Below are 72,089 nucleotides of genomic sequence, written 5' to 3'. Positions count from 1 at the left end.
ATTAATTTTCTCTATATTCCATCAGGCTATGGTACAGCACTGAGATTACCTTAAATTTGTTCCCCTTATATGCATTTTGAATAGCTCTCAAGACACCATTCAAAACTGTTTCACCTCCATTACATAGTAATCCCTTAACTGAAGATATCTGAAACAGTCCTGGCCTTTCTACTTGTATTTTACCTTTAGATCCTGGAAGCTCATACGTTCCCCGTTCTTAGCAATAGTGCACAACATTGTTATACCTTGCTCTGCTCACTGTTTAAACCTTTGATCATATGTGCCAGGTTTAAATTTGGCAGTAAACATAAGGTAAAGTTGATCAGTATCTGTAACTATCTATCTATTGTAGCCTTCCTACCAATATGACATGGAAAGAAACATGTGAGCTGGCCGAGCGGGTGGCTCTCTCAACTTGCAGAGATTGGCTTGTTGCGAACGTATGGCGACTGTATGAATTTTCCGACAGATCGACTGCATAAACTTCCAGTTGATTTAGCCTCATTTGTCATTGATTAGATATGGTAATATCATTGTAGATATTGTCATTGTTTGCTTTCCAATAAAGTGTGCATGGATTTACTATGTAGGCTATAGCCTATGTGGAACCAGCCACTATAACTACAGAAGCCACTATATGCCGAAAGCATTTTGTTTGCTTAATGTGCGGCTAAATTGGCCACAACGTCGCTGTAGCATGTCCAAAACAATATTGAATGATCCAATGTATCATAATTAGGGGCATGCCACTTTATCGACCCATAGCCTATGTGGGAAATCTGCCCTAGACCATAATACATCAGATTATAGTGGCTAGACAGATTGTCACGCTTTTGTTTGTTAATGGGAAACGATTTGAGCTTGTTGTAAGCAGAGCTCAAGCAAGCACACACAAGGAGTTGTAGCAAAATGTTTTGCTTACAGATCCTGAATGTCACACATTATCAAGAACTGTCCAAGGCTACAGAAATTATATGACACCTGTATGAAAGTTATACATTTTTAGCCAACTATGATACATGATATGACGGACAGGGGCGACTACAAATGACTTGTTGGATACAGGCAGTAAAACAGTGAAAAAAATATAATTTGTTTACAGATTAACAGTTGTGAGTTTTATATATTAGGCTATATGAGGGAATAATGTGAATAAAACCATGTCAACATGACAGCTTACTTACTGATCACAGTAGATGAGAAGGGCTGATCTGATATCCTCAAAAACATATTGAAAGATCAAATGTGTCATCATTAGAGGCATGCCATTTTTCAAGTTGAATTTATGTGTAGAGAGGCCAATGCTACTTGTATCGACCCATAGCCTATGTGGGAAAATGTGTTCTGAATGCCCTAGATCGTATTACATCAGATAATAGTGGTTTTATTTTGTATGAACCACAAAATAGCCACAGCATTTTCATTGTGTGTTTCTATCAGTTGGAGGCTGCCCCTCAGCTGACAAATCAAACATTCGCAGGGCCTATTGTGACGCTTAATGATAACAACACTACAGTTAGGTTCGGAAATATTTGGATAGTGACACAATTTTGATAATTTTGGCTCTGTACGCCACCACAATGGATTCGAAATGAAACAATCGAGATGCAATTGATCGAGATGCAGTTTTGTCTTCAGCAAGTGAAATGCATGCTCCATCGGGTTGAGATCATCAATAAACACTTGTGACCCAGTGCCATTGGAAGCCCATGCCATCACACTGCCTCCACCATGTTTTATAGATGATGTGGTATGCTTCGGATCATGAGCAGTTCCAAGCCTTCTCCATACTTTTTTTCTTCCTCTCATTCTGGTACAGGTTGATCTTAGTTTCATCTGTCCAAAGAATGCTGTTCCAGAACAGGGCTGGCTTTTTTAGATGTTTTTTGGCAAAGTCTAATCTGGCCTTTCTATTCTTGAGGCTTATGAATGGTTTGCACCTTGTGGTGAACCCTCTGTATTTGTTCTTGTGAAGTCTTCTCTTTATGGTACACTTGGATAATGATATGCCTACCCCCTGGAGAGTGTTCTTCACTTGGCTGGATGTTGTGAAGGGGTTTTTCTTTACCATATGAAGGATCCTGCGATCATCCACCACTGTTGTCTTCCGTGGACGTCCAGGCCTTTTTGTGCGTTCTTTTTTTTCTCAGAATGTACAGTGCGTTCTTTTTTTTCTCAGAATGTACCAAACTGTTGATTTGGCCACTCCTAATGTTGCCACTATGTGTCTGATGGATTTTTTTGTTTTTGCAGCCTAAGGATGGCCTGTTTCACTTGCATTGAGAGCTCCTTTGACCGCATGTTGTGCGTTCACAGCAACAGCTTCCAAATGCAAATGCCACACTTGGAATCAACTCAGACCTTTTACCTGCTTAATTGATAAAGAAATAACAAAGGAATAGCCCACACCTGTCCATGAAACAGCGTTTGAGTCAATTGATCAATTACTTTTGGTCCCTTGAAAAAGAGGGGGTTACATATAAAAGAGCTCTAATTCCTAAACCCTTCCTCCCTTACAACCCTTGGATGTGAATACCCTCAAATTAAAGCTGAGAGTCTGCACTTTAAGCCCATATTCATTATATAACTGTAACTTGAATATGTTTTGGTAAACAACTAAAATAACAAAAATTGTGAAAATAACAAAAAAGAAGATGACTGTGACATCAACCCACAGTTGGTGACAAATTCGCTTACCTTCCCCTGAATGCTCGCCTCACTTATCGCAGCAGAGCTGTTCGTCATGGTTCTGTGATCTGTCTAATGTTAGCCTCTGTATGTTGCCATGTTACGCTGCAGTTGTCATAGAGCAGCGTTTCCCAACCGCTGTGCCGCGGCACACTAGTGTGCCGTGAGAGATCGTTGGGTGTGCCGTGAGAAATTATCCAATTTCACATTTTTTTAATTAACATTTATTAATTATTATCTGCAAATAATTTCCCATTGTTGAGTGTCTGTGCTGTAATATAGTGACTGGCAGAGTAATGTAATATTCGTCCGGGTGGCAGCAGGTAGCTAATTGCCTCGTTCCTTCTTAGAGACAAGAGAATTAGTGACGCATGCGACAGGTCGTGGTGACAGTGATGGAGAAGTTTTTAAAAAGGAAAAATGCAAACTCCGAACTGGGCCCTGGACAAGATTCTGACCCAGGTGAAGTACCAGGCCCGAGTATGAGTGGTGGTAAAAAGAAAGCAAAGACGGTGAGCTCGAAGCAATACAGCGAAAGCTATCTTTCGTTCGAATTTACTTTCACCGGGGATGAGACGACACCGACTCCATTATGCTTGGTGTGTGGCGAGAAGCTGTCCAACAGCGCCATGGTGCCAAACAAGCTTAAACGCCATCTCCAAACGAAACACCCGTCGCTTCAAAACAAACCGATGGACTATTTTGTTCGAACTCGTAGCTAAATCAAAAAAGTCCCACTCTGTGGCAGAGACGTTAATACTACCTGCCTGCAAAGCCATTGTCAACGAGATGCTCGGCCCTGACGCGGTTAAAGACACAGCTAAAGTCCCGCTCTCAGATAACACAATTGCCAGGCGTATTGATGACATGTCTACAGACATCGAAAGTCATGTTTTGGTGACATAATTAGGGATCATAACGTCAATTTTCACAGTTACGCTGACGACACACAATTATATATCGCAATGGAGCCGAACGACTCAGTTGCCTTGTGCTCCTTGACTGCCTGTCTGTCTGCAGTAGAACAATGAGAACAAAACAGAAGTCTTATTAGTTGGCCCAAAAGACAAAAGGGAAGTAATTTTTAATAACTTGCGTAGAAACACGCCGTCTAGTTCCCTGGGGAAACTGTCTTCTTGGATCAAACCTGAAGTCACAAGTCTTGGTGTTGTCTTAGACTCAGATTTAAGTTTTAAGTCCCAAATAAACAAGGTGACGAAAACATCATTTTTCCATCTTAAAAATATAGCAAAAGTTCGAAAAAAATTTAAACAACAAGATGCTGAAAAATTGATTCACGCATTTGTCTCGTCAAGGTTGGACTACTGCAACTCTGTCTATTCAGGCTGCCCAAAAAATGTTTTAAGGAGACTCCAGCTCGTTCAGAATGCGGCAGCCAGAATCCTTACAAAAACGAAACGCACCGAGCACATTACCCCTGTTTTGTTTATTTTACATTGGCTTCCCATTGAGGCCAGAATTGATTTTAAAATTTTACTTCTAACTTTTAAAGCCCTACATGGACAGGCGCCGGTGTATTTGTCCGATATGCTTCGGCCATATACTCCGGCGCGTGCCCTCCGGTCACGGGATGCGGGGTTATTAGTTGTCCCGCCTGTGAACAAAACAACAGTTGGAGGTAGGGCTTTTTATTCTAGAGCTCCTCTTTTATGGAATGGCCTCCCCATTTTTATTAAGGAGGCTGATTCCATTAATGTTTTTAAATCCAGACTCAAAACATATTTATTCAATAAATCTTATGGCCAGTCCAGCGTGCATACACACACGCGCACACGCACGCATACACACACACACAGTTTTTAAATCCTTTTAATTTGAATAAAATTTTTAGTTTTGCTCTGCTTTTTATTTTTTTATTTTTACTTTTTACTTTTTATTTTTTATTATTTTTATTTTTTGCTTTTGCTTTTCTGTTGAAGCACTTTGAGACCGCTCTGCGGTGAAAAGTGCTATATAAATGAGTTATTATTATTATTATTATTATGTTTTGGGAAAGATACGCATCAGTAGGAAATTTGCGTTGCAACTTGATGAGTCAACGGATATTATTGTATCAGGCTACAGCGTGTCATTTTGTAACATTTTTGGTTGATGGTGTGCCGCAAGATTCTTTCAATGTAAAAAATGTGCCGTGGCTCAAAAAAGGTTGAAAAACACTGTCATAGAGGACTTAAGTATTTACAAGTCCCTCTATCTTAGCTTACTCCTTAATATATCGATAGCAACTTGCGCTCAGGTAGCCTAGATATCACACTGGTTAGGCTACTCCTAACACCCACACTTCCAAGCTGGGAAGCCTAAAAAGAATATGAAATGCACAAATGAACACAACCATTTTATTATTTTCATGATGTAAAATGAAATTGATTACAGTTCTCAAAATATGCAACATTTTGGCTACAGTAAAATCAATGTTTGCAAGTAAATCTTCTATCTAATCTAATCTTCTAACATAATTCGTTAAATTAACATGTTCTAGGGGAGGATTGGGCCTGGATTGTACTCAGAATTCAAATTTGATCTCTAGTGGCGAGAAAGATTGTCACACTTTTGTTTGTCAATGGGAAACAATTTGAGCTTGTTGTAAGCAGAGCTCAAGCAAGCACACACAGGAGCTGTAGCAAAATGTGTAGCCTACAGATCATGAATGTCACAGATCATGAACTGTCCATGGCTAGAGCAATGATATGACACTGATATGAAAGTTATTCATTTGTAGCCAACTATGATACATGATATGACGGAAAGGGGTGAAAAAGAACAGTGAAATACCGACAGTTAGGCAACTACAAATGACTTGGATACAGGCAGTAAATAGTAAATATATAATTTGTTTACAGATTAACAGTTGTGAGTTTTATATATTAAGCTATAGCCTACAGAATAATATGAATAAAAGCATGTCAACATGACATCTTACTTTCACTCTCCCTTACTGTCCCTCATTCTAGCCCCAACTGCTTGCTCCCATTATGCCTTACACCCTTCTCAGATTTATGTCATCGCATATGCAAACTTTTTGGGGGATTGATTCATGAAAGCTCTCATTTCAATCGTGTGAAATACGTTCAATGTGAACAAACTGTGCTCGTTGTGTCCATATAGCCTACTGCTGAAATGCAAGGGGTCAACTGAGAAACATTATATCGCTATTAGTTCATTAATATGCAACAATTTGTCCTGACAATTTGAAACAACAACTCATAAGCTACTCTTCACGTAATACATCCAGGCTGCCATTATTGTTATTCAGAATTAATTTTTGAATAGTATAGATAATATGTAGAGTCCTGATATTGACCTGTGTTTGACAACCTTTAATGTACCTGATCAACTCTGGCACTCACTAATCAAGTCTGGCATGAACGTCTCATATCTCTTGAAGATAACAGTATACAATTTATAATTCACATGTAAAATACACACAGGAAAAAAAGACTGCATTGTTCTTTATCTTTACCTTTCTTAGAGATAATTTAAATAATAGCTTACTTCCATGAGGAGTATGGCCATCCCTCAAGATCCAATTGAAGGAAGGTAAAAGTAAGGGGGTCAATTCAAAAGTAAGGTTTTATACCATTCAGATGGAATACCTATCACTACCTTGAGATTTATTGGCCTTAGGTCTAGAGTTTGCACTCGCCATCTCCTCCTTTGTAAAGGTGGCTGTGAGAGTGTTGTTCTGCATTTCCCCAATAGATGGTAAATCGAGAGAATTGAGAAACTTAATTGTTGTATCCTCATCTGCTGATGTTGGCTGTGCATACAGGGTTTTATAATAGCCCTCAAATACATTTTCTATGTCTACTGGTTCATGCAGAAGTTGTCCAGTGTGAGCGTCTCTTATGTATTGTATTTGATATCTTTTGTTTACATAGACTAGATCTAGCCAGAAGACTAGTAGCCTTAGGGCCTGCCTCATAATAAGTCTGTTTCAAAAATCTAGATGTTTTTCTCTCTCTCGTCCCTGAGAATGTAATCTATTTCCCCCCTTGTTTCCTTAACTTGTTGTAGTATCAAGGGATTGAGTGTACGTTGAAATCTTTCAATTTCTTAATCCATTTCTGATATGGCCAGTCTAGCTTTCTTTGGGATGTCGTAAGCGCAATCAATCTCCCACGAATGACAGCCTTCACCGTATTCCACAGAATAGCAGGATCCACCTCCCCACTGTCATTCTCCTCAATATACAGTGCCCTGCATAAGTAATAGGACAGTGAAGCATTTTTCTTCTTTTGGCTCTATACAAAGTTTTGATTTGAAATCAAACAATTACTATGAGGTTAAAGTAGAGATTCTCTGATTTTATTTGATATTTGTGTACATATTGGTTTCACCAGTTAGAAATGACAATATTTTGTATACATAGTCCCCCTATTTAAGGGCACCAAAAGTAATAGGACAATTGCCTCAAAAAGGATGGTCAGGTTACAGTTTGCTACAGAGTCCCTAAAAGCCTGCAGAGGTCTGGAAAAGGTATTGTGGACAGATAAGATGAATATGATCATGTACCAGAGCAATTGCAAGTGGAGTGTTTAGAGAAAAAAGAATCTGCCCAAGATGTACAGCATACCACCTCATTTATAAAACATGGAAGGGGTGTTATGGTTTTGGCATGTACAGCTATACAAAGAAATGTCCCATTACTTCGTCTCAAAATGGACTGTCGACACCCACCTCTTGTGACTCTGTTTAAAAGAGCTGTAGAATGTGTTCTTAAACCAAATATTTTCAATTTCTCATGTTCTTGTTGTGATAGATGTGCTTCTTGGGGAAATATTGCCTTTTCTGAAGAAAAATGTGCTTTCGCCTTTTTCAGTTTTGTAATAACTTTACTCCACTTGATTGGATTATTCATGCTGTTTACATTCAGGGCCACTAACTTGAGTCTATTATGTTGTATTATGTATGTACATTAACATGGCATTGTTATCCCAACAACTTAACACACCAGAAACCTGAACATCTGGGTACAAAACAAGAAACAAAAAATAACCAGACCTCCAAAAGGTCTTTTAAACATCACGTTAGTGAGTCGAGGGGAAAGCCCCATACAAAACGAGGGCCCCTCTCTAGCAGTGGACAGCCATTCCAAAGTATGCAATCCTGTCCAACTTTAGACATAATCTCCGTCACAATTCAAAGTCAGTGTTCCATCCTTTGTTCATGAGTTTCCAAGTAGCGCTGTTACTGATGAAGTGAACACGGTATTCTGTTCAAAAACCTTTTGAAAATAGAATTAAATAAGCATGATAACAGCTGATAAAGATATGTGGGGGTCCCTATCTGTGACTAGTTAGCTTATTTAGCCCCAGCTAGCCAAGTCTACCATACAGATGTAGCCAACCAACTAAACAATAAGTTTCACTTATCTAGCGAGCGTTATGAATAACTTTGCTAAAGTTAGAAGATCTCCATTGGAATTCTTGTAGCTTTTCCCTTGCTCACTGAGCCGTGACCTAATAGCGCGACCGCTGCATCCTCGTCGAGGCGGCGGTGCCAGGAGTGATCGGGCAGGAGTTTGGGGGCTGACCATTGCTTGCAAGTAGGGAGGGGCTGCTCCCTTTGCCGCCTGGTAGGCGAGCACCAGGGTCTTGAATCTGATGTGAGCTGCTACCGGGAGCCAGTGAAGGGTGCGAAGGAGGGGGGTGACATGGGAGAATTTGGGGAGACTGAACACCAGATGGGCAGCAGCATTCTGGATGAGCTGCAGAGGTCTGATGGCGGAGGCAGGGAGCCCAGCCAAGAGTGCATTGCAGTAGTCAAGGCGGGAGATCACAAGTGCCTGGACCAAGAGTTTGACTGTAGTAGTACTTGCAGTAGCATTGTGGCTCTGAGGAAAATGCTAACTGGTGTTCCAAAATAGTACCTTTCGATCAACAGCACTGCTGGTAAGTAGAATACATATACACTCACCGACCACTTTATTAGGTACACCTTGCTAGTACTGGGTTGGACCCCCTTTTGTAACCCATCTGCTTCAAGGTTCGATGTGTTGTGCGTTCAGAGATGGTCTTCTGCATACCTTGGTTGTAACGAGTGGTTATTTGAGTTACTGTTGCCTTTCTATCATCTCGAACCAGTCTGGCCATTCTCCTCTGACCTCTGGCATCAACAAGGCATTTTCGCCCAGAGAGCTGTCGCTCACTGGATATTTTCTCTTTTTCGGACCATTCTCTGTAAACCCTAGAGATGGTTGTGCGTGAAAATCCCAGTAGATCAGCAGTTTTTGAAATACTCAGACCAGCCCGTCTGGCACCAACAACCATGCTACGTTCAAAGTCACTAAAATCACCTTTCTTCCCCATTCTGATGCTCGGTTTGAACTTCAGCAGGTCGTCTTGACCATGTCTACATGCCTAAATGCATTCAGTTGCTGCCATGTGATTGGCTGACAAGCAGTATTTGCGTTAACGAGCAGTTCAACAGGTGTACCTAATAAAGTGGCCGGTGAGTGTATGTCCACAACTGAAGCCAAAGTTATTCATTGACACTGTGTTATCAAAGTGTTCATTTCCACCACACTGACATATTCCCAGGCCTGTTGAGGAGGATGAATGAACAATCACAACAAAGCTGTGCAATATGTGTGAAAGATGATTGTCAAATGATTGGGAAAACAATGCTGATGACACAAACATACTGTAGTATGCAGACTGTCCTAATGAATTATTGATAGTCAACTTATTACAGACATGAATCAAATCAATATTGACCAATGACATTCCTTTTAGGCAGCAACACTATTAAAAATCCTCCCTTTTTTCTTTTTTTTCTAAATAATACTGTATTTTAATACATGGCCAACGAGGGACAATTTAACAGCTATAAGGATTTCAATCTACAAATAATCAGCTTACTTGATTTAAATTGCATTGGAACAGTTGCCGTACATACTATAGTGCTCTCCATATCCAAAAGCTTCGCAAATATGTAATTGAACATATTGATGTCTATCCATAAAGGATGTCTATGAACTTTCCAATGGTTATGGTAAATCAGTTCCTTCTGGATTGGAAAAATACAAATAATAAAAAGAAGCAAACCATACTCATTGAACACCAGATTGAATCCTGAGAAACGACTTCAATGGAATATCTAGGGTTTCATTTGGTCAAAGATTAATCTCCTTGTTGTGGTTGGACTAGTTGTAATTTAGGAAAAGTCTACTTGTGTCACAGTTGTATCACCCAGTGGTGACTAGCCTGTGAATCTGAGCGTCTCTTTGTTTCTCTCTTGTGGACAAAACCTACAACGCCACTTTTGAGGCGCATGAGAGTTCACAGTGAGCATACAGCATTTCTCTCGCCCATTTCAAAATAATTTGTTAAATGACTGATCATGTAAAAACTATAATGCGAACATAATACACACATAGGCAACTTAGATAATGAAGATGTCTGCTTCATTCATTCATTGGTTCACTCTCTCCTTATAACTCTCCTACAAAGATCGTTCATGGACTCTAGGAAATCGACAGCTGTAGTTGTAGTTTCCGTATCAGACTATACCCCACATTTCTGTAGGGCAGCAGCAAATTCACATTATTGTTACACACATCAAGTTCTGCAGGCCACCACGAATTGATGTATCATTCTGCAGTGCACACAGCAGTAGTGCCATACCCAACGGTAGTAGTGCCACCGTTCTTCACAAACGTTCCGTGGTGGCACCCTTTTCATTTGACTGAATAGTTTGTTTTTATTAAGAAGGCTATACCAGACGCATAATCACTGTACATTGATTTAACATTACCTTTACAATTAATCTTTTCACTGAAATTACAGAACACATCTATGCAATTTTTTTCTTCAAATCTTTGTGTGAGAGAAAACATTCAAAGTGCCTCCTACAAAGCCATTAGTGGTGATGATGATAATCCAGAAGCAATGGTTCTCAAGAAAGTGTGTGGAATTCCAGAAAACATTGAGTTATTAATATAATAAATTCACAAACGTTTATCATCCTTGGGCGGGCATGTCCTTCAGAGAAGCACCCCTTTATAGTCCTCTGTAATAATAATCATGATAATAATATATTAAATTAAATAGAACACTGAACTGTAATGCGTTGGACCATCTCTGTTAATATGTGAGTGACATTTCTGAGCAAATCCCTCGTTCCTGCAGTGGAGCGAGTGCATGCAGAAAACTGCAATTCATTTTTTTTTATTTATTTTTTTTATTAATTTTGTACAAACTTCATGTGCACAGCCCTGGCATTTGGTACATCCACGTGAAAGATAGAGGGACAGAAACACAAGCCCCATGCAAGGATACGTCCTGCTCCGGTTCATTTTGCACGTAAAGGGTTTCTCGGTTTGGATAGAATATCATTTTGGATGTTTTAATCTCCCGTTGCGTCTCTCCTCTCTCTCTGTCCCTCCTGGGCATATAGAACAATCTGTTATGTATACAAAAATAAGGGTTGCTAACATTGTTGGCTACTCTGAAAAAAAGGCACTTCGGCATCACAGTGGATGACCGAAGAATGCTCACCATAATTAAGAAAAAAAACAAAAAAAACTGTCCCACAGATCAGGAACACTCTCCAGGAGGTAGGCGTCAATGTGTCAGAGACTACCATCCGCAGAATACATCACCAGCCGAACTGCAGGCGCTTCACTGCAAGGTGCAAATCACTAGTTACAGTTTGCTAAAAAGGTTACAGTTTGCTAGAAAGTACCTAAAAAGCCTGCAGAGGTCTGGAAAACGGTCAGATAAGACAAATATTATCATGTACCAGAGTGATTGCAAATTGGTTTGGGCATGTATAGCTGCCACAAGAACAGCTGGCTAACTTGATTGATGATGTTACTGCTGATGTTACTGCTGACAGCAGCAGAATGTATGCTGAAATGTACAGAAACATCTTGTCTGGTCGAGTATAAGCAAATGCCTCCAAATGCATTGGATGGCGCTTCATCATATAGTAAGACAATGACCCCAAACATACTGCCATAGCAACTAGTGAGTTTTTCAGGGCTAAAAGGTCTAAACCAGAATATGGCTCCAGTACAGGCCTGGCAGAGCATAACCAAAGAATATACTCAGCGTCTGGTGAGGTCAGTGGGTCGCAGACTTCAGGATTGCAAAGGATTGTCGACAGAATACTAAACATAGAATAAAGAGTACTTTATTCTGTGACATTATGTGATGATTTTTTTCTCCAAATACTTTTGGAGCCCTGAAATAGGGGGAGTATATTTAATAAATGGTTGTACTTTCGAAATGGTGAACCCAATCTGAAAAAAAACAACCCATAGAATTAAAGCTGAGAATCTCTACTTTGACCCCATTGTAATTGTTTGATTTCAAATCCAAACTGTTAGAGTATAGAGCTAAAAGAAAACAAAATGTTTCCTCTTTCCAATACTTATGGAGGGCACTGTATATTCTCTGTGGGTTAGGTGTTAGAACCGATATGATTTCTCCAGGACTTCGAGGTAATCCGGCTTGGTTTGGAGTTTGGCCCTTAACTCGAGATAATCGATTTGGGAGGGGTCGGGGTAGTAGCCTTTCCTCACTGTGAATAGTAATGTCTCCTTCAGCTGGACATCCTGCTGTAAATCAGGTCGGTGCGCGTGAGCCACATGCATGTCCTTTAGTTTTGGTACCATTCCATAGAGACAGTCTACAAACCCAATGGTCGGCGTGGCTCTCTGGCTGTCTATTACCGTGGGACAGAGCCCTCCATTCTCGTAAAATCCCTTTAGATCACTGGTAGTGTGGTCTACTGTGACAATAGTATTGAGCTGAGAGTTGGACACAGCCAGGGTCCATTCCCTCTCTTTCTCTAAGAGGGTTCTGTAGTTACTGTTGTTCTCTTTCGTTTCTGAAAACTGCCGACCCTCCTCGTCCTCCCCTATCTCTCCCTCTCTGGGCTTATAGATGGGGTTGTTACACATCTGAGTCACTGGATGGGGGATATAATCATGTATGTGACCATGAGTGTGTGTGTGGCCAGCATGAGAGTGTGTGTTCACACCAGGAGGTTTTTCCGGTTCACCACAGCCGCTGGTCTGCCTTGGCGGGTCTTCAAGTTTGCGGCACTGCATCTGGATTCCGGTGAGGTCCATTTCAGAACGTTTCCGGAAGGGTAGCTTCTTCCGGCGCCGGAGGACAAACACGAATAGCCCCGCAGCTACAAACACAGCCAAGATGAACAGAATAAGGAGGCTAAGGATGCGGACAGAGAGAGGCAGTGCTCCCCTCCCCCCAGCCTCCCCTAGACCCGAGCTACCAGTAGTTAGGTCATCACTACCAGGTAGGAGGGCCTGGGAGGGGCCCAACGAGTATTTAAACTCCGGACAGATGACCTCAGAATCCAATGACCGTAGATCCTTCCCGAACGCAAACTCAGGGGTTTTGCAGATGACGTCACCGACTACAATAACAGAAGACAGCTTCTCCATCCAGGTTTTGAGGGGGATGATGTCACAGGAGCAGTCCCAAGGATTCTGGTGGAGATCGATCTGGACAATGGAATCCAGATGTTCTAAGACTCCGTGCACGGGCAGGGACAGGAAGTAGTTGTTGCGTAGGTTGAGGCGTGCCAGGCTAGTGCCTGCAAAGGTGTCTGTCGGGAGCGAACGAAGGAGGTTATCGTTAAGAAAAACGAGTTGGAGACTGGGCATGAGAGAGAAGGATGCTGGCTGAATTTCACGTATCACATTATACTCAAAATAAAGATAACTCAATGTCTGTAAGCCCCGGAACATTCCGGGAGTTAACCTCTTGATGTCATTCCCATTCAGATATAAACCTTTTAAGTTGGGCAGGTTGATAAACGCACCCTCCTGGACATATGATATTCGGTTATTTCCCAAGTGCAGTAAATTCAGACTGGAAAAGTTCCAGAAATCTGATCGGTAGATTTGCTGTATTAGGTTCCCGCTCAGGTAGAGCTTCTTGGCATTTAGGGGCCTTAGTAGGAGCTCAGAGATGTTATGAAAGCCCTTCTCTTTACAGTTGACTGTAAGGCCCAGGTCATTGATATGAAGATTGCAAGTACATCCAGCAGGGCAGATGATAGGGATAGGTGGACGGGTCTGATAGCCTGCAATGGGGGGCTGGTTTAGGCATGGGTAGATGCTATGAGGGGTGGGGGGGGTTTTGGTGGGACGAGGCCGTTTGGTAGGTTTGACATGCCTCTCTTTATACTCCACGGATGAGGCAGTATTATGAAATGATGACAGCATCGAGGAACGTTTTGTCGGCCACATGTTTTCGTTATTGAACGGCAACCGGGGGCTTCCCAGTATAGCCTTGATATCTGAGTCGAAGAGTAATGGACAGAGCTCGCTACGTTTGATCTCTCGTAAATCTTTACCATGGAAGTGGAATGGATACTCGCACGTGATCTCTCCGACAAGCGCAGTGTAGGGAATTCTCTCTAGCCAAGTTTTCAGCTGTACAATTTCACAAGTGCAGTTCCACGGATTTTCCTCCAGCTGTATCTCCATCAAACTCCGCCCCACATATTCCAGCATGCCCTTATAAGGCAACGTCTTTAACCTGTTTCCTCTAAGGTCCAGGTGTGTAAGTGACAGCGACCTGAACAAGTAGCTGGGGAGCACCGGTATCAGATTGTCATTTAGGATGAGCACTCTGAGTTTGTGGAGGTGTCTGAACGCTCCGCTCTCAATCTGTTTGATGACGTTGTAATCTGCCTGTAGGTATTCCAAGCTCTCTAGTCCTACAAATGTGTCATTACGAAAAACCTCTAGTTTATTCTCGTGCAGGAACAGACGTTTGAGAATCCCCAGTCCGTGAAACGCACCGGCATAGATGTCCTGCAATGCGTTATTCCCGAGATTGATCGACACTGCATTGTTGAGGTGCAGAAAACTGTTAAAGTAGAGCTTCCGCATGGAATTCCTCTGCAAATTCAGTTTGAAGGGCTGAGTCCATGTCTGGGAGATCTGGCTAACATTTGTAAATCCTTTGCTGTCACAGTGAATGTGAAAGACGCCCTCTTTGACCTTGCAGTAGCATGGCTCGAAGCAGGACTCGTCGATCTCCTCCAAGTCCTCCAACAGTGGGATAGGGGTGGTCCATCCTAAGGCTATGGTGCTCAGTAAGGTAACCCACAGCATCCTCACTGAGACCTTTGATGAAGTCACGGCTTCAGCAAGCCACTTCACAGCACTGTAGCAGGAGAGAGAGAGAGAGAATGAGTGGAGGGTTGGGGAGAAGAGAGCAGGAGAGGGAACACAGACATGCACATGGACGCACACACATGCACAAAGTGATAGTGAGGTTAGAGAGAGGAACCAAGCGAGTGAGAAAGATCCCGTTGGATCACAGAGCTCACCTTGTTGTAGTGAAAATTAATGAATGGTTTCGGCAGATTAATCGTTTCCTAGTGAGCTATAGCCCGTTAACGGGGACAACGGACAGGGGAAGTGTGTGTCACCGTCGTTCAAGGTTTAGAAAACATTTGGAGGGACATTTGGCGCTAGTCCAAATTAATCAAAGCTCAATTAAATCAAAACAACTTCAAAAGATATTCATTTGTGACACAATGTTCATTAGATTAGTGTTATTGTCAAAGTTGTATCGAAGGGTACGTCTACAAGTTAGATAAGAACATATTATTTGTAAATAAACTGAACAGTGTTAGGCTATATCCACGTATCTGCATAATATAATGCAAATTTGATTGTTAACAGGCAGTTGCCCAGTTTACCCCAGGCGCATCCCAGTATACTATTATATTTGATAATTGAAGGGAGGTTGATTATAGAACACCAAAAAACTAAGAGGAGCAAGCACTGCTTTATACTGTCACACAGTTCACCGTGCTGGGTGTGTGTTTTGTCGGACTCACAGGGCGTACATTCTGTTAGCCCCTCGTCATTTTAGGTCTTAGCTAAATAAAAAAGACACCCGAGGGGAAAATGAAAAAAAAATCCCTCAAAGACCTGCTGGATGGTTCCTGTCACTATTACCGTAGAATAGAGAGAACATAAAGTGCATATATATACACACACACACAGACACACACACACACACACACACACACACCAATGAATAGGGCACATTGGATGTGTCCTGACTCCAACTCTTAGCACCCTCTCTCTCTCTCTCTCTCTGTCCGTGCAAAACGGGTGCTGACAATCATTCACTGTCGCTGTCCATTTATCAGGTGTTGCTGAAATCAAAATGTCCAAAAGACACAGAGGAGAGGAAGAAAAAAAACATGTCAAAATCCCACATAATCCCACAGTGTAAATAAAAACATGAATAAGGGTCCTATCGTTTCACGCCAGCCTCCTTCCCATTCACGTCCCACAGGTGGAGGTAACACATGTGTACCCCAGAACATCCCGGGTGTATTCCGTATGGTACCTACTTAGGTTAATGGGATCCAACTTCACATCTCCTGTGTGTTCGGTGTGAGGGAGACTGGCAGTCCCAGGTGTCTTCCGTTAACGGGCTGTGGAGAGAAAGAGAGAAAAGGGGGAGAGAGGGAGAGATACGCATATGAATGAGCTATAGGCTATAGCACAAAGCCCCAACATCCCTGCTAACCACAGGCTTGATAGCATCATACCTGGTATACCAATCGTCAAAGAAAATATCCACAAGGAAATACATTGCGACTGAAAAAACAGACTAAAGATAATTAAATTAAAACATATTTTGAATCTAATGGAAATGACAAGTAATAGATAATGAGAGGTCAAGCAAGAGGCTTTTGGAATACATGCCATGTATACTGCAGTTGCTTTCGTCTTGACATCGGCAGGAAACCGTTGGATAAGGAAACAAATGCTCATTGATCAGATAGCTAGATCCAAGGTTATGCAATACAAATAAGCATACACACACAGAAACACACATACCACTCACCTTAGTTTTGCACTGTTGGGTCTCTCTCTCTCTCTCTCTCCTCCTCCCACTGCGGCTCAGGCAAAAGAGAGGAGCGAAAACTACCTCTGTTCGGCTTAGAATCGCAGCTTAGTCCAGTGCGCCAGCCCTTTATGGATCATAACGAGGAGTCTTTTCTTGGTCGGCTCTTTCTCAGACGTCACTGGAATGAGCTTGACAGAAGGGAGAGAGGCAGGGCTGGTGAGAGAGAGGGTTGAGAGAGAAGGGGGAGAGATGGAGGGATCTATTTTTTGCTGTAGCTTTTGAGGGTGTAGCTATCTGACACACGGAGAGGGGGAGAGAGGTGCTTCTGTGCTGTTCCATATCCGCATGCCTTCCCGCACGCCGCCTCAAGCGGGCAACACAACCCTTTCTGTGAGCAGGGGGTGAATAGAGTCGCCAACATGCTGAAAAAATACACTTGTTTGTTTTTAGTGATGTTGTTTCTCTCATCATTAGCCCGTTTATTTTCTTATCTAGCCAGATTTAAATGATGTGGCCTTTGCAATATTATCAAATCAAGCCCTTCATAGTCTGTTGTTTTTATGTAGGGTTTTAGAGTGTATCGATTCGTTTTTGGACTGCTCCTAAGTACAGTGCCCTGGGCTGTACAGTATCTGTAACAATGACTCAACTCACACAGTCGCACCCAATCTAATCCTTCTCTCTCTCTCTCACACACACACACACTCACTCACACAGAGAGAGAGAGGTGAAGGAGATAGGGTTAGAGGGGACTATTTGAGAGCAACTGGTAGAAAAGCTGTCTTTCATTCCTCTTTATGAAATTTCATCATTCACTTCTGTTGAGAATTTATTTAATAAAAAACAGTTTATTTTTGGTTCACACCTTAAAAGGTGTGAAAGGAGGGTTTGTTGAGAAATTATTTTTATAAAAACAGTTTATTATTGCTATAAGAAAAATACATTACTGCAGTGTGCTAAAGAGGTTAAGTCAGGTCATCAAGAAGGATGATGCAACACACGCATACACAAAAAAGTTGAGTGGAAAAATACTAGAATAGGGAAGGACAAATCAGAGTAGGTATGTGTTTTCTTCAGCAGGGCAATATCTCTCGGTGGAACGGATCGTGTGTCAAGGGGGTGGGACCAGCCCGTGAACCAACGAGGGAGAGCCAAGTCTAAACCACGGCTCCTCCCCAACCAAATAGCCAATCACAATCACTTTGTTTACTGTAAATGCTTTGTGTGACTTTTTGAATGTATCCATTTTTGGAAGGTTGGTTACAGATTAACAGCTTGCTGACTGTGATTTTCTTCGCCAAAAATGGTCCTTGTACAAGCTTGGAATTCTGACATATAAATAAATAGCTAAAAGTAAGAAGTAGTTTGTCTTCTCCTTCAAATAAACGGACACGTTTTCACACTTCCCACTCCGTCAACAGTTAGACAGATACTCTAGTCACACACTCTGTTATTAAAGACCCCTCCAGTAAATTCTAAGATGAAAATCCATGTTCTAAGTACAAGTATATTAATATACAGCAATTGTGGTCTGAAATAAGTAATGTTGTTCAAAAAATTGATATTTAGAACCAAAGTCAAAATCCTTATAATCTGAGATATACTTTATTATATTATTTATATTAACTTTATTAGTTTATTTGTCAGGGACAATGCAGAAAATATTGTAACAGGTTACAATAACATGAAACAAATGTGTTGCATATGCTAATACATTTGGAATTGAGTGAGTGGTGAAGCCTGTTCTCCAGTCTAAGTAAATTAGTTTAATCTTGTTTAAAGTCAGTGTGCTGTTGGTAGCTTGTTTATTTTGCTGTGGCTATCCTGCCTTAAACTCAGAACCTAGTTTCTATTGGAAGCCATCTGTTTGAAGTCAATTGCTGTGAAGTGCTGTCAATCTCCAGTGGGAGGGCCTAACACTATCCTGCAAGGTATTTAACTCCTGCTCACCTTGGACCAGGACTAATACATTTGGGATTGAGTGAGTGGTGAAACCTGTCTGGTCGTTAACTGATCATCAGGTGGGAGGGGCTGCTACCCTGCTAGTCATCAGCAATCACAGAATCCGCATTTATATCGTGACGATCGCAGAGCGACAGCCTCCTGACATGAAGACGCCTGACACGAAGAAGAAGGAGTCTATCTGTGGACTCCATCAAGGAAGGCCTGAGAGGAAGGCCAAACTACAAAGTATTTTTATTCTACTACTTTTTTTACTACTGTTTTTCATACTCTGAGTGTACTGAGTGCTACCTAGATCTTGTATTTCCCACAAACCCTCTCTCTCTATACCGACATATCACAATGTGCTTCCTCCCCATTCCTGTTATTTCATCCATCAGGAGGACACATCGACGCTACACCCCCTCTCACAACCCTTCCAATCTAATCTACCCACCATGCTCAACTGACCACAACCTCACTGTCACAGGAGGAGCAGAGGATATCTCAGCCTATGCCTGCTTCATGTCTCTCCACTTCCTTGCTCTCACAGAGACATGGATTACACTGGATCACACAGCTACTCCGGCAGCCCTCTCTGATGCCTTTTCTCATTCCCCTAGACTCTCTGGTCGAGGAGGAGGCACAGGACTCCTCATCTCGCCTAAGTGGTCACATAATGTCCTTCCCCTGTCACATCTGTCCATATCCATCTTCGAATTCTATGCTGTTTCTGTCACCTCCCCTGTCAAACTTCACATTGTTGTTATCTATCGTCCACCAGGTCAGCTTGGCCATTTCTTAGATGAGATGTATGTCCTTCTCAACTTCTTCCCTGAGGACGGCACACCGCTCACACTACTAGGTGACTTCAACATCCAGTCGGAGAAGCTTCACTCATCTGGAGCACTTGACCTTCTCTTTGGCCTTACCCTGTCCCACTCTCCTCCAACTCATAAGGCGGGCAATCAGCTTGACCTTGTCTTCACCAGATCCTCCCATACCTCCAACCTTACTGTTACCCCTCTTCCGGTTTCTGATCATCATTTTGTATCCTTCTCCCTTCCTCTCAAATCCTCCCCCTCCAAGTCAGTCTCTACCCATACTGTATCCTATCGTCGCAACCTGCGCACCCTCTCACTCACCGCTCTCTCTTCCTCTGTCTTATCCTCCCTACCCTCTGTTGAATCCTTCTCTCTTCTATCCACTGATGGAGCTTCCTCCACCCCCCTGTCCTCTCTTTCCTCATCCTTCGACTCTCTCTGTCCACAGATCTCAAGGCCGGCACAATCCACTCCACACGCTCCCTGGCTGTCTGAAACCCTGCAAGCTTGTAGAATAGGGCTCCAGGCAGCTGAGAGGAAATCGAGAAAAATTGGCCTCCGTGTTGACCTAGACCTGTATCTCTCTCTCCTCCTCAACTACACCTCATCTGCATCAGCTGCTAAAGCATCTTACTACCATTCCAAAATTCAACCCTCTGCCTCTGACCCAAGGAAACTGTTCTCCACATTTCTCACTCCTCAACCCACCTCCCTGTCTGCGGATGACTTTGTCACCTACTTTGAAAAGAAGGTTGATGACATTAGCAGCTCTTTCCCTCTACCTCTCACCAACACCGCTACCTTTCCTCCCAAACCCACTGTGCAACACCCAGTCTCTGGTTTATTAGATTTCTCCCCCCTCTCCCCTGACGATGTTCTAAAACTGGTCACATCCAAGTGGGCAACCACCTGCCCCCTCGATCCTATCCCCTCCCCCCTTCTCCAATCCATCTCCAAAGACCTCCTTTCCTTACTTACCACTTTAATCAATTCCTCTCTATCCACAGAATCTGTCCCCCCTGCCTTCAAGACAGCCAGAGTCAAGCCTCTTCTCAAGAAACCAACTCTTGACCCGTCTGCTGTCCATAACTACATTATCTACATTAACTATTATCTAAAACCCTTGAACATGCTGTCTCTAACCAATTGTCTAACTACCTCCTTCAGAACAACTTCCTCGACACTCACCAATCCGGCTTTAAAGCTGGGCACTCTACTGAAACTGCTCTCCTCGCTGTCACGGAGGCCCTCCACTCTGCTCGAGCTTCCTCCCTCTCCTCTGTTCTCATTCTTCTGGACCTGTCCGCTGTTTTCGACACAGTAAACCACCCGATCCTTCTCTCCACCCTCTCAGAATTGAGCATCTCTGGCTCTGCACTCTCCTGGTTTGCATCCTACGTGCCCGGTCGCTCCTACCAGGTGACGTGGAGAGGATCGCTGTCCTCTCCACGAGCCTTCACCACTGGGGTCCCCCAAGGGCTCTGTCCTTGGGCCTTTACTGTTCTCTCTCTATACCAAATCTCTTGGCGCTGTAATTTCTTCACATGGTTTCTCCTACCACACCTACGCAGATGACACTCAACTTTTTCTCTCTTTCCCCCCTTCTGACTCACAGGTGGCAACACGTGTCTCGGCATGTCTTGCAGACATTTCTGCTTGGATGTCAGCCCACCACCTTAAGCTCAACCTTGACAAGACTGAGCTGCTCTTCCTCCCAGGGAAAGCCTGCCCTCTCCAAGACTTCTCCATCACAGTAGAGAACTCTACTGTGGCCTCCTCCCATACAGCCAAGAACCTTGGGGTGATCCTTGACAACCGCTTATCCTGTGTGGCGAACATCACAGCGACAGCATGCTCCTGTAGATTCTTCCTCTACAACATCAGAAGGATACGCCCATTCCTCATCAGAGAAGCAGCACAACTTTTGGTCCAAACACTTGTAATCTCCAGCCTTGACTACTGCAACGCACTCTTGGCCGGACTCCCCGCCTCCGCCATCAGACCTCTGCAGCTCATCCAGAACGTTGCCGCTCGTCTGGTGTTCCCCAAATTCTCCCATGTCACGCCCCTCCTCCACACCCTCCACTGGCTCCCGGTAGCAGCTCGCATCAGATTCAAGACCCTGGTGCTCGCCTACGGGGTGGCAAAGGGAACAGCCCCTCCCTACTTGCAAGCAATGGTTAGCCCCCAAACCCCAGCACAATCACTCCACTCTTCCACCTCGACTGCCCGCCTGGCACCGCCGCCTCTACGTGGATGCAGCGGCCGCGCCACTCGGTCACGGCTTTTCACTGTCCTGGCGCCCCGCTGGTGGAATGAGCTTCCCCCCACTGTCAGGACTGCAGAGTCACTACCGATCTTCCGCCATAGATTGAAAACCTGTCTTCAGGCTACATCTTAACAGTTCTTCCTAAGACCCCTTCACCCCCACTACCCTCCCTGTACTAACCCTACCCCAACCCTTGAGACCTCTTCACCCCCACTTCCCCCCTGTACAAGTTCTCTCCTGTTATTAAATAATAATAAAAAAATAAAAAGATTGGCTTCTGGCATTACGACTGTCAATGGCCCCTGGTGTGAGCATTGATTACTTTGTCTTATGATGACTGTTGGATAGATGATTCACTTACTTAAACAAATGTATTTGTTGTCAGTCGCTTGGGATAAAGGCGTCTGCTAAATGCCGTAAATGTAAATGAGACTGTTGGAATTATATGATAAATATTCCATGTGCCCCTCACCTTTCACCTCGTAGCAACCTATGAATTCAACATAACGCAGAGAGACTAAACATTTCTAAAAACTTGTTTTCACCTTGTCATTATGGGGTATTGTGTGTAGATTGATGAGGAAAAAATGAATTTAATCAATTTTAGAATAAGGCTGTAACATAACAAAATATGGAAAAAGTTAAGGGGTCTGAATACTTTCCGAATGCACTGTAGTTTCTCTGGGAGATGAGACTCCCAGAGAGAGAGATAACCTGCTAGCCTGAAACATAATTTTTTTGTAACATCGAATAAAGTACCCTCTCCAAAAAATGTCGACCTTCAGATCACTTTATTTTGTGTTGCTGCAGAAGAAATTACACAACTATCTAACAGAGGCTAGGGCCAAATGTAAAAAAAAATACTCTTTGAGATCAAGGGACACAACATCTGGACAAGATGAATGCACCTCTATTGCGTCACTCAATGATAGACATCATTAACGAGCTCAGATGAAGCTCCAGTTGAAGAGGCTTTGTCTGGACATCGCACAAGAGACCACTTCAGTATGTAGGGGTGAACCCAATAGTGGCCCAGTTCCTCATCTCGAGAATGAGATGAACCAATCATAGGAGGAGACCACTCACTGTTACTTGAAGATAACACTGATAAAGAGTTTATGTCTTGAAAAGCTCAGTCTCAGACAGGCATAGATGAGGCAATTTCTAGGAAGGGTAAGAGAGGTATACACTCACCGGCCACTTTATTAGGTACACCTGTTCAACTGCTCGGTAACGTAAAATATCTAATCAGCCAATCACATGGCAGCAACTCAATGCATTCAGGCATGTAGACATGGTCAAGACGACCTGCTGAAGTTCAAACCGAGCATCAGAATGGGGAAGAAAGGTGATTTAAGTGACTTTGAACATGGCATGGTTGGTGCCAGACGGGCTGGTCTGAGTATTTCAGAAACTGCTGATCTACTGGGATTTTCACGCACAGCCATCTCTAGGGTTTACAGAGAATGGTCCGAAAAAGAGAAAATATCCAGTGAGCCACAGTTCTCTGGGCGAAAATGCCTTGTTGATGCCAGAGGTCAGAGGAGAATGGCCAGACTGGTTCGAGATGATAGAAAGGCAACAGTAACTCAAATAATCACTTGTTACAACCAAGGTATGCAGAAGACCATCTCTGAATGCACAACATGTCGAACCTTGAAGCAGATGGGTTACAAAAGGGGGTCCAACCCAGTACTAGCAAGGTGTACCTAATAAAGTGGCCGGTGAGTGTATCTACAGTGCCTATAGAAAGTCATCATACCCCTTTGAAATAGTGACTATATTTGTCGTACAGCCTGAAATCAAAACCCATTAAAAAAAAACTTTTTCCAGCTTTATGTACAAATTTAGCCATACAACATCAAACTAATGAAAAAAAGGCGACAGTTCTGAAAATTTATAAAAAATTAAAAACAAGAATAACAGGGTTGGAAAAGTCATCAGTCCCCTGATTTAATACTTTGTAGAGCCACCTTTTGCTGCAATTACAGCCATTAATCTGTTTGGATATGTCTCTACTAGCTTTGCACACCTAGATTGGAGAATATTTTCCCATTCTTCCTTGTAGAATTGTTCGAGTTCAGTCAAATTCCGTGGTGAGCAGCGATGGACTGCTCTCTTCAAGTCCATCCACAGATTTTCTATCGGACTTGGCCACTCAAGGACATTCACCTTTCTATCCTTAAGCCACTGCATTGTTCTTTTGGCGGTATGTTTAGGATCGTTGTCGTGTTGGAAGGTGAATGACCTGCCCATCTTCAGCTGTCTAGCAGAGGGACGCAGGTTGTCCTCAAGAATTTGGGTGTACTTGGCAGCATCCATTTTCCCTTCAATCCTGACCAATTGCCCAGTCCCCGCTGAAGAGAAACATCCCCACAACATAATGTTGCCACCACCATGCTTCACAGTAGGTATGGTGTGTTTTGGGTGGTGTGCTGTGTTTGGTTTTCGCCAAACATAGCGCTTGGAGTTCAGTCCAAAAAGTTCAATCTTAGTCTCGTCTGACCATAAAACCTTTTTCCACATGGCAATACAATCTTCCAGGTGTGTTTTTGCATAGCACAAACGAGACTGAGTGTGGCACTTTTTCAGAAAAAGCTTATTTTTTGCTACCCTGCCATACAGGCCAGCTTTGTGTAAAGCTTGTGAGATTGTTGTCACATGCACAGACAGACCAGTCCCAGCCATAAAGACTTGTAAGTCCTTCAAAGTTGCCTTTGGCCTCTTTCTAGCTTCTCTGATCAATGTCCTCCTGGCTCGGTCATCCAGTTTGGACGGACGGCCTGATCTAGGCAAGGTGTTGGTGGTGCCATACGCCTTCCACTTCTTAATGATGCTCTGAACGGTAGTCAGAGGGATAGCGAAAGCCTTCAAAAATTTTGTGTGGCCTTCACCTAACTTGTGCCTTCCTACAACTTTATCCCAGAGGCCTTTTGAAAGTACTTTTCCAACCATAGTGAATTCTTTGCAGAACCATGCACTTCTAGTAGTGGAATCCTCAAGAAACAGCTGGTTTTATTATGAAGTAATCAAAACCACTACAATTGATGTCAGATGGGGGACAATTAGCCTGGTGTTTGATCTGGAAGTTGATTGGTTGCACCTGAGCAAGTTTATAATGGTATACTCTAAGGGGCTGATCACTTAACCAAACCAGGTATTTCACTAATTAATTTTTAATAATTGTCCATTTTATTTTCACTTTGATGATGAGGATTATAATGTGTACATACAGCTCAAAAAAGTTAGATTTGATTTATTTTAATTTCCAGGGTGTAATGTGACAAAAGGTAAAGATTTCACAGGGTATGATGACTTTCTATAGGCACTGTATATACATTTAGGTCCGGAAATATTTGGACAGTGACACAATTTTCATAATTCTGGCTCTGTACGCCACCACAATGGATTTGAAATGAAACAATCGAGATGCAATTGAAGGGCAAACTTTCAGCTTTAATTCAAGGGGTTGAACAAAAATGTCATATGAAACGTTTAGAAATTGCAACCATTTTTATACAGTCCCCCATTTTCAGGGGCTCAAATGTAATTGGACAAATGCTGGGTTTCCTCCTTTCTGATGCTTTGCCAGGCCTTTACTGCAGCTGTCTTCAGTTGTTGTTTGTTTGTGGGTCTTTCTGCCTTTAGTTTTGTCTTCAGCAAGTGAAATGCATGCTCGATCAGTTTGAGATCAGGTGATTGACTCGGCCATTGCAGAATATTCCACTTCTTTGCTTTAAAAAAACTCCTGGATTGGTTTCGCAGTATGTTTTGGGTCATTGTCCATCTGTACTGTGAAGCACCGTCCAATCAACTTTGCTGAATTAGGCTGAATCTGAGCAGACAGAATTCATCTGGCTGCTTCTGTCTTCTGTCACATCATCAATAAACACTAGTGACCCAGTGCCATTGGAAGCCATGCATGCCCATGCCATCACACTGCCTCCACCGTGTTTTATAGATGATGTGGTATGCTCCGGACCATGAGCCGTTTCAAGCCTTCTCCATACTTTTTTCTTCCCTTCATTCTGGTACAGGTTGATCTTAGTTTCATCTGTCCAAAGAATGCTGTTCCAGAACAGGGTTGGCTTTTTTAGATGTTTTTTTGGCAAAGTCTAATCTGGCCTTTCTATTCTTGAGGTTTATGAATGGTTTGCACCTTGTGGTGAACCCTCTGTATTTGCTCTTGTGAAGTCTTCTCTTTATGGTAGACTTGGATAATGATATGCCTACCTCCTGGATGTTGTGATGGGGTTTTTCTTTACCATGTGAAGGATCCTCCACCGTTGTCTTCCGTGGACGTCCAGGCCTTTTTGTATTGCTGCCCTCACCAGTGCGTTCTTTTTTTCTCAGAATGTACCAAACTGTTGATTTGGCCACTCCTAATGTTGCAGCTATGTCTCTGATGGATTTTTTTGTTTTTACAGGATGTAAGGATGGCCTGTTTCACTTGCATTGAGAGCTCCTTTGACCGCATGTTGTGCGTTCACAACAACAGCTTCCAAATGCAAATGCCACACTTGGAATCAACTCAGACCTTTTACCTGCTTAATTGATAAAGAAATAACAAAGGAATAGCCCACACCTGCCCATGAAACTGCTTTTGAGTCAATTGTCCAATTACTTTTGGTCCCTTGAAAAAGAGGGGGCTGCATATTAAAGAGCTTTAATTCCTAAACCCTTCCTCCAATTTGGATGTGAATACCCTCAAATTACATACATCAAGATCGTCTCTCCAGAGTTTGCGAATTAGTGGTTATTTGCTTGTTTATTTAAAGTATTCTCGCTTTAGCGTACATATCGTACAGCCGACGAGAACTTTTGGACATCGATTCCTGCATTCCAGACATCTTTATCAACGTAATACCTGAGATTGCCAAAACAGCGGGACCAGCTAACTCCGCTACACCGACCGGAAGTAACCCCAGACTGGCTAGGAAACGTAAACACAGGCGTGGTAGCCGAGGTGGGCTGAGAGCTAGGCTCAAGCTAACTCCACATCGACTCTCACTACCAAGCCTTTTCCTCGCCAATGTTCGTTCCCTGCGGGGCCGGCTCTACGCAGGGGCAAGAGGGGGCAACGCCCCCTCAAACAAATGGCCTGCCCCCTCAAATCAAAAATTTAGAAGTGAAAAATCCGCCGAAAAAAGCACAAGTTAAATGCTTCCCCTCATCTCTCATCTCCGTGCAGCGTGTCTTCACACAGCCTGCAGTCAGCAGAGATCGTCCCTCTCCCCTGCCCCCTCAGCCCTCCGTAAACATCCAATCACTCTTAGTATGCAAATGAGCCAAGAGCAGCCTGACTGTGGTGTCAGGTTTCCAGACAGAGCGGTTCAGACTTTGAGGAAGCAGCTAAAACTCCACTAAACTTGTCGTAGCGACCCATGAGATAACTAATAATTAACAACAACTAAAACAAAAGTTAATATAACATCCATATATATTTGTGCAGTCAACTGGGGAATAGTCTGCTGTTTTTTCCCCAGTGGGAGTGTTTCTCAAGTCACACAAGCACAGACTAGACACTGTCCGCTGCATGTAACAGACTGAGGACTAGAGATGGGTCGTTCGCGAACGAATGGCTCTTTTTGAACGGCTCTCTTTGGTGAACGTAGGGAACCGATTCTTTTTGGTGAACGATCCATTTGGTCTGGCTCTTTTCCCCCCCGTTAGCTAACATTATGTGACCAGACAGATAGTGGCGTTGTGAGCGCTGCGGTTGCTACAATAATGTTAAAATGCACAAGCACAACTCTTTAACAGGTTCAATGGTTGAGTGAACTAAGTAAAAAACAATAAAACGAGTGTTTTGTTACTCAGCTCGCCTCGTATGTGCCTACGTTTGAACCAGTCTCAACGCGTTAATTTGCTGATACACTCTATGGAAACTCAACGTCATACGACACTTCAGTCTTGAAACTGACAGCTGACAAGACATTATTTTCTCTCAAGTAAATCATATGCGAATATTCTGTAAAGAATAAAATAAAAAATGAAGTACCAAATAATAGCGTATTTCTTGTGTATTAATTTTTTTTTTGTCACTGTCTATTCTATATCATTCTATGCCGGCTGGATTAGCTCTATAAAATGTTATATAATAACGGTGTAGAATTTATTTATTTGTGTAATGCTATTGTTTTGTAAGCACACTTAAATTTGTCATGATCTGTCACTTACATGAGCTGTGCAATTAGGCTAGTATTACATATTGTAACGAACGGCGGGGTAGAGTAGCTTGCCTTAAGCGGGTATCGAACTCGCAACCTTCCGCTTACAAACCGGCCGCGCTAGCCACAACACTAAGAGAGTTAACTCCCTTGGCGGAGCTGCTAACGGGCCTTACACAGGGTCGTTACACTATCCCCTCCGTTCGGGAGAGCGTGCCCTCACGCTTCACTATACAAGTCTCTCACGTGGACACGCCTCTCCGATGGCCTCACGGGCGCCATCCCACTTCTGACACCAATGTAACGAACGGCGGGGTAGAGCAGCTTGCCCTAAGCGGGTATCGAACTCGCAACCTTCCGCTTACAAACCGGCCGCGCTAGCCACAACACCAAGAGAGTTAACTCACTTGGCGGAGCTGCTAACGGGCCTTACACAGGGTCGTTACAATATATTGCAGTAGGCTATAATAAGTGCTAAACAAATTCCTGTAAAGCCAAATAAAGTATTACGTTCAAGTCCATGTCCGATGAACAAATCAGAACTAAGGGCCATGAGTGTCGAATTACACATAGGATACCCCTTTGGCGAGATTTGTCCATGAGTATCGAATTACAGGTTACCCCTAGATTTGAATTAAGTCACCTTAATTTGCATATTCTCCGAGATGCACGTGAAGCAAAGACGCTAAGAAGAAGATAACATGAGTGACAATAGAAAACGAAGTATCATTTGGACCTTTTTCACCTGTAAAGATGCATCAACTGCAGTATGCAATATGTGCAAGGGGAGCATTTCCATTAAAGCATTTCCATTTTTATATCACATTAGTATCATAGTTGAAGGATGAAGTGATCTAGTCGTATTTAATTAAACTGTGGGTAATTAATAACTAATATAACACATTAATCAATAAACATAGGCCTATACATTACACTAAATAAAACCATAGAAATGTCACGGACACCGTGGCAGCACTGTCGTATGCGTCCGACACTCACAGTACGTAAGTGGAAAATCAAACTGCATTTTTTTCGAAAAACCGGAACTATAAGTGAACGAAGAGCCAAATGAACGGCTCTTTTTAGTGAACGGAGCCAAAAGATCCGGCTCCTCGAAAAGACTCGGAATGCCCATCACTACTGAGGACAATGAGCTGTGTCTGCCAGACCCCTACGTGAAGCCCCGCCCCAGCCTCTGGCTCTGCACAGTTTTGTTTCAGACTGCTAAGGGATATAATTACTGCGGTTTTCTCAAAACTTACTCACTTTGCACTCCAGCTTCCAGCAGCTCACAAAGAGAGAGTTAATGCTGCGAGATGCATCCTTTTTTCAGAGCGTTCAAAACAAGTGTTGCTCCTGCATGTACTAAAAGCAGTAGCAGTGATACTGCTGCTAGTACCAGTGCATCAGAAGCAGCAGCTAGCATAAATCCACCTGTACCATCAGCAAGCACTGCTTCTCCTGTTCCTCCTCCCTCAACATGTGCTGCCCCAAAACCCCTTGCTCAGCTACCTAGTGACTTAAATGTCAATGCACCATCCCAGCCAATACTGGGTAGCTACCCAAAGCGTGCATTTGGTGCTACATTAAGATCATTCAATCCTGCCTGGTACCGCACACGACCATGGCTGGAGTACTCTGTTGTGCGAGACGCATGCTTCTGTTTCCCCTGTCGCAAATATGGCAGCACTGCTAATGAGAGGGATGTTGTTTTCACCCTAACTGGTTTTAACAACTGGAAAGCAGCACTTGAACGAGACAAGGGGCTACATAGGCATATGTCCAGCCACAACCATGTGCACTCTTCCACCACCTGGACTCAGCACAAAAGCAGAGAGGCTACAGGGGGGACTGTTGACTCCCTGTTGGTTGGTAAAACCCAACTTGAAAAAAATCATTACTATGTCAAGAGTGTGGGCAGTGCTGTTAAGTTTCTCTGTGTGAATGAGTTGGGGATCCGTGGGACTGCAGAAACTTTGAGACATGATGCAGCTGGTGATGATGTTGCTTCAGGTCTTTTTCTGAAATTCATGGAGTATACAATAGAGAAGGATGAGAAGCTAGCAAGCATTGTTAAGGGTATCCCAAAGAATGCAAAATACACATCTAAGGATATCCAAAACAAAATGATTCAAACACTGGCAGACATGGTGCTTGGAGAGGTCAGGAAAAAATATGAAAATGCTGATTCTGCAGGGTTTTGCCTCAAAAGTGATGGGACCAGGGACAGGTGCAATGTGGAAAATGTGTCTGTGATGATTCGATTTGTCAGCAATTCCATGCCAGAGGAGCATCTTATTGGGTTGCTTGACTTGCATCAACTTGATGCAGAGTACATCACGTCTGAGATACACACCTTTCTGATACTGGCTACAGTGCTGACAACATACTTAGCCAGTGTTATGATGGAGCTTCTGTGATGAGTGGGATAAGAGGTGGTGTACAAGCTCTGCTCCAAAATAAGCTTTCTAGGTATATCCCATACATCCACTGCTACAACCACCAGCTGCACTTAGTGGTTGTGCATGCCATCCAGAGTGAACCATGTGCAAAGAGATTTTTCGACCTCTCAAGTTCACTGTACAAGTTTTTTCAGCACCACTATGTGTCTGAGAAATATAATGCACCTAACCTTAAAAGGCTGCTTGAAATCCGATGGACAAGCCACTATGAGGTGACATGGTGCATTGTTGACAATCAAGACCATATTCTCAGTATCCTATCTGAGATGACAGAGGATGATGGTGCTGCTGTTGACCTGTGCACCGAGGCATCAGGCCTGCTATGTCAAATTAAGAGGCATCACTTCTTTGAGACTGGAAAGTTTCTAGTGCGGGTGCTTGGTGTCTTGAAACCAGCAAATGCAATTCTACAGTCTCAGTCTGTGGATATGTGCAGTGCTTCTGAGGTTGTTGGTGCAGCACTGGAGTCCTTAAAAAGCATCCGTGAAGATTAGAATTGGGGAGAGTCATCTCAGTCAGCTGCTGGGGATGATTCACAGCCTCCAAAGAGAAGGAGGACAATGAGCAAACGCCTTGGTCAAAGTGTTGTGCTCTCAACTGTGGGCCATACAGACTCGGATGATCCTACCATTTCCCCCCCTCAGTCTCTGAAAAGATCTCTGCTCAACATCCTTGACAGGGCCATTTCAGAAATGGAGAATAGATTTTCTCAGAAGAACGTTGAGCTGATGAAAGCCATATCTAGTCTTGCACCCAAATCCAGCGCATTTCTAGATTCAACCCTGTTGCATCCTCTGGCTGTGCTGGCTGGTACTGTGGCAGATGATCTAAAAAATGAAATTCTTGTGGCAAAACAGATGTTGCTCAAGAAATGTCCAAATGAAACAGACCTATCCACTGTCTCTAAACACCTGCAGGAGTACAAGGAAGCCTTTCCCGAGTTACATAAATTGTATGTAACAGCCATGGTAATTGGTGTGTCTTCGGCATCGTGTGAGAGTTCCTTCTCCACATTGTCACGGGTCCTAACCCCCTATCGTCGCACCATGCTACACAAGCGAAAGAGACATTTGGTGATCTTGGCCCATGAGAAGTCTATAACAAGTAACTTGGATATGGATGAATTTGTGAGAGTTTTTGCAAAGGGAAACAGGAGACTGGTGTTGTAGAGTAGAGTGGAGTTGTAGAGTGGAGTGGAGAGAAAAAATAGTGAGATGGAGAGAAAGGAGGAGATTTTAGTTATTAAGTTGCTAATAAATAAATAAAAACCCCAAAAAAGAAGAAAAAAAGAAAAAAGTTATGTGTGTTATATGTTCTGCTCTGTATCTGTTGTGTTGGACAAATTAGTTTGAGAACTTGTGATGCTTGTTTATTTTATTTTTTTCATAAGACTACCTTTCAGTTTTGTAAATATTGATTATAGTGAAAAGTATTTCCTTTAGGTTCAAATGTATTTGAGAATTAGACCATCCAGATAAATGTTATGTTGTTGGTTGTTAAAATCTGGATGAAGGATATTTTATTTTACTTTTTATTTTTCAGTTTTCCCCCTGAGGGATTGCCACCTTATTGTGGTCAGGGGGTTTGTGTGCCTCAGTGACCCTAAGAGCTATATCAGCAGGAGCTTTAGTCTTCAGGTGGGACACCCAAGTTGGACAGGTCTTAGGGTAGAGGCCTGACAGAGTGCAATCCACTTCTCCAGGTTGAGGGCTGGACACACAGCTAACAGCCCATGCCGTGAAGAAAACACTGTTATAAAAAAAAAAAGTGCTGGCACATGATGTGTAGGCATAATGCCCCCTTCACATTTCTGACTGCCCCCTCATATGTGCATTCCTAGAACCGGCCCTGGTTCCCTGGCGAACAAAATGGATGAACTGCGGCTGCGGATCACCACACACAAATGGATTATGGACTGTAACATCATGGTTTTCACGGAAACCTGGCTCAACAGCGAGGTACCCGACAACGCTATCGAGCTAGCAGGGCGCTACGTCCTCCGAGCAGACAGAACAGCGGGTGACTCCGGTAAGACCAGAGGTGGAGGTTTGTGCATTGATGTGAACAAGACGTGGTGCACGGACACTACCATCACCGAGAGTCACAGCTCAGCTAACCTAGAGTTTCTCATGGTTAAGTGTAGACCTTTCAATCTGCCCAGAGAGTTCACATCCACTGTTATCACGGCAGCCTATATCCCCCCGGATGCTAATGCTAAGATTGCCATGAAAGAACTGCATACTGCCATTAGCAAACAACAGACTCTGCATCCCGAGGCAGCCTTCATTGTCGCGGGTGACTTCAACCACTCCAATTTAAAGACTGCCCTGCCTAAATTCCATCAAAATGTTTCATGCCCCACCAGAGGAGACAGGACATTGGACCATGTCTATACCAGTGTGGCTGATGCATACAAAGCCGTTCCCCTCCCCCACATAGGACAATCTGATCACCTCTCATTGTTCCTACTGTCCAAGTACTCAGCACTCATCAAACGGGTGAAACCTACAGTGAGGACAGTCAAGATCTGGCCAGAGGGAGCTGACTCGGTGCTCCAGCAGCGTTTTGAAAACACTGACTGGAGTGTGTTTGCCACACAGGCCACCCATGACTCCCACACGGACATTGACTCATGCCTCCTCCGTTCTGGACTGCATCAACTCCAACATCAACAGTGTCACCACCCTCAAACGGATTACCACTTTCCCTAATCAGAAGCCATGGATGATAGCTCAGGCCTATAGCTCATCCAGGGCTAACCTGCAGAGGGGCATCAAAAAGGCCAAGCACAAGCTAAGGATTGAGGATCACTTCAAGAACAACTCTGACCCCCGACGCATGTCTCAACGGCACTTTACTCCGCCCTGTCCCACCTTGACAATAGCAACACCTATGTGAGAATGTTGTTCATTGACTTCAGTTCAGCATTCAACACCATCATCCTCTCCAAACTGATCACCAAACTCAGTGAACTGGGCATCAATACATCCCTCTGCAACTGGATTCTGGACTTCCTAACCAACAGGCCGCAGTCTGTTAGGCTAGATAACCACACCTCCTCACCCTGAACACCGGCGTTCCACAAGGCTGTGTGCTGAGCCCCCTCCTTTTCTCCCTCTTCACCTACGACTGCACACCTGTACATGGCTCAAACACCATTGTTAAGTTTGCAGACGACACAACGGTGATTGGTCTCATCAGCAACAACGATGAGACGGCCTACAGGGAGGAGGTCCAGCACCTAACAGTGTGGTGCACCGACAACAACCTGGCTCTCAACACCAGGAAGACCAAAGAGCTCATTGTGGACTTCAGGAAGTCAAAAGCTGGCACACACACCCCCATCCTCATCAACGGGACTGAGGTGGAGCGAGTCACCAGCTTCAAGTTTCTGGGTGTCCACATCTCTGAGGATCTCTCCTGGACCCTCAACACCTCTACCCTGATCAAGAAGGCTCACCAGCGTCTCTTCATCCTGAGGAGACTAAAGATGGTCCAACTGTCTCCTTAGATCCTGGTGAACTTCTACCGCTGCACCATCGAGAGCATCCTCATCAACTGTGTCACAGTATGGTATGGCAACTGCTCTGCCTCTGACCGGAAAGCACTGCAGAAGGTGGTGAAAACTGCCCAACGCATCACCAGTTCCTCACTCCCCTCCATTGAGGCTGTCCAGGGCAAGCGATGCTTGCGTCAGGCACGCAGCATCGTCAAGGACAGTTCTCACCCCAACCACAGACTGTTCACCCCACTCCCTTCGGGAGGCGCTACAGGTCTCTCCGTACCCGAACCAGCAGGTTCAGAGGAAGCTTCTTCCCTGCGGCTGTCACCCTACTGAACTCCAACTCTGCACCTAGGTGACAACCTACCAACTAACCCCTACACCCCCCCCCCCCCCCCGACAATTGTACTACTCTTACCCTATAGCATTCCTATAAACTGTACATACTGTATCTTCACTTATACACACTGCTCTTATACTACATACTACTGCTCTTCTGTACATATCTGTCTATACTGTTCATAATACACATACCCTTATTTTTTTACTAATCTTATAATGCTACTGTTAATACACTGCACATACTGTACATATCTGTTTATACTGTTCATACTGCATTCCATATTTATTCTGCTTATTTACTCTGCTTATAATGTTACTGTTAATACATATACTGCTTATACTGCACTACTTATACAGCTCATATACTGCTTATACTGTTCATACTGCATTCTATATTTATTCTGCTTATTTACTCTGCCTATAATGTTACTGTTAATACATATACTGCTTATACTGCACTACTTATACTGCTCATTTACTGCTTATACTGCACTACCTGTATATATTGTTCACATTGCACTTTTCTGCTTTTTTTTGCACTTCTGGTTTGATGCTAACTGCATTTCGTTGTCTCTGTACTTATACTCTGTACAATGACAATAAAGTTGAATCTGATCTAATCTAAAGCTGAGCGTCTGCACTTTAAGCCCTTAGTCATTATACACTCACCGGCCACTTTATTAGGTACACCTTGCTAGTACTGGGTAGGACCCCCTTTTGAAACCCATCTGCTTCAAGGTTCGACATGTTGTGCATTCAGAGATGGTCTTCTGCATACCTTGGTTGTAACAAGTGATTATTTGAGTTACTGTTGCCTTTCTATCATCTCGAACCAGTCTGGCCATTCTCCTCTGACCTCTGGCATCAACAAGGCATTTTCGCCCAGAGAACTGCCGCTCACTGGATATTTTCTCTTTTTCGGACCATTCTCTGTAAACCCTAGAGATGGTTGTGCGTGAAAATCCCAGTCGATCAGCAGTTTCTGAAATACTCAGACCAGCCTGTCCGGCACCAACAACCATGCCATGTTCAAAGTCACTTAAATCACCTTTCTTCCCCATTCTGATGCTCGGTTTGAACTTCAGCAGGTCGTCTTGACCATGTCCACATGCCTAAATGCATTGAGTTGCTGCCATGTGATTGGCTGATTAGATATTTTACGTTACCCAGCAGTTGAACAGGTGTACCTAATAAAGTGGCCGGTGAGTGTATAACTGTGACTTGAATATGTTTAGGTAAACAGCTAAAATAACAAAAATTGTGTCAGAGTCCAACATTTTCAGACCTAACTGTATATACTTTTTTAAATAGCCCAGTTATGGGAATTATAAAATGGCATTCTGCCCACTAATAGACTTTACACTGTCACTGTAGAAAGATGCTGCCACACCAAAATGGGTAGAGAGCAAATGGATGTTTGGGATAAGTGTACATTGTACTTTGGAGACATTTGTTGTTGTCTGTTTTTACTTTTGTTTTGCAACTGTTTCCAATCTGAGTGTTCTGTTTTTAGCATTATTTTTTATAGTATTATTATATATGTTTTTATTTTTGTCATTATTGTCACCAGCCCTGAGATAGTTGTTGGGAAATGTTGTTGGATGATCTGTGATATTAAAATAAGTATGCAATAGCCTCTGCGCCAGGTAAGTGGGATGGTGGCAGAGTAGCCAAAGACATGGAACTACTGCTGCAGAATTCCTCTCGCTATTGGAGCAGGATATTAAAAGTCACAGGCAGACACTGAGGATACCCCACTGCTGAGGAGTTTGTAACTTTCACTACTATATTGCTCTACAGTTTATTTAACGACCACCGACATTAACAAATAAAATACAACTTTATTTGTATAGCACATTTCATACACCGATACAATGCATAATACTTTACTGGATAAATAAATAAAAACGAAGGGAGATATTAAAATCAAATGAAAACCAACAGTTATCGTGAACTTGATCCTGTCTGCCATCATAGGGGTACAACATGAAAACAGGATGACGAGACCTCAAAACATGCAGTGCTCTCAAAGTCTTTTGGACAGTTGGCCTGCAATGGATATTGGATAAAATACAATCGGTTAGACCAAGTTTATTTGTCCAAATACTTTGGAAATGCCCTCAAATTAAAAAGGTGACATTTTGTTATTTTGCAACATTCATCCATTGATATCAAACCCAAGTTCCTGCAGTATAGAACCAAAATTCACATTTTAGGCTAACTGTCCAAACAATGTCTGTAGCTCAAGGTATTTGGGGACAACTTTTATGCTTAACGTTAACTCACATTATTAGGTGAACTGCTATGGGATAAGAAGCACACATAAATAGAATATAAGTCATAAAACTGACATGATGCCATCTAGTGGTTCTTATTTAACTCATTGCAGTGCTGTCTGAGAAAGGAACACCACAAGACCATGCTTTTTAGCACACCACTTCATCCTTTATTGTTTTCAATCTACATAGAAAATAATTAGCAATTGTTCTCTTGATGGATTCAAGAGAATGAATTGGGCCAGATATAGAAGGCCTGCTCTAGTCCAGGGCTGTTGGTCAGACTCATATGGCGCGGGTGGCATTGGCAGTGCTGGTGCTGCTGGCTCCAGTCGTGGACTTCTTCAGTGTCCGGTTCAACTGCAGAGAGACAAACACACAGAACCTGACAACACTGATGCGCCAAGGGATTTTATACACTAGATATTAAATCATAACCTCACAGTGGAGGCTTTATAACATTTGAAAACAAAAGCTAATGCCACAATGTCCGACTAGGTCATAAGAGCACACTATGAAAAACTGTCTCTACATGGCAATATATTGGTGAAGTATTGTTATTTATTGGATGATGTACAATTACTCACCTCCTCAAACTTGTGGATTTGTCGGATGAAGAAGTCTCCATAGCGGCGGGCCACCTTGGTGTCTGCAATGTGGATCATGTCCTGAGGGAACAAAAGTGAGGGACAGTTACTTCACAACATCAGCAATATGTAAACGGCCATGTTTGCTAAGAAAAATACATTAAAAAGGTGAATCATGTAGTTTTGCCCATTGCTGTCCTCTTTGGCAACACTGACAATTTGAAGCATCAAGTGTGCATATCCATGTAAACAAACAAATAGTACATCAAGGCCAGTGCTTGACCTCGACACCAGATTTAAGAACGCACTCTCCACTGAACGTTCTTTATCATGCAATCTCATTCCTTGATCGCTACCAATTTATCATGGCCATTTGGCACTATTTTAAGGCCAAAATCCTTTAACAAACATCATGTGGGAGGTTAGACAGCTCTGAGTAATGAACAGACACACACCTTGTCAATGTAGAAGTCGACCTCTGAGGCGGATTGGAACTCTCCATCCAGGGCCGAGATGCCGCTGGTCCACACCAGGTTCTTCATCTTGTGTTTGAAGACGAGCAGCTGAATGCGGAACTCCTGCTCTGTCATGTCCAGAAAGCCTGCCAGCTTGGCCACGGGCATAGTGGTGTACAACTTCAGGAAACTGGAGAAGGAGACGTTAGCACACAATCTCTACACCATGGTCGTGAGACACTGTAGCAGTAAATTACTCTCAATCCTGCACATTACCTGCGGATGGTAGAGAGCTGTGACTGTTGTTGCACCTCCTCAGCAAACACTTTGAGCTGCTGCTGGAAGGGCTCTTTGTGGTAGTTGGGGTGGACATTGTCGTAGTTTGGCACCACAGGGGACAGGAACTTGGGACAGGCAAAGCTGAACTGCTCCTCAAACACCTGCAGGTCTCTGAGTAGGAAAGAACAGTGTTAGTCAGGTCCCATGCATTACCTCACTACTGCCCAAACCTACTGGCTTCCATACAGTGTTGTGTGTGTGGTCTCTCTTTCACCCCTTCTGCATACGCAGCATCTTGTCTCCATACTTCTCCCTCAGCTGGGTGTGGATGCTCTCGTCGATGCGCATGGGGTACATGGTCAGGGCGATGGCCAGCAGCCCATGCATCTGCTCGTTCTGCTTGTTGATCTTGAGGAACAGGGGGGGAGAAGTGACTAATCACTGGCTCTTAGAGGAAAATGAGAATCAAGCTAATCAAAGATGGCTATCCAGCATTTCATACTGACCATCTCGTATTTGTAGGTGGATCTCTGGAACATGTTTCTGGTCCTCTGGATGTAGAGGAGAATGTTGGCAAAGACGCGGATGGCGTCCTGGTACCGTCGCATCATCAGGTAGGCAAACCCAACGTAGTAGTATGTGGTGATCTGGCACTCAGGTACACGAGAGTACATACTCTGCAGGAGATAAAGGGTAGGGGAGTAGAGGACAGGGGTACAAATAAGAGGGATGAAATAGTAGGAATGAGATACTGATTATCAGTAGAGATGGAGGATGTCAACAGTTGGACAGATGGGGATAGAGTATGATAATACACAGGGAGGACAAACAGTTCTCCACAACTACACTGCATGTCTTCTGACAATCCTACTGTAGAGCGGCCAATGTACCTTCTTGTTGAGCTCAATGTTCTCCAGTACTTTGATGGCCTGGTAGTAATCCCCCAGCAGAGAGTGCAGCCTCAGCAGTCCCACAAGACTGAAGTAACCCAGCATCTTGTACAGAGAGTGACGGCCATACTCGCCAGCCACGCTCTCTGGATCCCCTGCAACACAACACGCACCATATTATAGCTCCCAATTCTCTACCCTAGTATTTCCCTCTTGTCCCTGTGCCCCTCCCCTCTTTACCTCCACTGGTGTACACCTCTAGTTGGCGGTTGATGTTGCTCTTGTCCACCAGAGAGTGAAGCACATTCAGAACACTGTGGACGTTCCAAATCTTAGGGTTGTTCCTCAGGAACTCAATCTCCTCCTCTGACTTTTTGGCCGTCTTACAGCGGTACTGGCTGAAGGACTGGAACTGGATAAGTGGGAGGCATTAAATGAGACAGTGAGGCATAAACACCACTGCAAATACTTTCATATGGAAATGGTCACACTCAAATTGCCCATTTGAAGATGCAAAATAGTTGTTTTACCTGATAAATGAACTCATCAATGATGTCCCAGAGCCACTGGTTGGGCAGCTCCAAGGGGGCAGGCCCATCTGCATCTGTTCACAAACCAAATAAACGCTACTTAGTGAACCTGACAGACAATGCTCTTGGTGTTTATTTTCAGAAATGTTTTACAATGGCTTATATTGTTAATGCAATGTGCCACTATATGTGGATAGTTAAAGCAAACATGGCATTAGACATTAAGTGTAAAGACTTACTTAGAATGTAGTTAAATAGGTTGCAGTAATTGTAGTACGACTCAAATCTCTGATCGAGAGTTGGTCCACCCTGATTGCCAAAGCAGAAAATTACATCTACATTGAGCCAAAATCAGTTGAAAATGTACTGACATTTCAATCCTGCAAATCTGAGAGAAATTAGGCATAATAAAGGAAAACTCTTTGAAAGGACACTCACGCTGACTTTGGCGTAGATGTGTCTGTAATACAGCTCCTTGTACAAGATCAGGAACACAGCATCTGGAGGGAAGGAGCAATTAAACAAAAATAATCATACAGCCAAGACTTGAAATCTCTACTGCACCTTTGATATGTCAAACTATAATTGCAACCATGAGAAAACTATCAAGAGGTAACTGCTATTTGAAATCCCGATATACATAATCATTAGAGCTAACAGAGCTCATCAATGCTCATCGTTGCCAGCAGACTCACCGTTGCCAACGAGGGAAGCAATGGCCTCTGCCTCTGGCCAAGGAGAGGTTTTAAAGAAGCGGTCAGTCAGCTTGTTCCAGCTAAAGATAGAGGAGAATAGACAGACAAGATATCATTGTGGATGTTATGTACATTTCCGTAACCTTTCCACAAGGTAACACAATGCAGGACTTTGGATGTAGGAGTACCTGTTCTCATAGACATCTTGGATCTCATAGATCTTCTGCTCAATGCTCTCACTAGACACACGATTAGCCTGCAGCTCATACACCTTCTGGTCGATGAGGTCTGAGGTAGTCTTGTGGAAGTACTGCAGGAAGTTCTTGATCACCTCGGGAATGACAGAGTAGGTCTGCTGCTCATACTGGCGCTCGTAGGCCAGGTCTGCTTTAGGGTCACCTACATGGAGATATTGAGTGTACTACCATAGATACCATAAATACACTATAATTGTATATGTTTATAGTCAACACCCTACCATGAGTGTTGATGTATTCACTATCATACATAAAATGACACTCACCAGTATGCAGATCATAGTCATTCGAGTAAGAGTACGGGTCATACTGTAAAGAGATAGAACAGATGTGATCTAAAACATGACTAATTATTTAATGTGACTATGGGAATTATCTGATTGATAAAGGCATAGCTATGAAATCGCTGACTGTCGCCAGTAGGCAAAGGGCAGGCGTGTAGTCATTGATTGAGTTTGGCTATATCTACAGAGATAGAAGCCAGAGGGTTCACTCAGCATCCATTTCCCTGCAGTCTGGGGAAAAACAAGGACTGAGATGAAACAATAGGGCGGCTGAGAACATTTGTTTTTTACTAATATCTGCACATTGTCCTTATTGATTTGAGGAAAACGTGTGTAATTTCCAGGGTCTTATGATATTTTCACCGCACAGAGCGGACCATGTTAGCCTGCTGTCGGGATAGATCCGACTCAGGTGCACAGATGGCTCGGGTAGTGTTCGGGGTGCTCAAATGTCCCTGCACTTTCACGCGTGGTGTGCAGGGTTTGAACTCAGCCTGGAGCATGTTTTTTTTGGGATTTAAGTGATTTCATTTGAATGTTCAAATTGAACAGACGCTTATGGCTCGTGCCCACTTACGTAGGGTGTGCATTTTCACATTTACATTTGGCATTTAGCAGACGCCTTTATCCAAAGCGACGTACAACAAATACATTTGTTTAAGTAAGTGAATAATCTATCCAACAGTCATCATAAGACAAAATAATCAATGCTCACACCAGTGGCCATTGGCATTTTATATATAATTTTATTAGCAGGAGAGGACTTGTACAGGGGGGTAACAGGGGAGAAGAGGTCTCAGGGTTAGGGTTAGTATATACGGGGTAGTGAGGGTGAAGCGGTCTTTAGGAGGGACTGTTAAGATGTAGCTTGAAGAGATGGGTTTTCAATCTACGGCGGAAGATCGGAAGTGACTCTGCAGTCCTGACCGTTGTGGGAAGCTCATTCCACCAGCGGGGTGCCAGGACAGTAAAAAGCCGTGACCGAGTAGCACGGCCACTGCATCCACGTAGAGGCGGCGGTGTCAGGCGGGCAGCCGAGGTGGAGGAGCGGAGTGATCTTGCAGGGGTTTGGGGGCGAACCATTGCTTGCAAGTAGGGAGGGGCTGTTCCCTTTGCCGCCCGGTAGGCAAGCACCAGGGTCTGCTACCGGGAGCCAGTGGAGGGTGCGGAGGAGGGGAGAATTTGGGGAGATTGAACACCAGACGAGTGGCAGCGTTCTGGTTGAGCGTTGAGAGCATTTTGGGGGGGGGAGGGAGATATTTGTCTGTATCAAGTGCTGCTGTCGGGGTCAGCTATTCGCTGATAACGGATTTGTGGTCGTCAGTTAACATGACACCATACATGTCGTTAACCGTCCACTTTGTCACACCCAACTGGAAACTACAGTCAAAATTGATTTTGTTAGTTTGCCCAATTACAAAGAAATGAGCGGTCTATAATTTTTATGGTACTTTTATTTTAACAAATAGAGACAGAATATCAACAAAGAAGTCCAGAAAAAACACATTATATAAAGTTATAAATTCATTTGCATTTGATCGAAGGAAATAAATATTTGATCCCCAAGCAAAACATGACTTGGTACTTGGTGGAGAAACCCTTGCTGGCAAGCACAGAAGTCAGACGTTTCTTATAGTTGGTCACCAGGTTTGCACACATCTCAGGAGGGATTTTGGTCCACTCCTCTTTACAGATCCTCTCCAAATCCTGAAGGTTTCAAGGCTTTTGCTTGGCAACTCGAAGCTTCAGCTCCCTCCACAAACTTTCTATAGGATTAAGGTCTGGAGACTAGCTAGGCCACTCCATGACCATAGTGTGCTTCTTCTTGAGCCACTCCTTTGTTGCCTTGGCTGTATGTTTTGGGTCATTGTCATGCTGGAAGACCCATCCACGACCCATCCTCAGTGCTCTGGCTGAGGGAAGGAGGTTCTCGTTCAAGATCTTATGCTCCATGGCCCCGTCCATTGGCCCCTCAATGCAGTGAAGTGGTCCTGTACCCTTAGCAGAGAAACAACCCCAAAGCATAATGTTTCCACCTCTGTGTTTGACGGTGGGGATGGTGTTCTTGGGATTGTAGCATTCAGCATTTCTCTCCCTCCAAACACGACGAGTCGAATTTATGCCAAAGAGTTCAATTTTGGTCTCATCTGACCACATCACCTTCTCCCAAGCCTTCTCTGAATCATTTAAGTGTTCATTGGCAAACTTCAGATGGGCCTGTACATGTGCCTTCTTGAGCAGGGGGACCTTGCGGCCACTGCAGGATTTCAATCCGTTACGGTGTAGTGTGTTACCAATGGTTTTCTTGGTGACTGTGGTCCCAGCTGCCTTGAGATCATTACCAAGCTCCTCCCGTGTAGTTCTGGGCTGATCCCTCACCCTTCTCATGATCATCCTTACCCCACGAGGCGAGATCTTGCATGGAGCTCCAGGCCGAGGGCGATTGATGGTTATTTTGTATTTCTTCCATTTTCTAATAATTGCACCAACCGTTGTCTCCTTCTCACCAAGCTTCTTGCTAATGATCTTGTAGCCTATTCCAGCCTTGTGCAGGTGTACAACTCTTACCCTGATGTCCTTTGAATGTTCTTTGGTCTTGCCCATGGTGGTGGAGAGGTTGGAATGGAAGAGATTGATTCTATTGACAGGTGTCTTTTATACCCATAACAAGCAGAGATTAGGAGTACTTTTCCTAAAGTGACAGGACTAATCTGTGTGCCTCATGGGCATATAACCGGTCTGTATGAGCCAGAATTCTTGCTGGTTTGTAGGGGATCAAATACTTATTTCCTTCGATCAAATGCAAATTAATTGTTAAATGTTTTTTCTGGACTTCTTTGTTGATATTCTGTCTCTATTTGTTAAAATAAAAGTACCATAAAAATTATAGACCGCTCATTTCTTTGTAATCGGGCAAACTAACAAAATCAGCAGGGGATCAAATAATTATTTCCCCCACTGTACACGTGCGTTTAAAAAATCTACAATAAACGCATGTGTATGTCTGATTGATTTTGCTTACGGCTATTCTAGTTAATGAACTTATTACAGACCATAAGTTAGATGTGATAGGCCTAACTGAAACTTATCTGTTTTAAGCCAAGCATATTCAGTTAAATGAAGCCTCTCCTCCTGGATTTATTGACAGCCATGTCCCGCGAGCGTCTAAGAAAGGAGGAGGGGTTGCTATGATCTATGACACACGTTTAGGTCTTACACCTAAAATGGAGGTGGTGTTCTCATCTTTTGAGGTTCTAGTAGGTCCTCGGATTTAGGTCCCATCTAACTGATAGATACAAGTTTGTTCGATGGAACCAAAGCTATATGCCGGCATTGTTCACTCATTTGAGACGGCATCACCCGAATGTGAACATCACGGGTACAGGAAAAAAAACCCAGAGTGAAGTGCAAACCCAGCTCCCCATGACATTTAAGCAGCCTCTTGCTAACAATTTAGACCGGGCCAAAGCAATAACAAACGCCATAAGTGTTTTTATAGCAGCGGATATGCGACCATACTCCGTTGTCGAGAACACAGGTTTTAAACATATGTTGAAAGTAATCGAGCCCCGTTACGTAGTTCCATCGCGTCCGGATTTCAGCCAGCAAATCATACCAGCCCTTTATAAAGAAGCACAAACTACAGTTGTCCACGACTTATCCAAGGCATCTGCTATCGCTCTCACGACCGATGGGTGGACATCTAGGCCACCGAGAGTTATTTAACAGTAACTGCGCACTACATCACACCCGACTGCCACTGGAACATGGAAAGCCACGTCCTGCAAACTCGCCCCATTTATGAACAGCACACAAGCACACATCTGGCAGAGGTACTGAAGGAGGTAGTGTCAGAATGGAAGTTGGAGAGGCCAGGAAGCACAATTTGAGTCACAACAGTTAATGCTAGAAATATTGTCAATGCAATCAGTGAAGCTGGACTGGGCACCCAAATTGGATGCTTTGCACAAACAATTAATTTAACAGCACAAAAAGCAACAGGAATCAACCAGGTGTCCAGGCTGCTACGCAGAGTCAGAAGTGTTGTAGCACAACAGCTGCACATATATTGCAGAGCAAACAGGAGATGCTGAATGTGCCAAAACACAAACTCATTCATGATGTCCCCACTCTCTGGAACTCCAGTTATGATATGGTGGAGGGGTATCTTGAGCAGCAAGCTGCTGTTTACTCAGCATTGACAGAAAAGGCCCTCAAGAAGAACAAAGACATAAACACGTTGTGTGACCAGGATATCAGAATGGCAGAAGAGGTAATTGAGGTCCATAACCCCCTAAAAACTCACAACACTGATGTGCACTGAAACCACACCATCAGTTTCAATGGTCCTGCCCCTCAAAACCATGCTTCTGAAATCCATGGAACCAAATGAGGGAGACTATCCAACTGTGAAAGAAGTCAAAGCTGCCATCAGAGGGAGCCTAAAGGCCAGATACGCTGACCCTGCTCTCCAGGACTTCCTTCACAAATGCACAGCTCTAGATCCAAGGTTCAAGGCCCTTCCTCATGTGGATAATGCCTGCCGTGAAAGGATCTACAACAGTCTCACCAGAGATTGTGGCCATTGAAGAACAGGTATTGAATTAATAATGCTTTTTTTTTGTTGCTTAATTTGAAACATTTTATTGTTGCTACAATGTTAATAGTACTCATGTAAAATAGTACATTATTTCTGTCATTTAATTCTGCAGGGTGAGGCCACAGAGACAACAGGAGGCATGTCATCCCCAGGGAGAGCAGACCCAGAGGAATCCGGAGTATCTCCTCCTATCAAGAAGTCAGCCATGGCCGAACTGTTTGGTGAGCTCTTCAAGACTGAGGAGAGAAACAAGCTTACTTTGCAGCTGGTGAAGGAAGAGGTTACCTCATACATGGCAGCAGACTGCACTTCACTGGATTTCGACCCACTTGCATGGTGGAAGACCAATGAGCCCAAATATCTTCACGTTGCCATGTTAGCAAAGCGCTACCTGGCTGTATCTGCTACCTCTGTCCCTAGCGAGAGGGTGTTCTCCACGGCGGGAGACATTCCTAGTGCCAGCAGATCTGCCCTTTCTGCAAACAATGTGGACAAGTTAATTTTTCTGAAAATACAATGAATCTCAGTACAAGCTGGCAAGTCCTAATGTGAAGCTGAAAGCTGCTTATGTGAATACAAGTACAGTACAGTTAATTTTCTAAATACTGCACCTCAATGGATATTTATTTTATTATATTTTTTATTTATTTGAGAGAATATTTATTTTGATTTAGTTCAGTAAATTGTACTTTATTAGTAGGTTTTTTATTTAATTAAGAAAGACCCATTGTTTGTTCAGTAAACCACAGTTTAATAATAATAATAAAAAATAAAAAAAGCAATTTCATGTTTTGTGTTTCTTTTTATCCTGCTGTACCAAAAAGGTACCGAACCATGACTTAAAAACCGAGGTACGTACCGAATCGTGATTTTTGTGTACCGTTAGACCCCTAATTATTAGCCTATAAAGCGTTGGACCCGCAAACATGGACCCGCTCCCTCGTATCTCACCGACATCCTTCAGCCGTATAAACCTTCACGTGTGCTTCGTTCACAAGATACAGGGAGATTAGCCATTCCTAGAATATCTAAGACTACGGCAGGGGGCAGAGCATTTTGCTAGAGTACCCATCTCTGGAATAATCTTCCGATTCATGTTACGGAGTCAGATACGGAGTCAGTCTCAATTTTCAAGTCGAGGCTCAAGACTCATCTCTTCAGTTAGTGTTACAACTGATCTTAGCCCAGCAATAAACCATCCTTGCTGTCTCTGCCTGGGGGATGGCTTGCTGGGTGGTTAATGGGGAGCCTTCTGGTGGTGTGGGGGCTGGGTCGGCCTGGGCAGCTGCACCTTCCCACTGGATGCAGGAGTGTCACTGGCTTGGCATTGGTCTGGTGGTTGGTGTTAGCTGTTGGGGGCGATTACCAAGCTCTCATCCCTCGGGGTGGGCTTCCGTCTCCATGCAGGTGTGTGGCATGGGCTACACAGATTGGGGACGGTGGTGGTTGCCCCGGGCCTTATCCAGGTCTGGCTGAAGTCATTTTCTGTAAGCGAGGGGTGACCTGCGCTGGTGGACGGGTCGAGGCTGGTTCGGCCTGGGTGCTTGGTGTTGGCCCCTCTACCGAATTGGTAGAAGTTGGGGGGCGGCATCTGCTGCCTGGGCCGATCTCGGGTCCTTTTTCCCGCTCAGTGGTGGGTGGGCACCAGCAGTGTGCAGGTGTACGGCCCAGTGCCATGCAGGATGGGATGGTCGCGCTTGCTGCTGCCCCCACCCCCCCTGGGCCGCCCGTGACAGAATGGATGCGGTGTGCACTGGCCTTGTCCGTTAGATGTAGTTTAGATGTGCCGGGGGCCTCAGGCCACCTGCTTTATGCTGATTCTCTCCTACTGTTTAATGTAGGAGTTTTTCACAGTTTGCAACAGCCTCTAATCTTGGCTCTGAGCCCCTCAGAACTAGACTCCAGTTCCTGAATTCATCCAGGCTGAGTCTACTCCACCCTATATCCTGGTCCCTGCCACCCCACCTGAGTCCCACCAGAAAGCTGCCCTTCACAATGGACCCCTGAACTCTTGCACCAGACTAGTTTACTGTTCAGCACCTGATCAGCCAGGAGGATGGATCCCCCTGGAGTCTGGTTCCTCTCAAGGAGTTTTTTCTTGCCACTGTGCCCTAGAGTTTTTTCCTTGGCTTACTCCTGGGGGTCTATGACGGTGTTAGATCATATTGTTTGTATTGTATTTAGTCTTATTTAGTTGTGAAGCACTTGACATTGACATTTGCCTATGTAAAAAGCGCTATACAAATAAACTTGATTGATTGTTCAGGCTAAATGTCATACGGTATAGCAGTCACTACATAAATAATTCAGTTTTTCAATGTTGATTGATATATGGTGCAAAGACAGCTCCTGCCAGCCCCCTGCGACATTATATTTTTGCGCACGGTAATACCAGTAACATTTTAGGACGGTATAAAAAGGTATGAGGTACATCTGTGAGGACACACGCACCGTGTGTAATTGATTCCTATGCAAATCAGAGGCCCTATAAAAACAAAGATATTAATTCCAAAATGACATGAACTATTATCCTTGCATTAAGATGGACTCAATTCAACTCAGAGTGATTTTTTAATGACATTTTTGCATTTTAGCTCATTTTAAGAGTGTCACAGCAAAGGGTCTGAATACTTAGGTACATGAAGTATTTCAATTTTAATAAATTTAAAAAAATGTGTTTTCGCTTTGTCATTCTGGGGTATTGTGTATGCATTGATGGCAAATTCTTTTAATTGAATCCATTTTAAATTTAGTCGAGAACACAACAACATGTGGAAAAAGTGAAGGGGTCTGAATACTTTCCGAAGGCACTGTATATCTTTGCTTTTTGCCCCATGCACTAACCTCACCGTCAATTTCCTATATGTGCAAATTCTCTTGGCCAAATAAAAGAACTCTGATTCTGATCAAATGTATACCGCCCAACCCTACTGTAATGTTGTGTGTTTAATGTATTGAAAAATAAAACATTTTTACACAGAGTTTGCAAGTTCTCCCTCAGATCTTCTTTTTTTTTTTTTTTTTTACATTTTTCCAACCATTAGTTTTCATCTATCCGACAATCCCACCTTCGTGCATCTTGTAATAAAAAGTGTGAATCTTATTGAGCCAACCTACAGTAGTTATGGGCATGAGTAATGGGCTTGTTGTTGATTAACTATTATGCTACACAGACAAATATGACTAGATAGTAAAACATAGCAAGGGAAAAAGCAAGCTTTCGCAATCGCGAAATCGCTCTAATGTGTTATTGTTTTTCGACAACACGTATGCTGAGTTACGATCCATAAAACTCTCGATACAAACGCATACTGGCAAACTTAAAGCTAGCTCGATACAAACGCATATTAGGCAAATTGCACTCGGAAAATTCCATTAAATACACATGCACTCAATTCTGAATCTTGCGCAATATCAAAACCAGGAAATGACAAGACGCGAGGAGCATCTGAGCACCCCGAACGCTACCCGAATCGGATATATCCCGACACCGCCAACCGAGAAAAAAAATTGTTACATCAGGAGAGTGACTGCTACGCACATGCGCAGTCTGACGAGATCCTCTTCTCTCGCGAATAATTGCTGATACGCATGAATAAAAACATGTAACAATTTAAAATATATTCTCACTTACTTGCACTTCGTTGTACAGCTACTTTCACACATACGTTTTACGAAATATGTGACATATCACTGACAAAACTCTGCGCATGCCTGCAGTGGCTACGTTGCTAGGTTTCGGTGGTGGGCAACGGCTACCATTGGATTTCGAACCATTCGACCATCTTCTAATTCTAAAAAAAATATTTGGCATCTGGCCGCTAGCTGGCTAGTAGCTAGCATTACTAGCTAGTACAGGTAATGCGCCTTGCGTAGGAGAAAAATAAGGTATATGGAAGAAGAATAAAGATACGAACCTCTTCAGCTTCTTCGGTTTGGAACGTCGACATGGTGTAAGAGTAGTCAAATGTTGTATGATTCAGGTGATACGAGTGTTGTAGCACAACCTCGCAACTGGAACAGAGTAGGAAAGGAAACGGAAGTTGATTTGTGCTGTAGCTCAGTACGTCTGTGTTCTCTGAGCGCAAATTGTGGAACTCCGCCCATCTACTTCCGGTCAATGTAAATCTTTTAAATTAGGATTTCTTCAAAATAAGAGCTCTCAAGTTAAACTTAATTTTGCATTTAAAAATGGTAAATAGGGGTCAAGGAACCACAAAAAAAAAATGCTAATCATCTTAACAGATATATATCAATCATAACCATATAATATTTGGTATTGCCTCAGAAGGGTTTGTAATTGTTCTTATATCTTAATTATTATTATGAAATGGTATTGCCAGAGAATAATGTGCTGTACAAAACTATTTTTCAAAGATTTCAATACATCTCTGGTACCACTATACTCCTCAACACTTCCAGAATGCATATCACGTGAGTTTGAATCGAGAGCAATGTCATTGCAAATGTTGCTGGCTATTTACTGCGGCCATACACCTCAGAGTACCCAAGGACCTTGGATAGCACCTCATAAAGAAATAGATGCTGTATGCCCTGTAGATTCAAACTGTGTACTTTCTGGGGCAATACTCTTTCATCGGGGTCATTAGAGTATTAGAACAATTACAAACCTGCCTGGGGCAATACAACACGAAATATGATATGGTGATGATCAGAATCAGAATTCTTTTATTTGGCCAAGTATATTTGCACATACAGGAAATTGACTTCAAGATTCAAGATTCAAGATTCAAGATGGTTTTATTGTCATATGCACAACAGTTACAGAGCAATCGCTGGCAATGAAATTCTTAAGTCTTGGGCTCCTCCAACAGTGCAATAGGAAGTGTAAATAATAAAAATAAAGAAACAACAACAATAACAATATTTACCTAAATACAAAACTAAATAAATGTAAATGTAAAATGTAAAAAGTGAAATGTAAACCGACGTTTTTATCCAGATGTCGACTGGTATAAAGTGGCATTTTATAGTGGCATGTTATAAAGTGGCATAGTTTAAAGTGTCATTGTGGTGAGCTAAGTAGCTCAGGAGTTCAACAGTCTTATTGCCTGTGGGATGAAACTGTCCCTGAGTCTGGTGGTGCGAGACCGGATGCTGCGGTAGCGTCTGCCAGACGGGAGCAGCCGAAACAGTTTGTTGCTGGGGTGATGAGGGTCTTTAATAATCCGATAAACTTGGTGAGGTTGGTGCATGGACATAAAAAACAAATAGCAAATATTGAGTAATTTACAAAATAGCAAAGTATTCACAAAATAGCAATAACAAATTTACAAATTTACAAAAAAGAGCAGCAGAACAATACACCTTGTAGGCTGTGTGAGACTAAATGGCAATGAGGCTAGAGGCTGTGAAATGGTTGTGGGGCATGTACATTATGAATTAGAATAATGTTAAATAATTATAAATTACACTGTCAGTGTATTGTTTGTGTGACAGGGTGGGGGGGAGGGGTCAGAGAGAGGCAGGGGGCTTGGTTGTGAGCCCCACTGCCATGGGGAAGAAACTGTTCAGATGCGCAAGGTTTTAGTCTTGATTGACCGGAACTTTTTGCCAGATGGAAGTCTCCAGGAGAGATGGCAGGTTGCAGCCGATGACCTTCTCGGCTGACCGAATGATCCGCTGCAATCTGCCTTTGTCCTTGGCAGTGGAGGCAGCGAACCAGATGGTGATTGATGAGCTGAGGATGGACTCAATGATGGCCGCAGAGAACTCAACCATCACTTTCTGCGGCATGTTGAATTTCTTCAGCTGCCGCAGGAAGAACATCCTCTGCTGGGCCTTCTTGATGGTGGAGGTGATGTTCTCCGCCCACCTGAGGTCCTTTCAAATTATTGTCCCCAGGAATCTGAATGACTCCACAATGTTAACTGGGGAGTCACACATGATGAGGGGGGCGGTTGGGGCTGGGCTTCTCCTGAAGTCTACTACCATCTCTACAGTTTTTAGGGCATTCAGCTCCAAGTAGTTCTGGCTGCGCCAGGAAGCCAGGCTGTCAACTTCCTCCCTGTAGGCGGCCTCATCACCGTTGGAGATTAATCCAATGAGGGTAGTGTCATCCGCAAACTTCAAGAGTTTGACAGAAGGGTGGCTAGAGGTGCAGCTGTTGGTGTAGAGGGAGAAGAGTAGAGGAGAGAGCACACAGCCTTGTGGGGCTCCGGTGCTGATGGTCCGGGGCTCCGAGACAAGCTTGCCCAGCCGATTGAATATACAGTGCCCTGCCTAAGTAATGGGACTAGTGATGGGGAAACAAAGCTTTCTGATGCATTGAAGCTTTCCAGCCACTTCTGTCGAAAATAGGTTAATTACCCGAGGCTTTGATCAACACAGTGTACACTAGTGGCACCTGCTGGTCAAAATCATTTAGAGCAGCCAAATTATTATAGATGGTCACACGCCATAGTGCGGAGACAGCGCTGTGATAGTTGGTTAGTTAGAGTATAATTATTATTTATGCTTGAAAAAAAATAATTATGAGACTTTCCAAGATTGAAATAAAGAGGACATGGGACAGTGAAGCATTTTTGGCTCTACACTCCAAAAGTTTGCATTTGAAATCAAACTATGAAGTTAAAGTGGAGATTCTCAGCTTTTATTTGATCATATTTGTGTACATATTGGCTTTACCATTCAGAAATGACAAGACTTTTTATAAATAGTCCCCCTATTTAAGGCCACCATAAGTGATCGGACAGATTTATCAAATGTCAAAATGAAGCATTAAATTGTCGTATTTGGTCGACAATTCTGTGCATGCAATAACTGCCTGAAGTCTGCGACCCATTGACCCCCACCAGACGCTGGGTATATTCTCTGGTGATGCTCTGCCAGGCCTGTGATTCCTTTATCCATATTTACTATTTCTAAAGTTTAACATGGGCGATTTTATTTTTGAAGAAATCCTCCTGTACATACACCTGAGGTAGGTGGGCGGAGTTCCACTATTGTCGTTCACACAACACAGATTCAAAAATCCCACCCCTCTGGTAGTCATGGAAATCATCTATGAGTTTGTAACAGGATCCTTGACTCCTCGTTATCTTTCACACTCAATAATCCCTCGTCGACTTTCCAGTCGCAGCTTTCCAGCTTCCCTACAAAAGCAGAGGCACACACATCTTAAACCATTTCGTTAACGAGGCTTCATTCGCAACAGGTGTGCAACCAAGCCTCGCTTCCATAACCCTGGCCACGGTCCTGTAGCTCCCTCTACAGGCCGAATGCTGCATGTCCCCCCACAGAGTTCAATTCAGGATTGATTTTTGGTATTTATTCCCATGTTCGATGGCTAGAAAACCTTTATTTTGAAGGCAGTCCTTCTGTATAGTAAAATAGAAAAGCTGGAATTTCATCATTAGGCTTTAAATAACAAATTAATTAGGGATTAATTGAGGTGCTTGAGGGAGGCAGTTGTGTGTCCTCTCTATCATTTCAATAAACCATAGGATCGCATCGATTTCAATGAAATTATCGAAACCACAGACACAGAAAGAATATGAAAAATAATCATTCTGTTACTGAGGAACGTCTGAAGAACCAGAATGACGGCACACAGAGAGGGTAGGGATAAGCCCGAAGGCGTATTTAATAGTAGGTAATGGGGAGAGGGATAGGGGAGAGAGAGAGATAATCCTCAGGAGAGTAGTCGGTCCAGGGTTCGGCAGGCGGGCGGGTAGTCAGACAGCCAGGGGTCGAGCAGGCAGACGGGTAATCAAACAGGAAAGGGCTAGGTCCGTGGAAGGTCGATGAGGGGAATCCGAGGAAGACGAGGGTTCTGGAGGGGCACAGGAGAATACGGTGAAACACAAAACAAACAGTTTTTTTTTTTTTCAACAAGGATATGAAAAAGCTGGAAGCGTAATGCGGGTTACTGGGAAGGTTACCATATACACAGTACGTTCTGACGCCGGAGAGAAGACTCGGCAGGACTCTTATAGGCGGGTGATTGGGAATGGGTCGCAGGTGTGCTGAGTGGAGACAGGGAACAGGTGCGCTGTCGACTGGGAGGTTGACGCTCCAGCGATGATCGCCGGAGCCTCAAGATGGTGCCAGAGGGCAGGTTAGGGAGAGGGACCATAACAGTACCCCTCCCCCCTTACAGGAGACACTGGGCGACCATCCTGGAGCGTCCGGATGGGTCCGATAGAACTCGGCCAACAGGGATCCTCGGGCCCTCCCAGTCGACCAGGTACTGGAACCCGCGGCCCCTACGGCGGACCGCCAGGATCTCCTTCACGGTCCACACTGGGTCGCCGTCGTCCAGTACCCCGCGCGGTGGAGGTTCTTGAACAGGGGGAGACAGGGGGCTGGAAACTGCCGGTTTAAGTTGAGACACGTGAAACACAGGGTGAATTGACATGGAGGTTGGGAGGGTGAGACGTACCGTGGTGGGGTTGATGATCCGGTCGACAGGGAAGGGGCCCACATAGCGTGGGGCGAGCTTCCAGGAGGTGGAGGGGAGGTTGAGGTCCTTAGCCCGTAACCAGACCAGTTGTCCGGGACAGTAGGTTGGGGTGGGTCTGCGTCTGCAGTTGGCGGTGCGTCTGGACCGCTCGGTGGCTCTCTCCAAAGTGGCCCGAGCGGTCTTCCAGACTCTGAGGTGGGCCCTGGTGGTTGGGACAGCCACCTTCACCTCCTGGCTGGGGAACATGGGGGGTTGGTAACCCAGGGAGCACTCAAAAGGGGACATTCCGGTGGCGTTGCTGGTCATTGAGTTGTGTGCGTACTCTACCCAGGGTAGATGTCGGCTCCAGGTGGAAGGATGACGGGAGGAGACACAACGGAGAGCCGACTCCAGGCACGCATCTGGAGGTGGCGTCGGCGCTGATGGTGGGAGTTGACTCGAGGTGCCGAGCTTGATGCGGATTACTGGGAAGGTTACCATATACACAGTACGTTCTGGCGCCGGAGTGAAGACTGGGCAGGATTCTTATAGGCGGGTGATTGGGAATGGGTCGCAGGTATGCTGAGTGGAGACAGAGAACAGGTGCGCTGTCGACTGGGAGGTTGACGCTCCAGCGATGATCGCCGGAGCCTCAAGATGGTGCCAGAGGGCAGGTTAGGGAGAGGGACCATAACAGTACCCCTCCCCCCTTACAGGAGACACTGGGCGACCATCCTGGAGCGTCCGGATGGGTCCGATAGAACTCGGCCAACAGGGATCCTCGGGCCCTCCCAGTCGACCAGGTACTGGAACCCGCGGCCCCTACGGCGGACCGCCAGGATCTCCTTCACGGTCCACACTGGGTCGCCGTCGTCCAGTACCCCGCGCGGTGGAGGTTCTTGAACAGGGGGAGACAGGGGGCTGGAAACTGCCGGTTTAAGTTGAGACACGTGAAACACAGGGTGAATTGACATGGAGGTTGGGAGGGTGAGACGTACCGTGGTGGGGTTGATGATCCGGTCGACAGGGAAGGGGCCCACATAGCGTGGGGCGAGCTTCCAGGAGGTGGAGGGGAGGTTGAGGTCCTTAGCCCGTAACCAGACCAGTTGTCCGGGACAGTAGGTTGGGGTGGGTCTGCGTCTGCAGTTGGCGGTGCGTCTGGACCGCTCGGTGGCTCTCTCCAAAGTGGCCCGAGCGGTCTTCCAGACTCTGAGGTGGGCCCTGGTGGTTGGGACAGCCACCTTCACCTCCTGGCTGGGGAACATGGGGGGTTGGTAACCCAGGGAGCACTCAAAAGGGGACATTCCGGTGGCGTTGCTGGTCATTGAGTTGTGTGCGTACTCTACCCAGGGTAGATGTCGGCTCCAGGTGGAAGGATGACGGGAGGAGACACAACGGAGAGCCGACTCCAGGCACGCATCTGGAGGTGGCGTCGGCGCTGATGGTGGGAGTTGACTCGAGGTGCCGAGCTTGATGCGGATTACTGGGAAGGTTACCATATACACAGTACGTTCTGGCGCCGGAGTGAAGACTGGGCAGGATTCTTATAGGCGGGTGATTGGGAATGGGTCGCAGGTATGCTGAGTGGAGACAGAGAACAGGTGCGCTGTCGACTGGGAGGTTGACGCTCCAGCGATGATCGCCGGGGCCTCAAGGTGGTGCCAGAGGGCAGGTCAGGGAGAGGGACCGTAACACATTCATTTCCGCTGTCCATGGTGCTCATATTGCTTTGATCAGGGGTGGAAACATTGCCATGGTAAGCCTTCAATTGTCATGGAGCACTCAAGTGTTTGCAAACATTGTAACATTTTTTCCCGAAAGTCACTTTGGTAAAACAGTCATCAAACATCACAACTGAGCTGGGCTGCGTCTCTATGACCGTAACACAGCAGTTCCAATATCCACGATATAGCACACCCTCTGTATCGTATGGTGGTAAAGTTAGTTTCATATTTCTCCTTAGAGAACACTAAGAAAAGAGTCACATACAGTCATGAGAAAAAGTTAGGACACCCCCCAAAATATTAAGTTATTCTCTTAAAAATATGGACATATCAATATGTTATCTTCTTTCTAACAATGTCTATAGATAAAGGGGATGTAATTGAACAAAAAACTATGAAAATGTAACTTTGTAATCATTTATTTAACGAAAAATTAACAATAATGCCAATTCCTACTGAGGAAAAAGTTAGGACACCCTATGCCCTAATAGCTAGTATTGCCCCCCTTGGCTGAAATAACCTCAATTAGACGTTTCTTATAACTGTCTACAGGTCTCTGACATCAATTGGGATTCTCCTCCTTGCAGAATTCTTTCAGCTGTGTGATGTTCGAGGGGTGTCTTGCATGCACAGCCAGTTTCAAATCAATCCACAGCATCTCAATAAGATTAAGATCCGGGCTTTGACTTGACCATTCCAGAACTCTCAATTTATTTTTCTTGAGTCATTCCTTGGTAGATTTACTGGAATGTTTTGGGTCATTGTCATGTTGCATGGTCCACATCTGCTTCAGCTTCAACTTTCGAACAGATGGTCTCACATTTTCCTCAAGCACCCTCTGATACAATACAAAATTCATAGTGGATTCTATGATGGTGAGCTGACCAGGCCCTGCTGCAGAAAAGCAGCCCCAAACCATGACATTTCCACCCCCATGCTTCACAGTTGGTATGAGGTTCTTGTTCTCAAATGCTGTCTTGGTTTTGCGCCAAACATGTCTACTCTTACTGTGCCCAAATAGTTCAACTTTGGATTCATCTGTCCAAAGCACATTGTTCCAGAAGTTCTGGTCTTTCTCTAGGTGTTCTCTGGCAAACTTTAGTCTTGCCCTGATGTTTTTTTTTGACAGCAGGGGTTTCCTCCTTGCACACCTCCCATGTAATGCAAACTTGTTCAGTCTCTTTCTTATGGTGGATGCATGTACTTTGACATCAATTGTGGCAAGAGATACCTGTAGGTCTCGTGATGACATTCTGGGATTGTTGGAGACTTCTTTAAGCATCTTTCGGTCAGCTCTTAGGCTGAACTTGCTTGGGCGGCCTGACCTGGCCATGTTGGTGGTGGTTTTAAATGTTCTCCACTTGTAAATTATTTTCCGGACAGTGGAATGGCCAATTTCGAATAGTTTGGAGATCTTTTTATATCCCTTCCCAGACTCATATGCATCTACAATTTTTCTTCTGAAGGCCTCAGAGAGCTCTTTTGATCTCGCCATGGTGATGCAACTCACTTCAACAATCAAGAGCAAACCAAACTAAATATCTGAGGCTTAAATAGGACAGGCTCCTCCAAAATCCTCTGTAACGATGTTCTAATCATTTGCACCTGATGTGGTGCTCTTTATTATAATTTTAGGCATTTTAAGTGGAACTAAATGTAGGGGTGTCCTAACTTTTTCCTCACAAGAAGATTGCATTTCTATTAATTACATTTTACCAATAATTTTTTAAATAATTTGTTTCAGTTGTATTTGTTTAGTTATATTACCTCAATTTTTCAATATTGTTCAAATGAATATCAAATGTCCATATGTTTGAATATGTTGAAGAAGACAAAGGTTTTCATAGGGTGTCCTAATTTTTTCTCATGACTGTAGATGTTCATCTTATGACATAAATGCTTCATTACACATGAAAAGCTTTGAATGAAGATTCTTTGTTTCAGTGTATATGCAGTGGTATAACCTTTGTTATTTTTCACAATACCTGCTGGTTGTAGAATATCTTGGGCAAAACCCATTCTCATCTTCGACAAGTTGTTCTTGGAAGGTTCAATTGTGATGTCCAGAGGTAGGATGGGAAACTGATCAATCACCTCTGTTGCCATCTATAAATGTTTAATCATAGAACAGTTAGTGTACAAATTGGCAATATAGCAGTGATTTTGAATAGCCCTGCAAACTCAACAGTTTTGAATAGACATGCAAACTGAAGTGTCGCCCTCAGACCTTGAAGATGTCCTCTTGGCCTAATGGTGTTCCACATGGGAGACCCAAGTTCAAACCCCACCGGTCACGCCAAGATGTAGGACAAAGGAGTAGATGTTTGAAAAGTCAAAACATCAATGTTCAATTTAAATTACACCCTAGTCATACTCTTAACTAACCTGCATCACAATTGCTGCTGTTCTGCTGGATGGAATGGGGGAGCATCCCTGGTTGCCACTTGATGTCCACCTGAAGGGGGAGCTATTCTGTCCCCCTACATTGAGAGCCCTTCCCCCGAGGATACAAATGGCTGTGAGCTCTGTGGGATGTTTTGAGAAATGTCGGAGCTGTGATGTCATCAGTATAGAAGTGATAGGATGAATTGTGGTTGGGTCTCCTTGAAAACAGCTCCTAATTTAAATAATGTCTCAGCCAAACCTTCACATGGAAACTGACATTATTATAAATCCACTACACACCCGGTCCCTCTTTCCATATCTGTTCCTTTGCATTTTGAAGAATAGGCTTAGGATTCTTCAAAATGCTCTCTCCCACCGCGGGAGCTACGACGACCAACCCCGCCCGGGAGGAGCCGAAGGACCGGAAGGGGAAAGGCCGGCGCCCGCCCCAAGGACGAGATGGCAGGGGCGCGCACATCCGGAGCCAGCCCTGGCCCCACAGGCAGCACCCCGAGCGACAGGGGGGGTGTGTTGGCGATGCGGACGGCCGGGCCATGTGCAGGCCGAGTGCCCGGTGATGGAGGTGGGGCAGGTCGTCCGCATCGGCGACATACCGGGCCCTCCCCCCGGACCAGGAGCGGCGTATCGTGTTCCGGTAAGGATACAGCATGATACGCACCAGGCGTTCTTGGATTCGGGCTGCATGCAGTCCATGATCCAGGAGCGCCTGGTTCGACCGGGGGCATTGTTGAAGGCGTCGAGGGTGTTGGTGAAGTGTGTGCATGGGGACATTTACGAATATCCTGTGGTCGTTATCGAAATTCATTATGAGGGAAAAAAACATGGGGTACAGGCGGCGGTTAGCCTGCGCCTCACGCATCCCCTGATTCTAGGTGTAGATTGGGAGGGGTTTCCTCAAGCGGTAAAGAGGGCTACCGGGGTGCGTGCACGACAGAGAGGGAGGTGTGAGGCGTGTAATGTGCTCTGTGCGGAACCGGCGGGGGGGTCTCAACCCGAGATTTCCCCGCCGAACTATCCGCTGCTAGGCGACTTCTCCCTCGAGCAGTCTCGTGACGAGACCCTAAGATCGGCCTATGACCAAGTGACAGCAATTGATGGTACTTTGGTACGGCCAGACACAGTGCGCGCCCACCCCTATTTTGCGATTATCAGCAACAGGTTATACAGAGTCGTGACTCACATAGTCAGGAGGAAGTAACCCAGTTGTTGGTTCCCCGTAGCCGCCGGGAAATGGTCGTCCAGGCGGCTCATTTCAACCCCATGGCGGGCCATTTAGGGTATGATAAGACACTACACTGTATAATGGCTCGATTTTATTGGCCGGGAATTCGGGCAGAGGTGCGTAGGTGGTGCGCTTCTTGTCGCGAATGTCAGTTGGTAAATCCCCCGGCCATTCCACGGGCCCCCTTGCGGCCCTTACCATTGGTCGAGAACCCCTTCGACCGCATAGCCATGGATATAATCGGGCCATTTGATCGGTCTACACAGGGATATCGATTTGTGTTGGTCTTGATAGATTACGCAACCTGATACCCCGAGGCAATACCGCTGCTCAATATTTCTGCCAGGAGTGTAGCGCAGGCATTGTTTCAAGTAATCTCCCGCGTGGGAATCCCGAAAGAGATTCTCACCGATCAGGGCACTAATTTTATGTCACGCACTCTCAGGGACCTGTATGGGTTGTTGAACATCAAGGCGATTCGAACCAGTGTGTATCATCCGGCCACCGATGGCCTTTGTGAGCGGTTCAATCGGACCTTGAAATCAATGATCCGGAAGTTTGTACACGAGGATAGTCGGAATTGGCATAAATGGCTAGATCCCCTGCTGTTTGCGGTACGGGAAGTTCCCCAAGGGTTAGGGTTAGGGTTAGGGTTTTCCCCGTTTGAATTACTCTACGGGCGTAAGCCCCGGGGTATCCTAGACCTTCTTAAAGAAAATTGGGAGGAAGGGTCTAGGGACAGTAAAAATGAGATTCAATACATCTTGCGCACAAAGCTCCACGCCCTAGGGGTTATCTCACGCGAGCATTTGCAGCAAGCCCAGGAGCGTCAAAAGCGACTGTACGACAGGGGAACTAACCTGCGAGAATTTACACCGGGAGATAAGGTGCTCGTACTGTTACCCACCTCCAGCACGAAATTACTTGCGAAGTGGCAAGGGCCGTTTGTGGTCACACGTCGCATGGGGGACGTGGATTACGAGGTAGTGAGCTCGGACCGGGGGGATAGCTTGCAGGTGTATCACGTAAATCTCCTTAAAAAATGGAACGACGTGGTCACTGTTGCTCTGGCTACATTAATTCCAGAGAGAGAGGAGTTCGGACCAGAAGTCCCAAAATCAAAAGTTAGCACTCCGATCGGCATTGATAACCATCTCTCTGCTAGCCAGGCCACGGATGTTGCAGATTTGCAAGCTAGGTTCGCTGACGTGTTCTCTCCCCTGCCCGGTCGGACTACACTTATCGACCACCATGTAGAAACGCAGCCGGGTTTAACGGTGCGCACGCGTCCCTATAGGTTGCCGGTACACAAACGAGACATTGTGTGCAGGGAATTGGAAGCCATGCTGGAGCTGGGTGTGGTCGAGGAGTCCCGCAGTGACTGGTGTAGCCCCATCATGCTTGTTAACAAGCCGGATGGGTCTATACCAGGCATGGGCAAACTACGGCCCGCGGGCCACATCCGGCCCGTTTGTCTTTTTAATCCGGCCCGCCGAACTTGAAGTTATATTAATAAACCTGGTTAATGTTTTATTTCCCCTGCAATTCTCACGTTTTCCCACTAGGTGGCGCACTCTAGATACAGTGACCTTTGTTGAGGTGAGGCGTATTACTCCACGTTTGCGCTTTACTCTTTCACCCCTCAGCCCTTCTGTAAAGATGAGCGGAGCTAAGAAAAGGAAAGTGGACACAGAATGTCGAATATTTAATAAAGAGTGGACAACGAAATATTTTTTCGCCGAATACCGATCAACTGCTGTATGCCTGATATGCCAAGAGACTGTCGCGGTTTTTAAAGAATATAATATCAGCCGGCACTTTGCCACAAAGCACGCTAACTATGCTAGCAAGCAGTCAACGAAAGAACGGGAGGCTACTGCGCAGAGGTTGGCAGCTAATTTACAGACTCAACAACATTTTTTTCATCGTCAAGCTGCCATTCATGAGTCAAGTACCAAGGCAGGTTTTATGCTTTCATTCAAATTAGCAAAAGCCAGCAAGCCTCTATCTGAGGGCGAGTTTTTAAAAGAATGTATGGTGGAGACAGCAGGTGTCTTGTGTCCTGAAAGTAAAGACAAATTTGAAAAACTCAGTTTATCACGCAGGACAGTGACTCGCCGTGTGGAACTGATAGATGAAGCTATAACCAGCGACTTAAATAAAAAGGCAGAGTCGTTCACGTTATATTCATTAGCACTGGATGAAAGCAACGATGTAAAAGACACTGCTCAGCTCCTCATTTTTATCCGAGGGATTAACGATAACTTTGAAATAACGGAGGAGTTTTTGACAATGGAGTCTCTGAAAGGAAAGACACGGGGAGAGGACTTGTACGACCGGGAGTCTGCTGTCATCGAAAATATGAAGATCCCTTGGAGTAAGCTCATCAATGTCACCACAGATGGATCTCCAAATTTAACGGGGAAAAATGTTGGCCTGCTGAGGAGAATCCAGAATAAAGTGAAAGATGAAAATCCTGACCAGGATGTTATTTTCCTTCACTGCATCATCCACCAGGAAGCTCTATGTAAATCAGTATTACAGCTGAATCATGTTGTGAATCCTGTTGTAAAACTTGTCAACTTTATACGAGCAAGGGGACTTCAGCACCGTCAGTTCATTACGTTCCTAGAGGATACTGATGCGGACCACCACAACCTACTTTATCACTCCCGTGTCCGCTGGTTAAGTTTGGGCAAAGTCTTTCAACGAGTGTGGGAGCTCAAAGAGGAGATCGGTGCATTTCTGGAGCTACTGGGGAAGGCCGACGAGTTTCCTGAGCTGAGCAACAAGAACTGGCTTTGTGACTTTGCGTTTGCTGTGGACATATTTTCACATATGAATGAGCTGAACGTGAAGCTACAGGGGAAGGATCAGTTTGTGCACGACATGTACACAAACGTGAAAGCCTTCAAATCCAAGCTGGCAAATTTCAAATAAGTCATTCACTCATTTTCCCACACTAGCCACGCTGAAAGAGGCCGGCGCAAAAGTGAAGAAATACAGCGAGTCACTGGATGCGCTGCTCGGAGAATTCTGCCGTCGGTTTTCTGATTTTGAGAAAATTGACAAGTTGCTTCAGTTGGTGGCCTGTCCATTGTCACAAGACCCTGAAACAGCACCAGAGGAGCTGCAGCTGGAACTAATCGATCTGCAGTCTGACCCCGTCTTAAAAGAGAAGTTCACCTCTCTTAAGCTGAATGACTTTTATGCTTCACTTAATGAAGCCGCGTTTCCAAACCTCCGGAGGACGGCACAGAAGATGCTGGCGTTGTTCGGCTCGACCTACGTGTGTGAACAGACGTTCAGCGTCATGAACATCAACAAAACCAGCCACAGATCCAAGTTAACAGACCAACACCTCAGATCCATCCTGAGAATCGCAACAACAAAACTAACTCCAGACTTTGATGCGCTGGCTAAAAAGGGAGACCAACAACACTGTTCCCACTGAAACTAAAAGTAAGTTTCTCTGTTGTGTTATGTAAAAAATGCATTTGAAAAATAATTTGTTCAATAAACCTTACATGTTACACATAATTTCTGTTAAGGAATGTGTCACAAGGTGAATATTTTTATTGGGGATTTTATAATGCATGCTTTTATTGAATGATTTTATTTGCAGTGTTTTAATTGTAATTCTCTTTTATTGCTGTGCTGTTATTTTTGTGACCTGTCCAGGGTGTACCCCGCCTCTCGCCCAATGATGTCAGCTGGGATTGGCTCCACCCCCCCCCCGCGATCCTCATAGGATAAGCGGTTTGGAAATGGATGGATGGATGTTATTTTTGTGTTTTTAAATTTGAAGTGTTTTAAGTGTTTTTATTGCATGCTGGCTCCACATATTGGCAAGCCGTAACTCTTGTCTGTTCATTTTCAATTGATATTAAAGCACATGTTTTCTACATATCCCATGATATATTTTTTTTCCTATGAGGTGGGTCACCAAAACACTCAATCCGCTCCTGGTCCGGCCCCTCTGTCAAAATTTAGAACCCATTGTGGCCCACGAGTCAAAAAGTTTGCCCACCCCTGGTCTATACGGTTCTGTGTGGATCATAGAAGGGTTAATGCGGTCTCCAAATTCGTTGCCTACCCGATGCCCCAGGTTGACGAGCTCTTGGACCAGCTTGGCACGACCAAATACTTTACGACATTGGATTGTACGAAGGGATACTGGCAGATTCCACTCTCGCCAGTATCCCGGGAGAAAACTGCATTCTCCACTCCGCTCGGGCTATTCCAGTTCACGGTGCTCCCTTTCGGGTTGTTCGGAGCCGCAGCCACTTTTCGGCGCCTCATGGACCGCATTCTGCGGCCGCACTCTGCCTATGCTGCGGCCTACCTGGATGACATTGTCATTCACAGTGACACCTGGGCGCAGCATGTGCAGAGTGTGGCGGCTGTTCTGCGGTCCCTGAGGCAGGCGGGGCTGACGGCCAACCCGAAGAAGTGGGTGATCGGGCGGAGGGAGATCCAGTATCTGGGGTACCACTTGGGTCGGGGGGAGGTGCGGCCGCCATCGCCGCCTCTCCACGACCCAGGACTAAGAAGGAGGTGAGGGCCTTCCTGGGGCTGGCTGGCTATTTCCGGCAGTTCATGCCGGGCATGAAGAGCTGGCCAGTCCCTTGACGGACCTCACCCGGAAGGGTGCCCCGGATCCGGTCCAATGGTCGGGCCAGTGCCAGGGGTCTTTAACTTTTCGGTCATGCACAGACCGGGGGCGCAGATGGTCGTGGCAGACTTCCTCTCCCGTGCAGGGGGGGGGGAGTAGGTTGTCGGCCGTCGTGTCTTCGGCCTGTGTCGGGCGGTGGGGGTATGTAGGGGGACATGCAGCGTTCAGGGTTACGGGGGACGAGGCTTTGTTGCGCAGCTGGTGTGAATGAAGCCTCGTTTAACGAAATGGTTAAGATGTGTGTGCCTCTGCTTTCAGTAGGTGGGCTGGGAACGGCAGAGTAGGAGGAGAAAGGAGAAGAGAAGAACGGCAACTTTCCAGGTGCCAAGTGTTTGAACGGCTGGAAAGCCAAAAGACTGAAAGTCCCAAGGGATATACAAAATAAACGGACAAGTTCCTTATTCCCGCACTGCGTCTGCCTCTGTGTGTCACGGACCTTGCTACACTGACATCCCTGACGAACACCGCAGTGTATTGCCACCGCTTTGGTCATTTGCCCATTAACAAGGATTCTGCTGGTACTGCCCCCGTACAGCAGGCCCACCCAGGCTAGAAACCTCCCTGGAAATCCCATTTTTCACAGTACCTGGAAGAGGTACTGATGCGAGACCCGATCGAACGCTTTCTCAGTCAAAATTTAGGACTACTAGCCGAATGTTTCTGTCTCTCGTATAACAGATGGTGTCTCAGATCAGTACGAGGCTGTCCGTGATCCCCCCTCCCCGGGTGAATCACCTCCCCTAAAACCAAAGACATAAACCAAAGACAGAGTTGCTCAAAGCTTGGTAAAAAGTTTGCAGTCCAAGTTCAAAAGGGTGATAGGTCTGTAGTTCTTCAGGTCAGTCTTGTCATTCTTTTTGTGTAAAAGAGAAACTATCCCGACTCTAAAACTGTCAGGTAGTCTGTCAAGTCGTTCAACGTCTGAAAAAACAGTCTGTACTTATTGCTTTCACCATTTAGAACACTTTTTATACATAGTCCCCCTCTGACATAGCACCAAAACTAATAGGACAATTTGCTTGACAGGGGTTTTTGGTTAGTCAGGTGTGTGCCGTCATATCATGTGTGCAGGCATAAGAGAGCTGTCAATGTCTAGTATTGATTCTAGGCTTTGCGTTTGCCTTTGGAGTCTGCTATTGGTGTATGTCAACATGAGGACCAAAGCGACATCAGTGAAAGTCAGGGAAGCCATTAGGAGGCAGAAACATAGCCAAAACCTTAGACTTACCAAAAACAACAGTTTGGAACGTAATTAAAAAGAAAGAAAGCACTGGTGAGCTCAGCAATCGCAAACGGCCTGGTAGCCCAAGGAAGACTTCTACAGTGCATGACCGAATAATGCTCACCCCAAAACAACTGTCTTAAATGATGATGTAACTGCTGACCGCAGCAGCAGAATGTTTTCTGAAGTGTTCAGAAACATCTTGTCTGGTTGTACAAGCAAATGCCTTCATCATACAGTCACAAGACAATGACCCAAAACATACTGTCATAGCAACTAGGGAGTTTTTCAGGGTCAAAAAGTGGAAAGTCAATCTTCAGATTTAACATGCATTTAATTTCCTGATGATAAGAATTTAGGTAAAAATACCTAAAAACAAACAACAGCTGAGGATGGCTGCAGTCCAGGCCTGGCAGAGCATCACCAGAGAAGATACCCAGCGTTTGGTGGGGTGGGTAGCAGACTTTAGGCAGTTATTGCATGCAAAGGATTGCCGACGAAATACGAAACACAAGTGCTTAATTTGGACATTAGATGAATCTGTCCAATTGCTTTTGGTGCCTTGAAATAGGGGGACTATGTATAAAAAGTGTTGTATTTTCTGAATGGTGAAACCAACCATAAATAAAAGCTGACAGTATACACTCACTGAACACTTTATTAGGAACACTATACTAACACTGGGTAGGGCCTCCCTTTGCTCTCAAAACAGCCTCAATTCTTCTTGGCATTGATTCCACAAGATGTTGGATACATTCCTTTGAGATTCTGGTCCATGATGACATGATTGCATCACGCAATTCCTGCAGATTTTTCGGGTGCACTTTCAAGCTGTGAATCTCCCGTTCTACCACATCCCAAAGGTGTTCTATTGGATTCTGATCCGGTGACTGGGAAGGCCACTGAAGAACACTGAACTCATTGTCATGTTCATGAAACCAGTTTGAGACGACTTTTGCTTTGTGACATGGTGCATTATCATGCTGGAAGTAGCCATTAGAAGATGAGTAAATTGTGGCCATGAAGGGATGCACATGGTCAGCAACAATACTCAAATAGGCTGTGGCATTCAAGCGATGATTGATTGGTATTAACGGCCCCAAAGTGTGCCAAGAAAACATTCCCCACACCATTACACCACCTCCACCATGAGAAGGTGTACAAGTGTTCCTAGTAAAGTGCTTGGTGACTGTATACTTTAACCTCATAGTAATTGTCTGATTTCAAATCCAAACTTTTGGAGTAAAGATTTGCAAAAGAGAGATTGGGAGAGAGAGAGTCCCTCATAAGCACATGTAGTGTACTGAACAGAGAGTGCAGCTCTTTATACCCCACATACTGAAGACATGGCAAAATATGACCCGACCAAATCCCAGCACTTCCACAATCTTGCCTCAAATCTCTCCTCTGTGTAATACCAAGCAATACTGATCAACAGTGGAGCCTTTCTATCAGGCAAAATATTTTAGGCCTACATACTGCTTGTCTAAGCATTGGAAGAGGAGGACTTAATGACATCGGTCCATAATTTTCCCGGCGTTGAAGTTTGAATTCAACATTGCACAAAAAGACAACCCTTGGACACATCAGCCACAGTTGTGCGGAGGCTGTCAGTTTACATTATGGCTGCAGATGTTGGTGAGGGGGGGAAGGTCTTAGAGAGAAGAGGTAATTGAGCTTTCAACAAGGTCCCTGGGAAGTTACTGGCCAACTCGCCATGGCAAAATAATAGGCTGCTTCACGACAGAGCACACGCTTTATACAATGACTGGCAATGATTCAAGAGAAATCCCATCCTGAACCCAGTGCAGAATGTTTCATTTACACTCACCCACACAGACAAGTGCACTGTGTGCCAAATAAAATGAGGAATGGGGATTTTTAACAGTGCAGATAATTCAGTCTTCAAACATCCCTGCCTCAAACATCCCTCCCTCCCTCCCACACACACACACTATCGGTCTACACACACACAGACAGACTGAAATGTAGTTGTAGAGAGAGAAGGGGGGGGGTTGGCCCTCATAGCAGGCCTCTTCCCTGAAACACCTCGCTGTTAGACATTGCACATTTTGATCTTCTCAAAAGTGGACTACAGTAGCCTGAAGGGGCATACACTAATGCATTCCTCATACGCATCTACCGTATGTAGCCTATAGACAGGTGTGGGTTTGAAAACATTTAGGCCTATTATAGATTTAAACATTTTGTCTTGAAAAAAAAAGAAATCAGTTTGAGCACTTTATTTACCTATGAATGCGTGGACTTAATTACTCCTTGGATTGCAAGTAGGAACATTGATGCATGTAGCCCTAATTCCTTCACACATAAATACTCTCTCTGGAGCCTCTAGACTGAGCAGAATTGAGCAGTGTTGGTCAGTAATCGGTATTCTTGCTGGGCTAGGGATAAGTCATCAATCACAAGCGGGGACTGTGGACAATGACGAGCTGGCGAAAGGAGCTGACAACTTGACACAACTTGACTATCAGTGCTACTACAAATTCCAAGCCGTCGCCGTCTTGTATCTCGTATTTAATGGCAAAAGAAAGCATTCATGCTTCTTTTTGCTGATTTTTATTGGCTTTTTAGATGTTATTTATTTATGTGTGGCCTTTCCCCATCTTCATCTCATTAATAATAATTGGAGATCTGGACAGGGCCAACGAGTTGAAACGGTTCTTCAACACGTTTGACTCGGGGGCTCATTGTCTCCCTCCCCCCAGCTCCACCAACGACTCTCCACTCCATCCTCCTTCTCCTCCCCCCAGCTCCTCCGGCCCTGCTCAGCTACTGGACCAGCCCCCCTCCCCTCCCCGTCCGGACCCATTCACACTTCTCACCTACCACTTTGTCCCATCCAGTACCCTCTCCCTTCCCTCTCCCTATCCAGCCCCTCTGACTCCATTCACACCTCCCCCCCATTCCCCTCCTCCTCCAGCCCCACCATTTCCTCACTTCACAACTCTTCAGTGCCCCCCATCATTCTGCCCCCGACACCACTGCCAGAGCCAACGACCCCCCCACCACCCCCAGTGTCTTCATCAGTACGGCTCAGGTGAAGAGAGAGCTGGAGAAACTCCGCACCAGGAAGGCGGCGGGCCCTGGCGGTGTGAGCCCGAGGGTGCTCAAAGTGTATGATGCCATCATCTACCTGCTACACAGAGCTCACTCCCATTTAGAGAAGGCTGGCAGCACTGTGAGGGTCATGTTCTTTGACTTCTCCAGTGCATTTAACACCATACAGCCCTTACTACTTGTGGATAAGCTGTTGAGGATGCAGGTGGACTCCCCCATTGTTTCCTGAATTACGAACTACCTGACCAACAGGCCACAGTTTGTACGGCTGCAGGGATGTGTGTCAGACTGGGTGGTGAGCAGCACTGGCGCCCCCCAGGGGACAGTTCTGGCTCCCTTCCTCTTCACCCTCTATACCTCGGATTTCAGGCACAACACAGATACTTGCCATCTGCAGAAGTTCTCGGACGATTCTGCTATTGTGGATGTGTTAGTGGAGGCCAGGATACCGAGTACAGAGGACTGGTGGACAGTTTTGTTGAGTGGTGTGAGCAGAACCACCTGCTACTCAACATCGGCAAGACAAAGGAGATGGTGGTGGACTTTAGCAGGACTAGGGTCCCCCTGTTTCCTGTTTCCATCCAGGGAGAGAACATGGAGGTGGTTGTAAGGCACGGCAAGGAGGACGCAGCTGGCCGTCTCACTTTGCTGATCATGTCACATGGGACAGGCTATAAAAGCCAGTTCATGTTAGTTCTACTACAGCTTGAGCAGTCTTTCATGTTTAGAACAGCGGAGGAATTTTGAGTTTACTCTTACCGTCATCTGGTTGGGGTTTGTGGGGGGACATGCAGCGTTCGGCCTGTAGAGGGAGCTACAGGACCGTGGCCAGGGTTATGTTGGCGAGCCTCGTTGACTAAATGGTTTAAGATGTGTGTGCCTCTGTTTGGCAGGGGAGGGGCGACTGGAAAGTCGCCGAGTGGTTTTGGAGAGACTGGAAAGTCACAAGGAACTTTTATGAATAAACAGAACATTTCCTCAACAACATACTGCGTCTGCCTCTGTGTACAATGGACCCCGTTACAGTGGCGCCCAACGTGGCGCACAGAGGAATGGAGGCGTTAAGCGCGGCCATCGGAGGGATGGCCCTCATACTGGAGCGGCAGGCTCAACTCCAGCACGAGCAGCAATCCGCAATGGGAGAGATGGCGACGGCGAGGGCTGAGGACCGTGCCCTCCTCCGGGAGCTCGTCGGGGCCATCAAAGCGGGACCGGCGCCTGGGTCGCCACAAGGTCCCCCCAAGGTACACCTCCAGAAGATGGGGGACCTGGACGACCCGGAGGCGTTCCTGGCGGTGTTCGAGGGGACGGCGAGGATCTCGAGGTGGCCGGACGGCGAGTGGGCGTACCATCTGCTGCCCCTCCTGTCGGGCGAGGCGCAGCTCGCTGCCCACAGCCTGTCAACGGCCGCCCAGCGGGACTATCCCTCCCTCGCCCGGGCGATTCGGGACCGCCTGAGCCTCACCCCGGAGGAACACCATCGCCGGTTCCGGGCCCTGACGATGGAGGAGGGGAGCCGGCCCTTTGCCTATGCCCAGCGGCTGCGGGAAAGCGCACGGCGGTGGCTGGATCCAGGGAACAGCTCGGCGGAGGAGGTCGGGGCCCGGGTGGTGTTGGAGCACTTCCTCACGGGGCTCCCGGCCCGGACCGCCGCCTGGGTCCAGTACCACCGACCCCAGGATCTCGCGGCCGCCGTTACCTTGGAGGAGGACCATCTCTCCCTCCCGCCGCAGGGGCCCCGGCGACAAACCGGAAGGTGCCGTGCTGCCGGAGGAGGAGAGGCCGGCGCCCGCCCCGAGGACGAGATGGCAGGGGCAGGCATATCGAGAACCAGCCCTGGCCCCACGGGAAGCACCCCGAGCGACAGGGGGGGGGTGTTGGCGATACGGACGGCCGGGCCATGTACGGGCGGAGTGCCCAGTGAGGGAGGCGGGGCAGGTCGTCCGCATCGGCGACATACCGGGCCCTCCCCCCGGACCAGGAGCGGCGTATCGTGTTCCGGTAAGGATACAACATGATACGCACCAGGCGTTCTTGGATTCGGGCTGCATGCAGTCCATGATCCAGGAGTGCCTGGTTCGACCGGGGGCATTGTTAAAGGCATCGAGGGTGTTGGTGAAGTGTGTGCATGGGGACATTCACGAATATCCTGTGGTCGCGATCGAAATTCATTTTCAAGGGAAAAAGCATAGTGTACAGGCGGCGGTTAGCTCGCGCCTCACGCATCCCCTTATTCTGGGTGTAGATTGGGAGGGGTTTCCTCAAGCGGTAAAGCGGACTACCGGGGTGCGTGCACGACAGAGAGGGAGGTGTGAGGCGTGTAATGTGCTCTGTGTTGAGGCGGCGCCTCGCGACACTGCCGAGGAGCCGGAGCCGGCGGGGGGGTCTCAACCCGAGATTTCCCCGCCGAACTATCCGCTGCTAGGTGACTTCGCCCAAGAGCAGTCTCGTGACGAGACCCTACGATCAGCCTATGACCAAGCCAGGAGAAAGTAACCCAGTTGTTGGTTCCCCGTCGCTGCCGGGAAATGGTCTTCCAGGCGGCTCATTTCAACCCCATGGCGGGCCATTTAGGGTATGATAAGACACTAAACCGTATAATGGCTCGATTTTATTGGCCGGGAATTCGGGCAGAGGTGCGTAGGTGGTGCGCTTCTTGTCGCGAATGTCAGTTGGTAAATCCCCCAGCCATTCCATGGGCCCCCTTGCGGCCCTTACCATTGGTCGAGAACCCATTCGACCGCATAGCCATGGATATTATCGGGCCATTTGATCGGTGTACACAGGGATATCGATTTGTGTTGGTCTTGATAGATTACGCAACCCGATACCCCGAGGCAATACCGCTGCGCAATATCTCTGCCAGGAGTGTAGCGCAGGCATTGTTTCAAGTAATCTCCCGCGTGGGAATCCCGAAAGAGATTCTCACCGATCAGGGCACTAATTTTATGTCATGCACCCTCAAAGTACTGTATGGCTTGTTGAACATCAAGGCGGTTCGAACCAGTGTCTACCACCCGGCCACTGATGGCCTTTGTGAGAGGTTCAATCGGACCTTGAAGTCAATGATCCGGAAGTTTGTCCACGAGGATAGTCGGAATTGGCATAAATGGCTAGATCCCCTGCTGTTTGCGGTACGGGAAGTCCCCCAAGCTTCCACCGGGTTATCCCCGTTTGAATTACTCTACGGGCGTAAGCCCCGGGGTGTCCTAGACCTTCTTAAAGAAAAATTGGAGGAAGGGTCTAGCGACAGTAAAAGTGAGATTCAATACATCCTGGACTTGCGCACAAAGCTCCACGCCCTAGGGGTTATCTCACGCGAGCATTTGCTGCAAGCCCAGGAGCGTCAAAAGCGACTGCACGACAGGGGAACTAACCTGCGAGAACTAACCTGCGCACGCGTCCCTATAGGTTGCCGGTACACAAACGAGACTGTGTGCAGGGAATTGGAAGCCATGCTGAAGCTGGGTGTGGTCGAGGAGTCCCGCAGCGACTGGTGTAGCCCCATCGTGCTTGTCAACAAGCCGGATGGGGCTATACGGTTCTGGGATTATAGACGGGTTAATGCGGTCTCCAAGTTCGATGCCTACCCGATGCCCCGGGTTGACGAGCTCTTGGACCGGCTTGGCATGGCCAAATATTTCACGACGTTGGATTGCACTGGCAGATTCCACTCTCGCCGGTATCCCGGGAGAAAACTGCATTCTCCACTCCGCTCGGGCTATTCCAGTTCACGGTGCTCCCTTTCGGGTTGTTCGGAGCCCCAGCCACTTTTCAGCGCCTCATGGACTGCATTCTGCGTCCGCACTCTGCCTATGCTGCGGCCTAGATGGATGACATTGTCAGTCACAGTGACACCTGGGCGCAGCATGTGCAGAGTGTGGCTGCTGTTCTGCGGTCCCTGAGGCAGGCAGGGCTGACGGCCAACCCGAAAAAGTGCGTGATCGGGCGAAGGGAGATCCGGTATCTGGGGTACCACTTGGGTCGGGGGGAGGTGCGGCCACAGATTGAAAAGACTGCGGCCATCGCCAGGGCCTTCCTGGGGCTGGCTGGCTATTACCGGCAGTTCGTGCCGGGATTTTCTGAGCTGGCCAGTCCCTTGACGGACCTCACCCGGAAGGGTGCCCCGGATCCGGTCCAATGGTCGGGCCAGTGCCAGGGGTCGTTCGAGGCCCTTAAGGGAGCTCTTTGTGGAGAAACGGTCCTGTATGCGCCTGATTTTAACCTCCCTTTCTCCCTACAGACGGACGCGTCGGATAGAGGCCTGGGAGCAGTGCTGACCCAGCGGGTGGAGGGGGCCGACCGGCCGGTGCTGTACCTGAGCCGCAAGCTATCGGAGAGGGAGGGCCGGTACAGCACGGTGGAGAAGGAGTGCCTGGCCATCAAGTGGGCGGTCGGCGCCCTCCGCTACTACCTGCTGGGTCGCG

At 45.5% G+C, this 72,089-nt stretch overlaps 2 protein-coding genes across 2 annotated transcripts; both read right to left on the bottom strand.

Moving 5' to 3' along the window:
• Positions 1-12,121: 12,121 nt before the first annotated feature.
• LOC310823778 (SLIT and NTRK-like protein 3) lies at positions 12,122-14,812 on the bottom strand (the record flags this gene model as incomplete). Its single annotated transcript, XM_083696627.1, has 1 exon — positions 12,122-14,812. Exon 1 carries the CDS (start codon positions 14,804-14,806, stop codon positions 12,122-12,124), a length of 2,685 nt encoding a protein of 894 aa, XP_083552753.1. The 5' UTR covers positions 14,807-14,812.
• Positions 14,813-35,899: 21,087 nt separating this feature from the next.
• On the bottom strand, positions 35,900-48,967 carry LOC310824214 (eukaryotic translation initiation factor 3 subunit L). The gene is made up of 15 exons (XM_083697032.1): positions 48,849-48,967; positions 40,314-40,356; positions 39,979-40,189; positions 39,791-39,870; positions 39,534-39,595; positions 39,335-39,404; positions 39,096-39,169; positions 38,806-38,977; positions 38,566-38,720; positions 38,182-38,352; positions 37,950-38,083; positions 37,673-37,846; positions 37,397-37,586; positions 36,942-37,022; positions 35,900-36,714 (listed from the first exon to the last, which is right to left on the bottom strand). Exons 1-15 carry the CDS (start codon positions 48,879-48,881, stop codon positions 36,640-36,642), a joined length of 1,725 nt encoding a protein of 574 aa, XP_083553158.1. The 5' UTR covers positions 48,882-48,967; the 3' UTR covers positions 35,900-36,639.
• Between the last annotated feature and the right edge of the window lie 23,122 nt (positions 48,968-72,089).

Source organism: Argentina silus (genome assembly GCF_951799395.1).
Source record: "Argentina silus genome assembly, chromosome: Y".
NCBI lineage: Eukaryota > Metazoa > Chordata > Actinopteri > Argentiniformes > Argentinidae > Argentina > Argentina silus.
Note: the sequence above shows the minus strand (reverse complement) of the source record. Positions and strands in the feature narration are given on the sequence as shown.

What these genes read in the sequence shown, in the direction of transcription:
- LOC310824214 (XM_083697032.1), bottom strand. Translation starts at nt 48,881, where the DNA reads ATGTCGACGTTCCAAACCGAAGAAGCTGAAGAG. An exon ending in TTGATGAGTTCATTTATCAG is followed by an intron (nt 38,978 to 39,095) that starts GTAAAACAACTA and finishes CCACTTATCCAG; the next exon opens with TTCCAGTCCTTCAGCCAGTA. An exon ending in TCGACTTCTACATTGACAAG is followed by an intron (nt 37,023 to 37,396) that starts GTGTGTGTCTGT and finishes TTGTTCCCTCAG; the next exon opens with GACATGATCCACATTGCAGA.